This window comes from Chenopodium album, chromosome 16 (genome assembly GCF_948465745.1).
Source record: "Chenopodium album chromosome 16, dcCheAlbu1.1, whole genome shotgun sequence".
Lineage (NCBI taxonomy): Eukaryota > Viridiplantae > Streptophyta > Magnoliopsida > Caryophyllales > Amaranthaceae > Chenopodium > Chenopodium album.
In genome coordinates, this window is record NC_137849.1 from 19051868 (window position 1) to 19123956 (window position 72089).

The window sequence follows — 72089 nt, forward strand, 5'->3', positions numbered from 1 at the left end:
CATCAGATCGACCACCCCGACCACCAGAAGTAGTACGGCGACGCCTCGAGCTAGACCTAGCCAGCTCTCTCCGAGCTTCAGGTCTCATCCGAGTACGGGAAGGAATAGGCTGTCCTTGCAAAAAAAGAAATCAAGTCAGATGCAAAGAAGATAAAAATATAAACAAAGCAGGAATAAAGAGAAAAGCTGTAACCACCTCGCGCGAGAATTGTCGAAGAAATAAAGTCAATAACAGAACAAGACAAATATAAGCAAATAGCAGGTAAATAACTCACCCGAGTCTGATGACGAGGGATAGATCACTCAACGAAACGCTGATCCTCGGGAGCAGGAGGGATCATCTCCTCAATAGGCCCGTACGTCCCCTGATAGTGGATGGACATTTGAGGGGGAATGAACTCAGTAGGCTCGGTCTGACAAAAAAGCAAACTAAAGTGAATAAAATACCACTCGGGGGCTACTAAAGAGATAAAAGACAAAAATCATACCGCCGCCTCCTCAAATAAAACAGGGGCCGGAGCTAACAACGGTAGTAAATCCTCCTCGTAGCATCGCCCCAAACTAGCATAAGATCGCCAAGGGGTACCAGCAGGCGACCTCTCTGACAAATTAAGCAGCATCGCATCATGGAACATGTGGCGAGGCGGAGAAGCAGGGACGACGAAAATCTCTGAGGAGTGCTAGATAGCAAATTTCTCTCCTAGGTACACCGCCACCTCATACGTCCCCTGAAAGTAGCGACGCTCAGTAGTATACTGCGCAGCCAGCGTAGGAATAACCAGACCGTCCCATGGCCGGTATAATACCTCAGGTTCCTGCAAAGAATGTCTATAAGATGAAGTTCTACCGAAAGCAATACAAATATGTCAACTAGTCAAAAGGGACATACCAAGAGGATCAGCTCTCGGACATGAGCAGTAGTCGCCTAGTTACTGAAGCGACCTCCCCAATAGGCGCCAACAGGGAGCTCGCGTGGAGATGGTCTCGCCGGCGCAAGCGAAGGAAAGTACTCATAGAACCAGATATACGAAGACAAAGAGGAAATCAGCAGATGCTAGTGAGAGTATGGAGCTAACTTTAAAAGAGATAAAGTGTACCTCTACAACTCTCCAGAAGCTAGAGAGGGCGCTGTTTCTTGTGTAAGACCGGTGTCGACAGGAGTCTCGCAATCCCCGCAAAAAGTCAGCATAGGCCAAGCTGGCCCAATCATAAGTCCCAATCAGCTGAAGATCACGGAGAGCAGGAAGGTAGTAAAGCAACACCCGACTGCCCTTGTCAGGAGAAAAGGTCCCTGACAGCAAAATGAGTGCGAAGATGCGCACCCGCTGCTCTCGGGTGGTTGCATTCTCCTCAAAACCCATTACCAGAGTCGACCGCCGAATGCACCTGGAGCTAAATCGTGAGGGCTCCACCTCAGCACGGGCCCGAACAGCGATCGGACCCAACAACTCCTCGACCACAGGATAGAAGACACTAATAGAGCTGTCGAATGGTAGCGCAGTCGAGCGAAACTCTAGTCTCGAGATGAGACTGAAGTCGGCCGGGGTGACAGTCATCTCTCCCCAAGGAAAGTGAAAGTGTTGGTGGTATCCCAGAAGAACTCCACCAAAGCACGAACCACGTGATGGCCCCCATCGAACGAGTACATGGCCTGCGTAGCCCGGAATAGGGCAGTCAGCCCACAAGACTCCCAGAGCAGTCACAATTCTTCATTGCGGAAATATTTATCGTAGAATGCACCAATGGTCTCGTTGCCAGAGCTGTGGCTACGAGTCCTACAACCAACAATCCCATGACGTACCCTCTCAGAAATGTGATGCTCGGGGGCAAAGAACAATGTCCGCTCGTCCCACACAGGGAAGGGACCGAGAGAGGTAGACGGATCGACGTCCTCCTGAATGGGCTCGTGCTCCCGTCGTGTGTCTCGGGACCGAGAACCAGAACCGCGTTGTCTAGCCATACTATACTATGAAAAAATAAAAAAAATTAAGGCTCTATAGTATCTAAGGTTCGCCTAGTCGCATGATACTATATTAAAAAAAGACAGAGCACGTAGTACTAAAACAAAGCACAATTTCAATTCAAGCATATATGGCATTTTTCAAGCAATCAAAAAATTTCTTGCAATATTATGATAATTATTGTGACAAATTAGACAAGAATTGCTAGCAAAAACATCAAGACCGAGTCACATTGTTCTCACGACCTTAAGAGGTTCAACAATGGTGAATCGCTCGTTTCTTCACCAAATTGAGTCAAACAAGTCTCAAAATACTCCTAAAGCAATATACAAACATAATCAAGCAATTTCATAGCATAAAATTTGACAAACAAGGCAAATTGAGCAATATAAGTTTTGAATTTTCAAGAAATTCGTGAATAAAAATGTGTAAAAATTCACCAAAAATAGAGTGAGTTTTGAAAAATTTACATGGATCAGCAAACTAGATGAACGAGGCTTCGATTTGCAACAAATTTGGACGAATTTGGTTGAGAAACGAGCAAGAACGAGCAATTCGAAGTTTGTGTGGCGAAACTCGAAAAAAAAAATGCAGTAGCAGCGAAATGAGGAAGAAAGGGGATTTATTCAGAAATCCCGACAGCAGTGTCGCACGACAGCTCTGTCGCCGAGCGACAGAGTGCAGCGCCAAGCGACACAAAGAAAATGCGGCGATAGAGACTTTGCAGCGGCGACAGAACGCTAGGTCTCTTAGAATGATTATTTCAACCTCATGCAGCAGTTTGGGTTCCTTGGTGCGCCAGTTAGCCCCTATAAGCAATTTGACATGATTAGTAATCGGCTCGATTACAATCACAATAGGTGATCGACTTGATGAAAGATCTTCTCACTTAGCTCAAAGCGCCTAAGCATTGGCTCACAGCAATAACACCGACATAATGGTTCATAAACAGCAAAGGCACCGACACACTGGTTCACAAGCAAGCAAAAACGCCGACACACTGGCATAGCAAGAGCAAGTTCAAGCAAACTTTTTAAAGGATCAACAAGCGTTGGTTTTCGGTGATATTCTTCGAGTATTGTCGCAACAAATGAGGATGACTTCAAGCTAAGATATCTTCGACAGCGTTCCCTAGCATGTGGAGGGTTATCACAAACAACAGGAGGTGATTTTTGGCGAAGTTATCTTCGATCATGTTCCCTAGCTTGTGGAAGATGGTCACAAGGCGGCAGAAGATCGTTTCAAGTGAAGCAGTCTTCGATGGTGTTCTCTAGCTTGCAGAAGACTATCATAGCAGAAATTGGAGGCAGTTACAGGCGTAGCGGTCTTCAGGAGATATCCCCTAGCTTGAGGAAGATCGTCAAAATCAGCGGGATGGCGTTCCCTAGCTTGCGGAAGGTTGTCACAGCAACAATGCAGCAACAAATCGGTTACCTCCAGAGACGTGTGCTCGACGGTGCAAGATACGCGTTTCTTAACTCTTTTATCTGTTTAACTAACGATAGTTTGCAGGTATCGGCGTTACAAGAGTGATTTAGGATCGCAGAACGTTCTGAATCATTCTCCGTCCCTATTGCTACTTTGACTTTCGTTTTCAAAACTTGCGTTTCTCCAAACTCAGTCAAAGTAGGGGCTTCTGTAGACACCCAAATGTGTCTCCCCAAAAACCAAACCCGGTGATGAATACCTTTCACGTCGAATCATAATCGAATGAAGTGAAAGTGTGGAAAGTTTAGTGTTGCGGTTAGTTTTTATTTCTTTCTTTCTCTCTATTTTTGAAAACCTATTTTATGAAAATAGACAATCTAGTTTAGTTTGGTCCATGGCAAGGGTTCGATAATAGTGTAGTTGGATTGGGCTCGAAGAGAGCTTTCCGACGATATATTATAAGCCCAATTCCGATGAACAATGAGGAAGGTATGGCCAAAATACTAAACTAGGCCCAGTTTGACTTATATGTGTGGCCAAATGATCTAGTGGAGGGCCCATTATGATTTATGATTCCTAATTCAATTAGGATTGATTATAGTCTTTTAGAATTTCTAGAAGGTTCTTTTGAATCCTAATGTGATTAGCATTGATAAATGAGTTTTATGAGTCTTATTTAGAATAAAAGAAGCGTTTTAAATAAAATTACAGTTTTACCCCTCGTACGCTAAATTTTATCAGAAATAGGAAAACGTGTGGAAAAATTGTCTGCAACGCCGCACCACAGGCTATCGCGCAGCGACAAGCCTGTCGCTCGGCGACAGAGGCTATTGCGGCGACAGCGTCGTGTTTTATTCCTTTTCGAACTCTAATTCTTTTTTATCATATCCGGGCTGATTTTCGTTATAAATAGTGTCCTTAAATCTCCGTTTTTAATCATCAAATCATCATCTTTAATCATCAAATCATCATCTTAATCATCATCCATAATCATCAATTCTCATCTACAATCATCTCTCTCTAAACCTTTTTCACAAACACAATTCCTCATACATTAGATCTAGACACACCTAGCCAAGTTCGAAGTTGCCTTTGCCCTAGACGTGAAAGGTTATAATTTCTGAGGGTTTGGTCCCAAATCTCTATTTCCATTATTTAATTTAATTGTTTGATTTTATATTTTCCTTGAAGTTACTAACGTGTGTATTTTGTTATTAGAAAGAGGTACGAGGCATCCAAGTAAGTGCTTTAATTGTTTTATTGATCTTATGATATAGAAATCATGTTAAGATTGTTATTTTGGTTCCTATTATCATGTTAGGATGCTTTCCTTAGTATGATATTTAGGGTGGTTTACTTATATCAATTAAGATTTCTAGGATGCTTCCTATTTTCTTTCCTAATATGCATGTTAGTATCATGTTAGGGCTAAAGCTTTGATTTTTATTGTTTAATGACATGCTAGGGTTTGTTATTAATCTTGTTAGTATCATGCCTAGGATCTTGTTATTAATATTATGCTTTAACATGATTATTTTTGTTATAATTATTTGGATTATTATTATGATTATTATGTTGCTTGATATATTGTATTTATTGTTATTGCTTGATCACGCCTTTTATGCATGTTTAAAGGGAATTTGTACTTGTAATCACGCTTAATAAGATAATTAATAATCTTGTTTAGGCTAATATGATTATAATTCAAGTGATCGCCAATAATAGTTTTGCTTGTGCATTTAATTCAACCAACATAGATAAACAGGTTTAGGGTTAACCTATTGATTGCATGTTAGTTAGAAAGCGCACATGAATACGAGAAGAATAAAGTAGAGGCCTATTATTAGGGCAGGTTCAATCTCTTTTAGGTTGGATTTGTACCTTCATCCCTGAACACCGTCATGGTTCTAGACCTATTGGAGTTGACGATCTCATGGATCGTTAAGGGGTGTAACCTTCACCCTGTGAACTGTTTACAAGTTCCTAAAACTTGTTGGCGACTCTTTTGCTCTAGCTTCCTTCCCTTTGGACGCCACCATACTTAAGTGTATGACATAGTGGGGTTCAAGTTTGGGATAATGATTGAAATATTCCCTACACTCCCACCCACCCTAGTCGGCACGAACCTATGACCACCCAGCCCTCCACACAAAACCCGACACCCTAGTCTTTTAAAAAATTATTTATTATAATTAAAATTAAAATTAATTTTTTGTATTTAAAGTTAATATTAAGCTATATTTTGTTTTTAATTAAGACAATTCTTATTTAAATGAGAGTTCATTATAGTATAAGTCAAATGATGACTTGTTTAACCGATCACAAGTAAAATCTAGTACTTAAATCATTTATGCAATATAGACATCAATGTTAGACTTATTTTTTAATTTATTAAAGTTGAATTAATATTGGAAGATCACCTAAAGTTCGACTTATTGTGGTTATTTTTTTCATTATTTTACTGTATTATATTAGACTTTCCTTTTACTTATCATATGTATATGCATTTCTATTTTACACTAATATTTTCCATATGAAAATGAAAAAAAAAATTAAAAAGAAATAAAAAAAAAAAAGAAGAATGGAGCGTTATCAAACCAAGAACGAATTTTTTTAGTGTGTCATTAAGTATATAGTTATTGAAATATATACTTATGGATTATTGATTAGATATTATTCATTTATGATAGTAGTTATTTATTTAAGTAAATTATAAAAATATAATATTTAATTATAATTTTTTCTAACGGATAAATCACAAAACAAGGTCAAAAGAGAAGTGTGAATAGTGAAAATGTCCAAATGATGCAATTAAATAAAGAGAGAAATTATTTAACAAATTATATAAAGTTATTTACGAATTAACAAATTACATAACTATTTAATAATTATAAAAATAAATGATTTTTTTAATAATCATTTTGCCCCGGGCCTCCAAATTGTAAAAATCGACTCTGCACTAGATTAACATGTTTTGTTGATCTAATAGATCAATTGGGGCTTGCTCGGGTACAAGTCTATTACTACTATAAACAATAAAACTTGTAAGTAGAAATGTAGAATTAACAATATAAAATGACACTGAAAATACATTGAAACAATAGAACGTAAAGAAACATTATTATGTAAACAAAGTTATAATTTCAGAGTCTAAAAATACACAAATCAGTGATTCTTGACATATAAAATAAAAAAATCAATAGAAAAAAAAATCTGATTTTCATGCAAACAAAATTCTAATTTCTAACACTACATTCATACATTATACAATTCATACATAGACACATTGTTGATTTTAAGAATATACGAGTATATTGATTTCACAATTATAAATTTATAACCCTAATTACGAGTTTTTTTTCTCATAATATGAGAAACTGGGATGAGACAACCTCTAAATGAACCCGACTTCTTTTATAAACCAGCCGGCCGATCCTTGTAATTAACTCCACCTCTCTATTCCCCCGTGTTCTGTCTTCTCCATTGAAATTTGAAGCGTGCTCTGAGTTCTCCATTGAAGCACCTTCTCAACTTTCTCTCCTCTATTCACATAGCTTGTAAGGTTAGATTTTTGTTTTTAATCACCGAATATCAATTTATCATATCTAGGGTTTAGTTTCACAATATCATCAATTTATTGGTTTGTTAAGTCAATTTAGGTTTCTTTTAAGGTGAAATTTTGAACTATTTATATAATAACTCAAGTTATGAATAATTATAATGAGCGATTTCATTTTGCTATTATTATATTGTAAGAGAGGTGAATTTAAAGTGAATTTTCGATCCTGCTTTGATTATTTGAGTTTAAATATTAAGGAATGTATACTTGATTAATTCAATTTAATTGGAAAGGAATGCGCTTTTTATTTATTTTATACTGTGAAATTACTTTGTTTATGAAATTGTATAAAAGCCATTTTCAAGATGACCTGATTAATGGCAGATTACTTTGGTTTAAATTTGGTTTAGGGATTTGGAAATTTGAATTGATAACACTATGAGAAAAGGATCGAATACGCGTGGTGGTCGTAGCGCTCTTAGGATTTTACAGCAACGCTTTGAGGATTGTAACTTTGAGAGTGAGGAGGATGCTGTGAGATATCTACATAAGACATATCCGAAGTACAGGAGGTGGAAAACCACAATACTCATAAAAAATGTTAGAGAGGCCCTTTCCCAGCTTAAGCGGAATGATAGGTTACGAGGAGGATTTCAGTTAGAAGTTTGACTTGATGAAAACAATGTTAAGGGAAGCCTATTGTCAGGTTGGATTTGAACCTGATAAACAGAAGAGCGTATGGAGGAGAAAAATGAGAAAACTATAGAATTATTAGAAAAGGATGAGATTGAGAATATTGTGATGCTTTAGAAAACTGGACGAATAGGAAGTAAAAATATGGATTTAGATGATGGTAGAGATCGGGTGCACACGCATCCAATGTTTAAGGATTTTGGTGGCATGCGTGAAGTATTGGAGGAATTAAAATACAATGTGCTTATCCCGCTTCGTTACCCTGAACTCCTCAACTGGCTGTGTCAGTTACATGCAGGGCCACCAACAGGAATTCTATTGCACGGGCCTCCTGGGTGTGGTAAGACCATGTTGGCTCAAGCTATTGCTAATGAAGCTGGCATTCCTTTGTATCAGATTGCATCGACTGAGATTGTATTTGGTTTTTTAGGTATGTCAAATTAGAACTAGCTTATACTATGTATGTTTTTGATATCTTTTGTGGCCTTTAAAGAGCCTAGTATTGTTGGTAAAATTGTAGAAGGGAGAGAAAAGGATGAAAATGCACATTTCTTGCGACATTTCTTTCTTTCCGTTCAGTTTTTTTTTTCTTTTTTTTATTTTTTATTTTTTTTATTTTTAAATGGAGCATAGGATGGTAATTTTGTCACCTTCTTTATATGTCGTTAAGTTAATGAATGGAATAAAGCAATTAAAATTTGATTTTCTTGGCCTACCGTCTATTTAAATTAGGATTGCTTAAAAGAATTTTTTAAAGAAGAAAGGCTATGTGACATTGCTTATGGTGTTGGCAGTGTGTCGTTGTGCACCTTAGGTAGGGATGTCAACGGGGCGCGGCGGGGTGGATTTTGGCTTTCTCCTCCCCATCCCCGCCTAACATTCTCATCCCCATCTCCATCCCCGTGGCGGGTCCTAAACTCATCCCCATCCCCGCCCCGCCGGGTCCAATTCTAAAATCATCCCCACCCCACTCCCACTTGGATATCCACCCCCACCCAATCCCAACCCATGACCCGCTTAATCCCCGCCTCCCAAATACAACAACACTACATAATTTAAATTACAACAAAAAATTCAGTATTTACATTACACTTTTTTTTTTTATTTTTTTAGGCAAAATATAAGTATATTATAATGTATTACATTTACTACTTTATTTTACATAATTATTTATATGAAATAGTATAAAATTATATAATTAATTTTTTAAATATATAGATGGGTATGGCACGGGGATGGGGCAGGTACAACTTAAAATCCACCCTCGCCCCATCACCCATGGCGATGACGGAAAAGGGCATGAAATGACGGGGGCAGAGTTGGTGGTGGCGGAGGAGAGGGCGGAGATCGGCGGAGACGACGATGAAATGGGGGTTGTTAGGGATGTTAGAGTTAGGGTTTTGAGGGAGGAAAGAGAAGGAGTAGGTGGAAACTATAAGGGTGTTGCAGGGGTGGAAAGGGAGGTCGGGTCGGGCTAAGACGGAGGAGAGGATGGTGGAGATCAGGAGGAGAGAAAAAATGGAGGTCACCGACGATGACGCCATTGAAGGAGAAGAGATGAGAGAGAAAATGGAGATTTGGGGGAATTTGGGATTTCTGAGGTGATGAAGAAATTTGGAAATGAATTTTGTATTGGTTTGGTTTGTTATTGAGTTTTTGTTAGTTACGCGTTGAATTTTGGTTTCTCTAATCAACATTTTTTTACCCCGCCTCCCAAATACAACAACACTACATAATTCAAAAATGGATCTAATCACATTTTTTTACCCCGTTGTTCACGCAATCGTTAAACGTTGTACTTAGGGGTGTGCAAAAATGGATCTGGACCGGAACCGGATCGGATTCCGGGACGGTCTTCGGTCTTTTCAAATTGCCGATCCGGGTTTCCGGTTCGGGTAAAACCCGAAATTTTACGGTCTGGACTGGAAACCTGGGAAAGTGGTATCTTTTTTTTTTAATTCAAAAATAAAAAAGACAGACATCATTAATTCATTAATGATACTACGAGTACAACAGATGTTAGGGGCCGTTTGGTTTACATGGGGTAAACAAAATGGAATGAACAAAGGGAAAGAAGATGAATGGAATGAAAAACCCCCAAATTTAGTATGTTGTTTATTTTAAATAATAAAGGGAAACAAGCCACTGATGACGGGATATACTAGGTCGTTGAAAACCAATCCTCTTATAGCCAAACTAAATTTGTAAACACTCAACAAACCCAAATACAAGTATAGAGGTAAGTCAAGGGTCAAACCCAAAGGAATGGAAGCAAGTGTTATAGCCTTAGGTCAAGCTATTCCGAAGACTAGATGATAGGTTTGGTCTAATAAGAACTAATCAACACAATAATTTGAATATTAAAATCAATATAAAAAATACTAGAGAATTAGGATCCACATGCATTCACGATAAACATGCTAATTGGATAGGAAGTTGATCAATCAAACATTGTAAGGGAAAATAGCAATTGCAATCAAGAGAACTCAAAGAGCTATTTCCTAGAGGTCAAACTAGTGGTCTCTACGAATGACTAGGTAGGAACATCACAAATCAAGTTCAATCGAGAAATGTAACCTCCAAATCAATGGTCCGTATCATTGAAGAATCACAATGCAATCTAGCACGACAATCAAGGTTAGCTACTCCTCAACAAATTACACACATGCACAATTTCTATCAACCAATTTAATCACAATATCAAATCAATCAAATCCACCAATTAGCAATAGTCTATATCATTCATACATGCTTCACCACATCCCTAGCAAAGGATCTACTCACTACACATTGTAGAATTGCATAACAAAACTAAACTAATCATTAATTTCATCATCAACATTGTAATCAAAATATCAACAATCAAATCAAACAATCAACTAGAAATTCAACAATATATCAAATATCAAACACTTAAAATTGCATTAAAGAGGAAGAAATCCTTACAAAACTTTGATCAATATCAAAGAGAATGAAGATCAAATGTAGCAATCATCAATTACCAAGTTTCTCTCTCTAAAATCTAAGAACAAAAGTTTCCCAAAATCTTGAGCTTCTCTCTCTAAAAATCAATTCCAATACAATTCTCTTTCAATTCTATGTAATTCTCTTGTAATTGTAATGTTATTCTATTGGTAATTCTTTCTCTAAAAAGGAAGAAAAAATATATATAGTAAAACTAACAAAGGAGAAGTTAGTTAGATGTCCAAAAAGAACCCGTACAGGCGCGCCCTTTCCTCATAATGCACGGCTGCGGAGAAAGGGGTACGGAATAGGAAAAGCAGGGCTGCGCGCCCGCGCCTCGCACCTGTGCACCTGTGCCAAAGTCGTGCGCGCCCGCGCCTGGGAGTAGGGCAGCCTCTCTCGTGCGTCCATCGATGCCTCCGTGCGCTCCACTTGATGAACATTTGGGGTGTTAGATTCCAAGAGCTCCCATGGTGGGTTCAACACCACTTTTGGTGTCCACGCAGCTTGAGAGCACAGCCTAAAAGACTTGGAACTTGCACACCTCTACACTTGGGCTTCAAAGGGGAGAGACCGACTTGCATCTTGAGCCTTGCAAATCCCGAGAAAGAGCCATGGAGATCCTTGGACATCGTGTTTCTCCTGAAATCAAAGAAAAGCAAACAAATAAAAGAGAAAAGGCGAAATAAACTAAGAAATGCAAGAAAACGGGAAAACAACTAAGGAAAACACAAACTAGAGAAATAGAAGATAAAACTAAAGAAAAAGAGATAGAAGAGCTAGAAAAGCAATTAAAAATCATCTTAAAAGAGGCTAAATGAGTGCCATAAATGACACTCATCAAATTCCCCCAAGCTAGACTTTTGCTCATCCTCGAGCAAAACAAAAGCAAGTAGGAAAAGGATGAAAAACTTATTCAAACAAGAAAAAGAAAAGGATAAGAATGTACACTAAACTCACTTTCGTAGGAATCACGGTTGTTTTTAGTTACAACAAGCCCTTTAAACCCCAAAGTCGCCAATGAGGACGAGTGAGGTCTCGTAAGGGTATCCAAATAGTTTGACCCATAACTCTTTAAGGTAAAATTGAGGCAAATCATAAAAGGAAAATGAAATCAAAAAGGAAAAAGTAAAACCAAAAGCTTTTGAAATGGACTTTTACAAGTGACTAAATACAAATGAAGAAACAACTTTCTAGACAAATAAGGGTATGCACGTTCCAAGGTATCCAAGGTTGATTGAAACATAAAATATGCTAAGCATAGAGAACTAGTAAGACACAATTCACCTTCATCCCATTCAATCTTACCGCGTTCTCCCTACTAGTTTCAAATCCACCTCTAGTGAGCATCTCAATGATTCCTCGAAGGAACTGGAAAAGAAAATATTATAAGGCTACTCGACATCTTGACTATGCAAACCACTCCATAGGCTTGACTCATATCTCCCTCCACTGACTTGTGACTCAACCACAAAGGTCAAAAGGGCTTTTTAAGGTTGTAACGTATGGGCGAAAAGGGTGAAGGTAAGCTAAATTTAAAATTTGGTGGTATACCTAGTATGTGAAGCAAAGGGCGATCAATCCTCAACACCATAAACAAGCAATCACCAAACAAAAACACTAACACCCCTAAGCTTATTCAAAGCCAAAAATCACAAACATAAATACAAAAAGCGTAAGAACGCTTCCCCCCAAGCTAAAATGAAGCATTGTCCTCAATGCTCAAAATAGGAGAAATACACTTACATCAAAATGTTTTTGTATATTTTCATTTTTTTTTTCTTTTTTTTTTCACTTTTGCCAAAGCATTTGAATGTGCTTTGCATTTTCTCATTTATTTTCATTTTTTCTATGTTTTACTTTATTGTATTGTCCTCGCCTCTTTTAACTATGGATGGCTTTTTCAAATTGGCATTTTCCTTTTATTCTCACAATATACACAATACAACTTGCTTATCAAAAGAATCAAAAAGTCAAACTCATACACCATAATCTCCAACAGTAATGATCAAATGCTTCATAAAAACCAAGAATGGAAACAAGAATGAAACAAAAGGCTCAAAAGTTAAAGATATGGCTTGAAAAGAAGGTTTATGGCTCAAATGGTTAGCAAATAGGAAAATATAAACCCAAAAACCAAAAAGATTAAATCTATCCTAGAAAAAGAAAAATCACCACCCCGAAAAGCTGCCTTTGTCCTTCCCAAATGGTTCGGTCTCGATCTTGGGAGCTAAAAGTCAAGTTCTAGATAAAGTAAGCAAAAGTCAAGGATCCCTACCGCTCATGCAAAATATGTAGAAGGCTAGAAAAGTTAAACCTCACATGGATGTAGCAAAAACTCACTTTTAGTTTCAAATAAACTATAGGAAGCAACTTCCGTCTTACCACAAGCAAGTAGACTCGGGCTTCAAGGTCCCACAAGTTCTTGACACGCTACCTTAGCATACGCTATCCTAGAATCAACCAAGCATGCTCTCGAACCATGCACACCATTACCATATAGGAAATCGTATATTCAAAAATAAAAGATCGGATGGTATTATGTCCAAGTCATAAGCAAAACAACAAAGTAAAACAAAAACAAAGCCTCAAAATCATTTTACAATTCGAAAAATAAGAAAAGAAAAAGAAAAGAAAAGAGAAGGAAAAGGGAAAGAAAAGTACAAAGATGCATGCATATCATATAAATCCCAATCGACATACAAGTGTTCATTCGACAACATCGTCAATGACCCCAAACACCCATATGGTGTTAAAAGCAAAGATTCTCGAACCATTCAACTTATCCTAGACTAATCCTAATCTAAGCAATCAATAAAAGTAAAGAAAGAAAAGAGGGAAATAAGAAAGACCTCACTGAGTTATCCAAGCTAAGCCATAAAAAGCGGGGTAAAAGAAAATACCACCTCCATGAAGCTCCAACAAGCATTAGCATGAATCATCAAGACCAAGTGAGAATAAAAGAGAAAATGAAACTATATACAAAGAAAAAGATTAGTAACTTCAAAACAAAAGAACAAAATAACAAAAGGAAACTATACATTATACTACAAGCATTTGGATTAGAGGGTTTGGATTCAAGGGTTTTAGATTAAAGGGATTTGGATTAAGGGAGCAATATCATCATCAACTCATCATCATAAAGCAACCATCGCAACATCATCATTAAAGAGAAACTCAACAAGATAAACATGAAACACGCATAGAACCAACAACACTCGACATCATCAATCATCAATCAAGACAAGCAATCCCAAGGCATCAAGACACTAAAGATCAAGGATATTCACAACAACAAATTTGGCCACCGAGACCTTTCCCACAAGAATAAAGTTCCCCCAAGCTAGACAAAAATACATCTCAACATCCCACCAATACAAAATAAAAGATCACATAATAAAAACGATGGAGGAAAAAGCACAAAGAGGGGGAGCTAGTTACCACTAGGCCCAACATCATCATTGTTGTCATCCCTATCATAGGAGAACCTGGATGGGGGACCATAAGGATCTCATCCCCCGCTATAGCCGGGTGGTCAACCATAGTGGCCCCTAAAATTGTCTTGTTGCCAAGGGGCCAAGGGAGTGAATTGCTCGAGCAATGCTAGTGGTAAAGGATGGGTGGGGTCGACATAGGGGTAGTTAGGATCACCCCTATAGTCATAGTTACCGTGCTTATTCGGGAAAGAGCGGGACTCGGCGTTGAACCCTTGAGGTCCTTGCCAATACGGGTATGTAGGCTTGCGATCACCCCCTCTAGATGGTACGGGACCAAGTTGGGGTGGAAAGTAAGGATAGTTAATCACAGCGGTGATCTCCCCACGGTTAACACTAGCATCATACAATTGTTGTTGTTGAATAAACATACCTTGTTGCATATCGGAGATGCTTCTCATCTGGTTGTAGATCGCCTCAAAGTCTTGATCATACATTCCCTCCATGCTAACTTGCATGCCTCGCGTTTGAGCACTCAAGGCCTCCATGTCGGGGTTTGAAAATTGATGATGATGTTGTTGTTGTTGTTGTTGTTGCTCTTCATTAAGCACATCCTCCATCTCATCATTACCGGGGAGGTGGTCACTCTTGGGGACAAACCATACATTAGGAGTATGCCGATGAAGGGAAGTCAAAGTGGAGTTAGGAAGGTAGCACCAATGCGTACTCCTTCTCAACCAATCAAACACCTCATCATCATCACTCTAAGCCAAAAATTGCACTTGCTTAAGTTGAGTAATGTCGAGGTAGAGTGAGTCTGCATCCCCCACTGGAGTACAAGAAACAAGGTACCGACCAAATCCAAGATTGGTAGCTAATCTAGTAACCATGCTACCACAAGGGATTTCCCCGGACTTCTTCCCATGCACCTCCAAACAAATTCTCAAAAAGATATATCCCAAGTTCAACCTCCCACGATACTCCTCCTTAGTAGCCAACCATAGAACAATTAGTTCAAGTTTGGACATCTTCTCCAAGTCTTGCTTTGGGAAAACCGCATATCCCAAAAGCCTATGAAGAACTCGAAGACATGGTTGGAAAACGTCATTAGCAAGGGAGTATCAAGCGGTGAACTCATTCAAACCCGAAATGTTGTTCCACCAAGCATTTTGAGAAAACTCATTTATGAACTCATACTCAGGGTAAAGAACATCCGCACCCGGGTTGAAATCAAGCGCCACATTAAACTCAGCTAGAGATATAGTCTTTTGGACGTTGAAGAGTTGAAATGAGATTTGGTAATCTTTGTCACCAACCGGAGTGGAAGAGAGTGAAGCAAGAAACTCCCTTGTCGGATCAAGGTACGTTCGTAACATGTGTTGACAAAGGTACCAATCTGGAGGGTGTCAAACAAAACCCAAAGGTCCTCATCGATACCCAATTGGACCATGCTTCTTTGATGATAATGCCGTGAGGGATTTAGGGTTTGTTTCTTGAGATCGGAAAAGAGTGATTTATGGAGTGGATTTGGAAATCATAGTTTGGGTAATGGTAAAGGTTCATTGTTAGTTTGTGTTTGAGGTGAATTTGAGGGTGAATTTAAGGGTGAAGGTTCCTCGATTGTTACTTGAGTTTTCCTCTTCTGTGGTAAGGGATTTCAAGATTTTTGACATGATTTCTCCACAAAGTTATCAACCAAAGACCAATCAAATGCTCCTCCCACAATCACAAAACCAATAACAACAATTCCACACCACTTTCAATTAAACCACCACACAATCACCAAGCTTACTACCAAGAATCCCAAATTTCAACTTCTTCAAAGAGCCACCAAAATTTATCAATTATGCTAGACAATCAACAACACAATGTGAGGCAAATTCAATCGACAAACAACAAACATGAGCATCCAATTTATCAAAACAATCACCATATTCAACAAAATCAATACTACTACTATTCACAAGTATGAACAATCAAATTCTCTCTACAAATTGAAGTAATATGGCAAAATAAAAGTAGAGAAGATGATTATACCGTACAAGAAGCAAGTTTGATCAACTTTCGAGCCCCAAATTCCTCCAAATCGAAAAACCCCAAATTGCTCTTCAATGGAGGAAAGAGATTGGAGAAAAAGAAATGGAGGAAAGTAGTATGTGCTTTTGTGAAATTGATGAAATTTGAGTTGAAATTTGATGAATTTGTGAGGAAATGTGGAGAATTCAGTGAAGATTTGGAGTGTAGGAAGTTAGGGTTTTGTTGATAGAGAGTAAGGGGTGCGTTCGTGGGTGAGGGAGTTTGAAAGAAATGAGAGAAAGAAGAAGAAAGAAAGGAAATATACTCGGGCTAGGCACCTGCGCGGCCGCGCAGCAAGGGTGCGCGCCCGCTCCTCTGCTGCTTGGCCTTTCTTCTTTCTCTTGGTGTGTTCGACTATGGGCTCTGTAGACACCCAAATGTGTCTCCACAAAACCAAACCCAGTGATGAGTACCTTTCACGTCATTTGATTATCGAACGAGGTGAAAGTGTGGAAAGTCTAGTGATGAGGATGTTTTTTGTTAAAATATTTCTCTTTTTGTTTTCTAAAATGTTTTTTTTTCTTACTCTATATTTATAAAAATAGCCAGTCCAATTTAGTTTGGTCATCGATAAGGGTCCAATAATAGTGTAGTTGGATTAGGCTTGAAAAGAGCTTTCCAATGATATATTATAAGCCCAATTCCGATGAATTATGAGGAAGCTATGGATTAAATTAAATTAGGCCCAATGATCTAGAGGAGCGCCTATTAATTATTATTCCTAAAGTAATTAGGATTGATTTTGATCCTTTAGGAATATTTAGAAGGCTCTCTTTAATTCTAATAAGATTAGGATTGATAATAATATTTTAAAAGATATTTTATTTTGAATAAAATGTATTAAATCTGTTTTAAATCTGTTTGGACGCAGAATTACCTGTAACCGGTTTAAAAGGTAATTCCGCGTGTAAAAGCACGTTGTACTTTTGAACCAGCGCAAGACGGCAAAGTCGTCGCTTGATGCTGACTTTCATCACCTAGCGCCGACCTTCGTTGTCTGGCGACGAGTTTGTCGTCTGGCGCTGACTCCGGTCGTCGGCGACAGGAGGTATTTTATTCCAAATATGATTTGCTTTGATCCCGTGCTATTTTTCCTATAAATAGGGGTCGTATTTCCCTGTTTTCAATCATCTACAATTGATCTAAAATCAATTCACAACAATCATCTCTCTTTTTTCTCTCTCTGAAAGCTAGAAGTTCTCTCTCTATTCTTTTTTCTAAACCTTCCCTTTTACAAAATTCCACATTCACAAGCTCTAGACACACCTAGCCAAGTTCGAAGTTGCCTTCGCCCTAAACGTGAAAGGTTGGTAATTTCTGAGGGTTTCGTCCCAATCCCTATTTCAATTATTTGATTTAATTGTTTTAATTTATTATTTTCCTTGAAGTTTCTAACGCGTGTATTTTGTTATTAGAAAGAGGTACGAGGCATCCAAGTAAGTACTTTAATTGCTTTATTATTATAGAAATCATGCTTAGATTATTTTGTTGATTCCTAGTATCATGTTAGGATGTTATATTGCTTCCTAGTATCATGTTTAGGATTAACTAATATTTTTGATATTATTATGATGCTTCCTATTTCTTTTCTAATATCATGTTAGTATCTTGCTAGGAATAAAGCTTTGATTTTTAATGTTTAGTGACATGCTAGGGTTTGTTATTAATCTCGTTAGTATCATGCCTAGGATCTTGCTATTATTATTATGCTTTATTGAGATTATTATGATTGATGATTGTTGTTGTTATGTTGCTTGATATATATTGTTATTGCTTGATCACGCCTTTTATGCATGTTTAAGGGGAATTTGTACTTGTAATCACGCTTAATAAGATAATTAATAATCTTGTGATCGCCAATAATAGATTTGTTTGTGCATTAAATTCAACCAACATAGATAAACAGGTTTAGGGTTAACCTATTGATTGCATGTTAGTTAGAAAGCAAACATGAATACGAGAAGAATAAAGTAGAGGCCTATTATTAGGGCAGGTTCAATCTCTTTTAGGTTGGATTTGTACCTTCATCCCTGAGCACCAGTCATGGTTCCAGACCTATTGGAGTTGAGGATCTCATGGATCGTTAAGGGGTGTAACCTTCACCTTGTGAACGGTTTACAAGTTCCTAAAACTTGTTAGAGACTCTTTTGCTCTAGCTTCCTTCTCTTTGGACGCCACCATGCTTAAGTGTATGATCACAGTGGGGCTCAAGTGTGGGATGCTTGAAATATTCCCTAAAGTTTTTTGGCGACTCAACTGGGGACAGATTTCTATTTTAATTCCTAAAATTTATTTTGGCAATGATTTAGAATGAGTGGATGAGACTCGAAAAATTCTAAGTATTTTCATGTGCGTAATTTTGATTGAAATTATTGGCATATGCATAAAAAGGTCCGCATTGGAAAGACCATCCGAAATGCATCAAAAACATAGGATTTTTACACGTAAGAATCTAGGGAAATATCTTTCACAACTAAAATCGAAATAATGCTACGAAAAAGTTGGAAAATTCAAGAACATAAAGCTGCCGAGGCATGTAGGTATTAGCGCTGAGAAAACAGCATTAGCGCCAAACGATGGCGCTGTCGCCTGGCGACAGTCTTGTCGTCTGGTGACAGTGCCAGACGCTATTTTCTCACGCCGAATTCTTCCAATACCGAGCCAGAAATCTACCTTCTTGTTTCGACTAGTTTTCTAGTACTGTTTGCTCGGTTTTACTTCCTGATTGAGTTTTTTCCCTTTTTTTTGAAACCCATATGTGTTCTACATATGGCCATAACCCTTTGGGAATTCACGCTCCATCTACCCAATTGAACGCTCTTGGCAACGAAGGGTACATCCGAGTTTGTTGAATTCACCAAACCATGGAAGCGAGTTTAACTCACGGGATCCCATCCACTCGCGCCAACCCTTCCAAAGGTAAGGCTTCCGCGCGGCGCATCCGGACTCATAACCATGGACCCTCTTTGCCTAACCCATATCCTGAACTTTAGAGAACTAGAGCCATGGTTAGGTTGCAAACTCATTGCATATATGACTACTTGTGCATTATTTGTTGTGCATATCTTATATGTGTTTTCCCCTAACCGTTTGTTTAACTTGTGAATGAGTTAAATAAATTAATTAATGACTAAAGGACTTTGCTAATTTAATTAATTAATTATAAATAATTAAAGTCTAATAAATTGATCAAACTTGACTTAGTACGACTTTTAGGCTTGTCCCTTTAGAGAAAAATACTCGAAACAGTCCCACATCGATGTTCCAGAATGGCGCAGAGATTTGGACTGTGGCGCCACGCGCTAGAGATTAGCGCCAGGAGACGATCCCGTTGTCTGGAGCTTACCCTTGGCGTCTGGTGACAGTTATGTCGTCTGACGACAGCTTGTATTTTTGCTCGAGTCTTCATGACGAGTCTGATTAATTAATTTGCTAAAATAGTTTAATCATTTTATTAATGGCAGTAATCATGTTCAATCCTTAATTTAGTCTAGTTACATAGTCTAGTCCTATGGTCATGACACGAGTCAAACATGTCACCTACACTCACTAGTCTTAGCACACACTTTGTGAATATGTCACCTTGACCATGTCTTAGGTTCATGCATGAGTCGGTCTTTTCCGTCATTTGAGTTGGGGGACTATTTTATTCCTAATTCTCCCATATATCTCCATCTATATCATTTTTTCACTCTATACATGCTCTCTCTACACATATCATCCCCCATTCCATTCCTATTCCCTTCCATGTTCTCCTTCCATCTACTGCATGTTGAATAGAGTTTGAGTCAAAAATTAAAAAAAATTTACCCCTAACTTCCCTTTCCGCAGCACTTGATTGAGGAGAGAAGAGTGTTTAACCAAGACATCATTTTTTTTATATCACTCTTTGATAGAAGAAAAAGGATCGTAATAATGGCTAGTGAAGAAGAAGTTTTCTTAAGTAATACCGGGGAAAACTCGTCAAGTCCGAGAGAAGACGTTCATGAACTACGCAATACTGTTGTCATGCTTATGGGTGCAATAGAAGGACTAGCAAATCGGATAATGGTTATCAAACAAGGTTCTCATTGTCAAGACCGAAAGGACAAAAAGGAGGATCACTATTTTTCCTCTTCCTCCCGTCAAAGATTTAATGAAAAACTCAATGCTCCTAAGCCGCCGACAAAACGGACCATTGATGAGTACACACCAATAGGAATGACTTATAGCGAAGCTTTCAATTACCTCCAGGGCCAAGGTCTCATTCACCCTATTGGTCCAATTCCAGATCCAGTACCTGAAAGACGGTCTTCTAATTGGGACCCAAAGTCCTATTGCCAATATCATAGAGGCCATGGCCACACCACTGAAGAATGTTTCGCCCTCAAGGATCGTGTTCAGGACCTCATTGATTCAAATCTCCTTCATGTTCCTCCGAGCAACAAGAAGGCCAAGATTAGTAGCAATAACAACAGTGGCTGGAAAGGAAAGAGGAACGACCATCCTTCTTCTTTCGAAAACACCCACTCTAGTAACAATGTTAGTACCTATGGTGTCTTAGCCATGGATAATCAAGGATCTAAAAGGAAACTCAAACGAGGGTTCATGCCCATTGGAATGACTTATGATGCTGCTTTTGATCGTCTCTATGATCGAGGATTAATCAAACCTATTAGATCCAACGCCAGAAAGGCGATCTTTAAAATGGAATCCCAACTCTTATTACAAGTACCATCAAGGAAAGGTTCATACCACGGATGAATGTTACAGATTTCAAAATCTCGTTCAAGACCTCATAGAAGCAAATAAGATCCCATTGCCTCTAGCTAGCAAGAAGACCGGGTGATGATCAAGCAAAAGATACAAGGCGAGCTTCAACGACAAGATTTCATGACCTCTTTTTTCTATTTTCTTTTATTTTTTCTTTCCCCAAACAAGTCTAGCATAGGCACCTTTTGTTTTCCTTAGATTTTATTTTGTGGTTTCTTCTCCTCCCTTTAATAAAATGAGCATTTATTTTCTCGCATATGATCATCGCATTGCATTACAAACAAAATAAAAAAAAAAAAGCTATGTCGAACTAAGCACAAGTTATACCAATGATTCGAGGCACCCCTTGTAGCCTATCATATTACCTTTCACCCTTCAAATATTTTGATAAACCATTTTAAGCCTCGTCTAACGATAGACCTTTCTTTCTTCGACCCACATCTACCTAACCTTGGGATGGGATGGTGTGCAATCTATGCAATTTTTAAAGAACAAAAGCTTGAGTGATTAAAAATAGCGAAAAAATAGAAATAATAAAAAGTGTGCAAAAGGGCAAGTGTTCCAATGTATTTGATATGAATATATCTTTGATAAGAACAAGTCTCAAATTGCGTCTCTTATCGAGTGCTCGGTACCGTGCCTGAGAAACATGAATGCTAAGTGAGTGATAGATCGCATAATCGGGATTTCTTACACTTATCAAAAAAAATGCAAAAGCAAAAAAAGAGAGCAAAATATAAACAAAAGAAAGAAAGTGAAAAACCTCAAGCATAATAATACGAAGATTCAAAAGCATGGTTGCACACCTTGGGGGCTTATCTAGGGTCTTAAGCCTTTATCCCCTTCTTCTTCAACCGTTAGCCTAACCACGTTACAACCCTTCAAAGACCTTTTTGAGGTGTACACACACTTGTGCGAGGTTCGGCTAGAGCTACGTTCGGCCTGATTCCTAATGGATACATAGGCAACCTCACATTGGGGTGCGGCCGTAATAAAAATGCATTCATATTCATATTCACACATTTACACTATGATCGTATCAAGGGATCTCCGATGCTCATCCCTTTCATTTAGAGCTAAATTTGGGGGCTTGATCCCTACATCATTAGCTTACCTAGCCTAAGAGTCACCATCATTTGACTCTTCTTGAAATAAAATTTTCCATATCGTTAGCCTTTGCAGCCTAACTTTGGTATCACTTTCACATAGGGCTGGCAATCGGATCAGGTCGGGTCGGGTTCGTGTTCGGGTCAGCTGATTTCGGGTCAGCTACACCCTGACCTGAACCTGATCCATTTAACATTTCGGGTTGAAAACCTCAACCTGAACCTGATTTTTTCAGGTTCGGGTCAACCTGAAAATGACCTTATTTGACCTGAATTTTTGTTTGGGTTTTAATAAGGTTATGTTAACCTGAAAATGATTTTAAAATGACCTGAAGATGACCTGAACAAATGAACAACCTAATTTTTCAAAGTTTCAAACCACCTAAATTTTTCAAACCGTCATTTTTTTCAAACAAACAAGAGCAAAGGTTCAAACATTTAGTGCTTCAATCCTAACAAATAGTCCAAAATAAAACGCATAGTCTAAGTAAGGTGCCTAATTATCAATTACAAACCAAGAGTGTACTTAACAAATTACAATTCAAAACACAAGTTCATATATTCTAGTTCTCAAATAAGATTAGAGGATGCAATAGGGCTTTCAATTGGATCAAGATCGGGTGACGTATGGGGCGACAGGGCGTATCATTCTTGTTCTCCACTCAAGCTTCATAATTGACAAAGCATTTCCAATTGAACATGGTTGGACATTACTTCCTGCCAACAGTACAAAGAGCAATTAAATTTCATATCATGCGTTTTCATAAATTAGAATAATGAACAATTAAACCTCATGTTATAACATGCATTTCAGTCACAAGAAATAAAGGAAATTCTTGAGCAATTTTGTACATAACACGATGAAAATTAACACTTAAGAACACATAAATTCATAAATTATTAAAAATACATAAACTAGCAATACGAATTCGCATAAATACATAAATTATAAATAATTAAACAACAAAAATACATAAACTAGCAAGATCAACTCGTATAAATTCATAAATTAACAAGTATAATTTGTATACTTGTAAAATAACAAGATCTATTCGCATAAATTCATATATTATCAAGAAGAAGCATGAAAAAATAGTTAAATACCGTATGAGAGTGAGAAGATAGTAGAAAACCTCGAATTCAACAATGGTGGAGTACTCGGATTCAAAAATGGTGAATGGATTTTAGAGTTTTTGAGGAGAGAGAAAATTGAAGAGAGAGAAGTTCTAAAACGGCTGAAGGAATGAAATGAGGGGAATGAATAAGATTTTTAGGGTTTTGATAATATATATGAAAGCCTCATTAGTGAATTGGGCTGGGCTTTTAGAAATTTAGATGGTTTTTACGATTTATTTGTTTTTGTAACTTAAATTATTTCGGGTTATCAGGTTGACTCGACCTGACATTGACCTGATTTTTTTTTTCGGGTTAAGTGGGTCGTTTTCGGGTTGAGATTTTCAACCTTAACCTAATCCATTTAATTTCGGGTTCGGGTTCGTGTCGACCCATTTAAGTTTTCGGGTTGAAAATCTCAACCCTAACCCGCTTTTTTCAGGTCGAGTTCGGGTCGGGTTTTCGGGTCGGGTCAATTTTTGCCAGCCATACTTTCACACACATCACAGATACATGCCCAAAAGATACTTCCCTTAGGAACCTTTTGTCACGAAATCTTAACATAACGTGGAAGCATACCTTGTCATCATTGCATCACGAAGTATGAAGTGCTTAGTCTCCGTGCCTAAGTTACCTAAATACTTTCATCCAAAATTAACAATGGAGATAGCCTAGGATGTTACAATCTTCGCGCCCTAAGATACGACATTGATCCATACTTTTGTTTAAGCTCATTCGACATGCATCGTAACACTTTACTCCTCTCTTTTCGCGTCTTTCTTTTTCGGGAGAAAGTCGACCCTCCACAAAAATGACGAAAATTTTTGTTTTTCTGCACATTGACCTATTGTTAAGAATAGGGAATTACTACTCTCATTAACAGCATTTAACCAGCCAGGCAACCATATACTTCGCCCCGCATTGAATGTCGGGCCACTTGTTGAGGATAAAAGTACATCGAACCCATATGAAGTTTTCCCATGAGCAGATTGTATCCATTGAGCAAATATGGGTTCGATCAAAATTTGTTTTTCTGGAGTACCGAAAGCAAGAATGACATCATTATGAACATAAAGACCCAAGGTATGGAACCCTAAAAAGAGGCTGGCCCAACTTAAATGGGATATGATAGCTTCTTTATGGACTAACATTCTTGCTAATACATTATCTTCATTCTGTTCCGAATTGTAATCTTTAATGAAAAATATAGCTCCATGAGCAAAAGCTCCTGTCATAATGAATTCTGCAATGTATTGGTGATGCGTATATAAGGCAGCTTGAGTAGTAAAGTCTTGTGCTATGAACGCATAAGCAGAGTCAACACTTTGCACACACGATTCACATCGAGTTGAGTCAACCTCGAGTCGGTCAATCACATTAAGTCAAGTTTACACCTTGAGTCATGTCAAGCCATGTATGTCAAAACGCTTTGAGTTGAGTCATGACAAGTCATATGCAATGAGTCAAGCAACGCTAAGCCTTAGGTCAACCCTAAAAATAGAAAAGATGAGCAAAGTCCTATAGTCCAAAATATAAATGCAGGTACGAGCAACCTTTACAAAAGGTTTGAAGCAAAAGGACGCAAATTGCTTAGCAAATCAACTAGAGTCGGCCTGATCGCAGTTAGATCGACGATCAGCCTGATTAGATGAGCACTTCCGAATTTTGATCAAGCACCTCGTTTGGAATAATAATTGGCTATAATCGCGAACTTCCCAAGATGCAAGATCTCTACGGAAATTAACTTGGACTCAGTAAAATCCTGAAGAATAGAGTTTTCGACAGAGTTTCAAGGCATGGGAAGTTATCACTTCCAAAAGACAAGCGAGCAAGAACATTACCGGATTTTTCGAAAAACCGCGAATATAAATGCATGAAATTCTTCCAACCAAGTTGAAGATTCGGAGTGAAACCGAGCAGCGAACAGCAGCGGAAATGGAGAAGAAAGGTTTTTTTTATTTCAAAAACCTGACTCTATCGCCAAACGACAAGATTGTCGTTTGGCGCTGACCTTTGTCGCCTAGCGACAGAGCTAAATCCTGCTAACAGTGCGTTCCCGCGTGCGCTGGTGCGGCGACAGGATATGTGGCCCTCATAAATGACTATGCGGACCTTATGCAGAAATTTCGGGTTCCTTGGTATGCTAGTTAGCCCCTATAAGCAACTTGACATGATTAAGTAATCGGCTCGATTACAATCACAGTAGGTGATCAACCTGATAAAAGATCGTCTCACTTAACTTAAAGCGCCTAAACATTGGCTCATCGCAAAGGCACCGACGTAATGGTTCATAAGCAGCAAAATGCGTTGACGTACTGGCACCGCGGTAATTTCAGCAAATATCACAGCAACAAAGTTCAAGCGAGCTTTAAGGATCGACAAGCGTTGGTCTTCGGTAATTTTCTTCGGAATATTATCGCAATAACTAAGGATGACTTCAAGCGAAGTTATCTTCGACGGCGTTCCCTAGGATGTGGAAGGTTGTCAGAAAACAGAAGATGGTTGCAAGCGGAGTTATCTTCGACGGCGTTCCCTAGGATGTGGAAGGTTGTCAGAAATAGGAGGTGATTTCAAGTGAAGTTATCTTCGATCATGTTCCCTAAGATGTGGAAGATGGTCATAAAACAACGGAAATTGAAGGCAGTTGCAAGCGTAGCAGTCTTTAGACGATATCCCCTAGCTTGAGGAAGATCGTCAAACAAAAATTGGTTAGTTTGTAGGTATCGGCGTTACAAGAATGATTTAGAATCGCAGAACGTTCTGAGTCATTCTCCGTCCCTATCGCTACTTTGACTTTCGTTTTCAAAACTTGCGTTTCTCCAAACTCAGTAAAAGTGAGGGCTTTTATAGACACCCAAATGTGTCTCCCCAAAACCAAACCTAGTGATGAGTACCTTTCACGTCATTTGATTATCGAACGAGGTGAAAGTGTGGAAAGTCTAATGATGAGGATTTTTTTGTTAAAATATTTCTCTTTCTGTTTTCAAAAATGTTTTTTTTCTTACTCTATTTATATAAAAATAGCCAGTCCAATTTGGTTTAGTCCTCGATAAGGGTCCAATAATAGTGTAGTTGGATTGGGCTTGAAAAGAGCTTTCCAATGATATATTATAAGCCCAATTCCGATGAATTATGAGGAAGTTATGGATTAAATTAAATTAGGCCCAATGATCTAGAGGAGCGCCTATTAATTATTATTCCTAAAGTAATTAGGATTGATTTTGATCTTCTAGGAATATTTAGAAGGTTCTCTTTAATTCTAATAAGATTAGGATTGATAATTATAATTTAAAAGATGTTTTATTTTGAATAAAATATATTAAATCTGATTTTAAATCTGCTTGGACGCAGAATTACCTGTAACTGGTTTAAAAGGTAATTCCGCGTGTAAAAGCACGTTGTACTTTTGAACCAGCGCGAGACGATAGAGTTGTCGCCTGGCGCTGACTTTCGTCGCCTAGCGCTGACCTTCGTCGTCTGGCGCTGACTCCGGTCGTCGGCGACAGGAGGTATTTTATTCCGAATATGATTTTCTTTGATCCCGTGCTATTTTTCCTATAAATAGGGGTCGTATTTCCCTGTTTTCAATCATCTACAATTGATCTAAAATCAATTCACAACAATCATCTCTCTTTTTTCTCTCTCTGAAAGCTAGAAGTTCTCTCTCTATTCTTTTTTCTAAACCTTCCCTTTTACAAAATTCCACATTCACAAGCTCTAGACACACCTAGCCAAGTTCGAAGTTGCCTTCGCCCTAAACGTGAAAGGTTGATAATTTCTGAGGGTTTCGTCCCAATCCCTATTTCAATTATTTGATTTAATTGTTTTGATTTATTATTTTCCTTGAAGTTACTAACGCGTGTATTTTGTTATTAGAAAGAGGTACGAGGCATCCAAGTAAGTACTTTAATTGCTTTATTATTATAGAAATCATGCTTAGATTATTTTGTTGATTCCTAGTATCATGTTAGGATGTTATATTGCTTCCTAGTATCATGTTTAGGATTAACTAATATTTTTGATATTATTATGATGCTTCCTATTTCTTTTCTAATATCATGTTAGTATCTTGCTAGGAATAAAGCTTTGATTTTTAATGTTTAGTGACATGCTAGGGTTTGTTATTAATCTCGTTAGTATCATGCCTAGGATCTTGCTATTATTATTATGCTTTACTGAGATTATTATGATTGATGATTGTTGTTGTTATGTTGCTTGATATATATTGTTATTGCTTGATCACGCCTTTTATGCATGTTTAAGGGGAATTTGTACTTGTAATCACGCTTAATAAGATAATTAATAATCTTGTTTAGGCTAATATGATTATAATTCAAGTGATCGCCAATAATAGATTTGTTTGTGCATTAAATTCAACCAACATAGATAAACAGGTTTAGGGTTAACCTATTGATTGCATGTTAGTTAGAAAGCGCACATGAATACGAGAAGAATAAAGTAGAGGCCTTTTTAGGGCAGGTTCAATCTCTTTTAGGTTGGATTTGTACCTTCATCCCCGAACTTCCAGTTATGGTTCTAGACCTGTGGGAGTTAACGATCTCCTGGATCGTTAAGAGGTGTAACCTTCACCTTGTGAACGGTTTACAAGTTCCTAAAACTTGTTGGCGACTCTTTTACTCTAGCTTCCTTCCCTTTGGACGCCACCATGCTTAAGTGTATGATTACAGTGGGGCTCAAGTGTGGGATGCTTGAAATATTATCTACAGGCTCTATGCATCTTTATCATCCCGGGATCGTTGAACCCACTAAACATATCAGTTTCAAAACGCCTTGACAGTGGGTTCAACATCCCAAATCAATGAAAGCACTATAATGAACTCACCAAGCACAAATTTCCTTCATATTGAAGCATTATTTTTCTTAACTTACCTCCTCAATTACCTTACCCATATGACTCAAAATTCAAGAAAATCGAGCATACTCTCATCATCAAACACGAAATTCCTTCTCACTATGCTCATTCTCGCTTAAAGGATCCGATTCCCATGAAAACAACCTACAAATCCAAACACAAAACAAGTGAAAGAAAGAAAAGAAAATAAAAGAGAAATAATAAAGATAAAACCAAAAGAAAAGGTTAGAAAACCGGTTGCCTCCCAGGAAGCGCTTGCTTAAGGTCTTAAGCTCGACCTTTCCTCCAAATCACGGAGGGTCAAAGAAAACCACTTTGTCCAAAGTGGTAGAGAGAGTAAAGTCATTGTCAAGTTTGGGAAAAATCATATCATGAGATGTATCATCTTGAATCAAAGAAACCGAACTAAGCTTGTTGTCCTTCAAGTTCTCTCTCTTTTTCTTCGAAACTTTCTTTTTCTTCTTTGACTTCTTCTTCCTTTGAGTAGGCAACTTCACACTATCAACAATTGTTGAATCATGCTCATCATCCGTCAATGAAGACTCAAACCATGAAGGTACTCCCTCCGTGTTTTTTTAAGTGACACACTTTGACTGGCACGTAGTTTATGGCACTTTATTTGACTTCAATTAAATATTAGGTTAGTGGGGCAGCTGAGTAATTAAATAATGAAAAGAAAAGATAGTGGATGAATTATTTTATTCATGACTATTGCAAGTGGGGACCATCTTTTTGGTGGTGTGGGGGGGGGGGTTGTCAGTCATAATAAAAGCACTTTGGAGGGAAAGGAAAAGTGGCGCTTCTTATTTGCCACCAACATATTACACATACAGTACACTTAAAATTCAAAATCTAAAAATTTCATTTCCCTCATACGTTTTCAGCAATTGTTGAACTTGAAATTTACGACTTCAAAAAATTTTCATTTCCCTCCTAATACTTCAACTACTCAGCTCCATGCTATAAATACCATAGCATTCAATGCAGACTTGATTTTTTCCACCACAAACCTGAAAAAATAGAGGGAAAAGCTAAGAAGAAATCACTTGAAAAAAAGCTGGGGATGGGGGGGTGGGGGGGAGGGTAGATTAGTGTTCAATTTTTCATTTAACAATCATCCATAATGTGTCTGTATTAAAAAAAAAATCTGACATCTGAGAATCGAACAAAGAATGCAGAATGGATACTCGGTCGAGCAGAATCCGGGAACGTTCATCGTGGGCTTATGAAGGAGGTTGCAGCCATATATTGTTGCTCAAGATCCACAGTACAACGAATTTGGGCAATTGCAAAGAAAAACATGCAGGCAGGTGAGTCCATGAATGTCCAATCGAAGAAGTTCAAATGTGGGAGGAAAAAAATTAGACTGACTATCGAAATGATACAAGCAGTTCCGTATTTGAAAAGGGGCAATATCAGAGCTTGTGCTGCAGCCTTAAATGTGTCCACAACCACTATCAGAAGACTGATAAAGGAAGGCAAGCTTAAACCACACAACAACGCCATAAAGCCATCACTTATTGAGCAAAACAAAACACAAAGGCTGAACTGGTGCATGCAGGCAATTGCAGAAAGTAGTTTTGATGAAAATCCGGTGTTTGAAGACATGTTCAACACCATTCACATCGATGAGAAGTGGTTTTACATGACAAAGGGCAAGCACAAGTTTTACTTGACACCGTGCGAGAAAAGGCCTTACAGGACTTGTAAAAGTAACAGATTCATTAGCAAAGTCATGTTCCTTGTTGTAGTTGCACGACCATGGTTCAATTCTGAAGGGGTTTGTGTTTTTGATGGCAAACTGGGAATATTACCATTTGTCAAGTGGGCGCCGACAAAGAAAAAAAGCAAAAATAGACCAGCGGGAACCCCTGAGTTAAAACCCATACTTTCAGTCACCAAAGAAGCATACAGAATGATGCTGATCAGGAGGGTTTTACCAGCAATTTTAGAGAAATGGCCAGCAAGTCACCAAGGACCAATATTCATTCAGCAAGATAATGCAACACCACATATAAAAACTGATGATGCAAAATGGTTGGAAGCAGTTCAGGCAAGTAACAAAGACATAAGGTTGGTGTTTCAACCACCTAACAGTCCATACCTAAATGTTTTAGATTTAGGCTTTTTTAATGCTATTCAATGTCTCAAGGATCAAACAACCCCTAAAAATTATCAAGAGTTGATACGGAATGTGAAAAATGCATACAATGAATTCTCTCCGGTTAGGGGGAACAGGGTATTTTTGAGCTTGCAACTAGTCATGATTGAAATTATGAAAGCTAAGGGGGGCAATGACTACATTTTACAACACATAGCTAAGGAAAGCTTAGCCAGGCAACGCATATTACCTACTGTTTTATCCCCACCCACAAAACTTGTTCAGGAAATACTAGATGGGTTCCAAGCTGCCAAAGTAGGAACTTGGTGAGCAGCAGTAAATGTTTTGAAGCACTGCCCAAATACAACACTCAGCCAACATTGCAGATGCTTTTTGTAATGTAGTAATATGTATTTAGTAGGTCTTTAGTGTTAAGTATCTTAGAGGTGCATTATGGATGAATTTAGCACGCACGTATCAGAGTTGAATGTGGATAAGCTTTTGTATAATTGACTAATGTATGTACAACTTTTTGGGTACTACTTTAGAAAGACAATATGGTAGGAAATTGTAATGTCAAGTGATTGTAATATGGTAGGAAATTAATGATAAATTTTTTGTTATATAAATGTGATTATGCCTCTCAGGATATTCCATTTCAATTCACATGCAAGTGACAACAACAATAACACATCAATGCAACTTTACATTCCTAATAAGGATCAATGTATTTTGAAGTCATGCATATCCAAATTGAAATACTATACAGGTAATCATCATTGAGGAAGGCCATATTTCATTAGTCATTCACATAAAACCAATATTTTCATACAACAGAGCAATAATAACAATAGAGCATCAGCCGATAATGACAATAATTACTTAACTGATTTTCCATAGAAATACGTTGGTACAAGCAGTCGTAACATTTCATGCCCAGGTATTTCATTAAACTTAGGTGACGGTATTTCATAAGAGGAAGGCGGTGACGGTATTTCACAAGGCCTTTCAACTTTTTGTGGAGAGAGCCACTTCATATTTCCCTCTAACCTGTCTGATAAATTCATCATCACTTCTCTTTTCTTAATCAATTCTCTCTGGGGAGTGGTCCAGACATGTTCTGGTGTATCTGGGACTACAACACCCTTAGAAGGAGGTTGAGAGTAAGGAGGAGAAAACGACGGGGTGTTTAGGGTAAATTCACCACCATCACTTTCCGACAATGAACCACCTTGCATCGATTCCATTATACCATTAACCTACAAGCAATAATTACCATGTAAAAAGTCAATTATTTTTTAATTGGCTCGCAATTCTAATTTCAATTCTCTACCATTTTATAGATATTGACTTAGAACCAAATCTAATTTAATTACAATCAGTTGTCCTTAAATAAAGCCAATTACACAACTTACCAAACAATGCAGAAGCTTTGAGCTACACCAATTGCTTGAAAAAGCCCCAAATCGATTTAGGGTTTCGTCTTAAGCATCAGATTGGGGTTTACAGAGAAACCTCAACAATTCATCGTTGCTACGTACCAACTACTTCGTCAATTCAAAGCGACTCACTAAAATACAGCGTAGATAACCACCGGTCTCTGCATTGCCCCTCTTAGATCTGGATTTGTTGCTTGTTAAAACCCCCAAATTCGAGCAAACAAAATAAACCTAAATTTTCTGTAATTATTTTTATTGGGTTCTGAAATGGTGTGGAAAGTAATTGACGGCCTAACTACAACAACAATTGAAGGAAATTAGCAGTGAGTTGAGGATTAAGGGTTTTACAGATTTGAGTCCAAGCTTCAAGATATGAAGAGAGAGAAAATAAGGGTGATAAGGGTGAGTTCGAAAATAATAGAGAAAATAACGAGAGGGGGTGGGGTGGGGGGAGGGTAGCATTAAAATATTATTTACATGGGGACCACTGCAGAAGAGTGAAATAATTTTTTATGTGGGAATGGGGACCAGTTTACATTATTATATTATAAAGTATTTCCTAAAATGGAAGTGTGTCACTTAAAAAAACACGGCCCGAAATGAAAAGTGTGTCACTTAAAAAAACACGGAGGGAGTATTTCAATCACATCCTCATCCTCTACCTTTGAAGGCCCTGACATCTTCACTAACCAACATGCTTTCAACACTTATAGGAACATCATCACAAGCTACAAGCATATCATTAGTAGAAGACACAATTATGCAAGCATTAGTAGAAAACACATTTTGACATTGAGTTATTAGCACCGGTTCTTAAAAATCGGTGGCAAAAAAATTAGACGGGATTAGTATAAAAGAATTGTCACCGGTTCAAACCAAACCGTTGCCAAATTGGTGAAATGGCACCGGTTTGAACCGGTGGCAATGAAAAAAAAAACCCTACCTTTTCTTTCACTTTCCTCGATATTTCGCTCTCTCCCTCTCCTCTCTCCTCTCTCCTCAACTAGATCTCTCTCCTCTCTCTCCACCTTACCGCCCTTCATTCCACCCTGCCGCCGTTCTTATGCATCTGTGAATTTCTTCGGGTGACAGCGAAGATCTCGACTTTTCCTTTTCCACTTTTTTCTTTCGTCGATTTCGAGGTATAATTGCTTGCAAATGTTAGATAAGATTTGAGATTCATATGTTTTTGAGCTTTTTTATCTTTGATTTTATGCAATTCTCCCGATTTAAGCTGGATTGAGCACGAATTTCGAATGTGGTGAAGTTGAATTCTAGGGTTTTCGTTAGATCCCATTTTCCAATTGTAGATTTTTTGAGTTCAATGTTTTTGTGTGTTTTTTTTTTTTTTGATTTCATGAATTGAAAAATGGAAAAATGAATGGTTGAATCTCGATCTTGTTTCCGCCTTTTGGGCTTTAGAATTTTCTGCCGCACTTTTTTTTTGATTGGTATTTTGAGAAATTTTGGGGAAAATTGTTGGACTTATGATCATCAAATCTTTGAGAAATTACATTTCTTGTGATTTATGAAGTTCAATTGTGATATATTGTGAGTTCTGATGTGATTTGTTCTTTTGGTGGCGGAGGTGGTGGTGTTGGTGGGAAGGGGAGAAGTAGAGCTAAAGCTTCGAAGGATGACTCCGATTCGTAGTGGGCTGGTGCTGAGCCTGATAGCTGGAAGCGTGTGGATTAAGGCAAAGAGAGAAGATTAGCTGTGAAGATTGGTGTAGGTCGAAGAGTCAAACGCGAACTACTTGCTAAACCCGCTGCTTTGTTTCTTTTCTCTATGTTAGGGTTATTAATTCTATTTTTAATGAAAGAGGAATTAAGGTTACAAATACCCCTGTTGTTTTGATTGATGATGTTGCGGATTTGTCGATTGGGCTTATGCTTGCTGTATTGCGAAGGATTCCTCAGTGTGATCTTTATGTTCGTAAAGGGTTGTGGAAGAAAGGGGACTTTTGATTAACTACTAGGGTATGTTCATTTAATTTAATTTAATTCCCCTTTTAATTTATATAATTGGGTTTGATTCAAATTTGTGATTGAATTATGGTGTTTATGATTATGATGAAGTTTTGATTAGGGTTTGGTTTAATTTGACTTAAAAGGTGGCCAATTTTAAATGTGTCGATGATGAATTACTGAATTCCATTGATGTCGATGTTGGTTTTTTTTGGTGTAGTTTGATGGTAAATGTGATTGTGTTGAAGTGGGATTGATTTGCTTTGGTGTAATTTGAGTTGAAAGGAACTAATTTCAAAGTGGATTTTGAAATAGGTTTTGATTATATTGTTTGGGGGTGGTAATTTGAGTAGAAAGGGAGCCAGTATCACATTAAATTGTTATGCTTGGTGTAATTTGGCTCTCTTGAAATTGAATTGGTTATGCTTTGGTATAATTTGAGTTGAGTAAATGCCAATATCACATTCAATTTGGGTTACCATCTTATTGTTATTAACATGTGTTAATGATGCATTTTGAAATTCTGTTAGCACTGTTGTTTTTTTCTATTAAGTGTTGTAGAAATTAGTGTAATTTGAGATAAGATACTAATTCTTGCTACTTCAGTTTTTGGTGTAAAAAAAAAAAAAAAAAAAAAATATATATATATATATATATATATATTTTGCTGAATTTGCTATACGTAATTCATTAGGTGAATTTGCTGAATTTGCTACTGCTGCCCTGCCGAGGCTACTGCTGCAGCTGGCCTGGCAAGGTTGCAGCTGCTACTACCCTGCCGAGCCTGCTGCTGCAGCTGGCCTGGCCTGGCAAGGTTGCAGCTACCGCAGCCCTGCTGAGGCTGCTGCTGCAGCTGGCCTCGAAAGGTTGCAGCTGCTGCTGCCCTGCCAAGGCTGCTGTTGCAGCTTCCCTAGCAAGGCTGCAGCTGCTACTACTCTGCCAAGGCTGCTTCTGCTTCTGTGTTGATGTTCTGCTACTATGCTGCTGCTGTTTTGCTATTTTGGTCATTGTAACTGAGCTTGCTCACATGTTTTAACAGGTGCAATATGGTTTCGTCTTCTGTATTATGGAATAAATGTTCTATATTGTGCCAAGGCTCATCATTGGGTAAATACTTCATTATTTTCAGCTTAATTCTTGCCATAAGTCTATGGGCTTCAGTGTTTTAAATCAATTATTTGGGTGGTTCAATTTGAAATATTAAATTGGGGATTTTTTTGATGCCATTATTTACATCTGAATCAGTTTTATTTTGATTCATTTTGGCAGTTGGACAAGTTCATTCCCAACAGATCAGCTCTAAATTTCAATTGCGCCCACTGTACGCTGCATTTCTCTTCTTTCCTGCTGCTTCTGTGCTGTGCTACTGCTTATGTGCTGCTACTGATGCTTCCATGTTGCTGCTACTGTGTGCTTCTATCTTTAATGCTGTTGCTACTACCTCCTCCTATCTGTATTATTTTGCCCTCAGCTTTACTATTTTTTTTTTCTTTCTATTTTGTTACTAATTGGAGCATGTTATTCAATGCATATACAGATTGGTCTGTTGAGATGTTGGCCTTTGTTTATCTTGATCCCTTGGAGATAGGGATTTATAGTTCCAGTTCCTTATGTGAAACAAGTGAGGGTATGTTGACTATTTACCAATATTCTTTTTTTGCTTGATTATCATTGGTGTCAATGCGTTTTGTAAAAGCTTGCAGATCCTAATGTTTTTAATTACACTTTTACGAAATGCATTTCCTTGACTTCTTTGAATTTTGATTAATAATTTACTTGTCTTATGTTGAGTTCCTGAGATTTGGTCACATTTCCTTTTCTTGTATATATCTTACTATCTTAGACATGGCTAAATTAGACCTTTCTTGACTACCTTTGAGATGATTTCGATCATATATTAGAGCAAAGTTAATGATAGGTAAATTTAGAGAAGTTAAGTCCACTGAAGTCTTCCTTCAAAATAAAAAGAAAAAGTCCACTGAAATCTTGTTAGATGCCTTTTTATATGAAGTGTGAGTAGAAACGAAGACATTAAGTCAAGTCAAAGTTTCAGATAATGGCCTTTTTTAGGTTTTGATGGGCAGTTGGCATTGGCACTCATCTTGCTTAGTATGATATTATAGGCTTTCAAAGAGTCACTAAGGCAGTGATGCAGCCTTTTAGATCTTTTGTGATACTACTACAGTATGATATTTGAAACAAAGAAGTGAAAGCTGAAGGAAACAAAGGAAAAGAAAGAGACCCTTTTGGATAAAGTTAGGTAATTTTGTGTCAAATAAGTGCTTGTTTGGCAATCTCTATTTTTTTAAAAAAAATTTGTGTGAATGGTGGGTTAGCAATCCTGGTAATGTATTACATCAAAGAGATAGTACCCTCTTACTATCTGAAGAAAAATAGTTTCTCTTATTGATTTGGTAGTTGGTTAATGGAAAGGAAGCCCCACTATACTATGTATCCTTTGATTATACTGCCTGGACATAACAATTAACATACCCGTTGACTGCTTGTTGATGTTGTGAATATATTCTTCGGATTATAGGAACTTGGCATCATTGCTCTCCACATTCAGCTCCGTGCTACCGGAGGAAACAAGGCTAAGACTCTTGGACCAACCAGGTGCTCTGTCTGCAGACTAGATGCTGCTATGCCCCTGCTGCTGTTCTGCTCTACAGCTACTGCTGCGTTGCTACTGGGCTGCTGCTGTTCTGCTATTCTGGTCTTTCTATATTTGTAATTTTTCAAATTTTTTTTGGATGAAAAGTGTAAAACTACAAGTTATTAATAAAAAGATATGTGTTTTAGGTATAATATGATTTTATACAATTGTGTGCTGGCATATAGGTGAAAAAAATGCAAAAAAAAAAAAAAAAAAAAAAAAAAAAAATATTTTTTTTGGGCATTATTAGCATCGGTTCTGTTAATAACCGGTGCAAATAACTTTTTTTTTTTTTTAGAAAAATTGTAGGCAATATTGGCACCGGTTAACCGGTGCTAATAATTATTTTTCGCACCGGTTTTGAACCGGTGCCAAAAACTGATGTTTTTGGAGTCCCTCAAATAAGCACCGGTTCAAAATCGGTGCGCAAAGCCGGTTTTGAACTGGTGTGCATTTCTCTTTTTCTTCTAGTGAAGCATTATCATTCGAAGGAAATGCACATAATTCCTTGAACATAGGATAGAGACTCATGCATCGACTTGAGCTTAAAACTAGCCTTATCATTACCAACACACAAAGTAATCATGCCACCTTTCACATCTATCAAGACACCCGAAGTAGCTAAGAATGGTCTCCCCTATAATGATAGGAATGTTGTCATCTTCCGCAATCTCTAGCACAATGAATTCAACGGGAATTGTAAACTCACCTATCTTGAGGGGGACATCCTCAATTCTTCCCTTGGGAAACTTAATAGAAGGGTCGGCCAATTATAAGGTCATGTTGGTTGGAAGAAGCTCACCTAACTTAAGCTTCTTAAAAACGGAATAAGGCATTATGCTAACACTAGCACCAAGATCACAAAAATCATTTTGAAATATTTTTCCAATAATCTTGCAAGGGATGGAGAAGTTCCCCGGATCTTCCATCTTTGGGGGTAAGTCATTATGGATAAGAGCACTACAACACTCCCTAACTTTCACTAAATCAACCTCATTACACTCTCTTTTGCCACTCAAAATTTCCTTAAGGAACTTAGAATACCTTGGCATTTGTGTCAAAGCCTCGGTGAAAGGGATAGAAAGATGAACTTCCTTAAGCATATCAAGAAATCTCCCAAATTGCCCATCAATCTTATTTCTCAAGAACTTTTGGGGGTATGGAAGTTTGGGTTTGATCACATCCTCATGCAATTTTTCTTCAATCCTCACTTCTTCTTTGGCATCTTGACTCTCCTTCTTTGACACATCAAGCTCTTTCTCTCCACATAAATCACTCACCTTCTCACCCTCCTCGCTTCTCCTAGAAACACCCTCTTCAAGCACTTCACTACTCCTAGTGGTGATAGAATAGACCGGTTTTTTAGGATCAACTCCATAAGAAAGCAAAGAAGAAGGGCTAGCACTATCTTTCAAGGTGTTAGCTAATTGAGTGATTTGTATTTCAAGCATTTTGTTATGTGTCATCATCTCATTGAACTTTTTATCACTCACCGCCATGTAAGTGTTCAAAATCTTGGTTTGGTTCTCAATGATCTCTTCCAAATTAGTCCTAGAAGATGAAGGTTGGGCATAGGAATTGTCACCATTGCCTTGAGTTCTTGGAGCAAATCCGGGTGGGGGTCCCCTTTGATTGTTGTTTTGAAAATTACCCCAAATTTGGTTGCTCCAATTATCCTGGCCTTGATTTTGGCCATTGTTTTGATGATGGTTACCATAGCCTTGGTTTTGGCTTTGGTTTCCATACCCTTGACCTTGACTTTGATTATTATAGCCTTGATTGTTATAGTTGCCTCGGAAATTTTGATTTCCTTGGTTTTTTTAACCTCCATTTTGGTTATAATTATCAAAGTTCCCTTGTTGGCTAGAATTTATATACCCAAAATTCCTTTGTCCATCAAATCTTTGCCCATTGTTGTTTGAAACAAAGTTCACTTGTTCACATTCATCAATTATCAAAAGCATTTAGACAATTAGAAGCATCATGGTCATACGACACACACATCACAAAACAAACAACCATTTGGCATATTGTTTGAAGTAGAAGGAAGAGTTGAGTTAGAAGATGTACCTCTCCCCTTATTGTGAGAGGGAAGAATTAGTGTTTGTGACGAAGCACTCTCAAGCTTTGCTTTGATCGAGGTCATCTCCTTTCCCAAGTTTGAAATTTGAGAGGACAAATTGTTAATGGCATTGAGATGGTCGATTGAATACACCGTAGAACCACTTTTGCTTGTCGACTCTTTATCACCATCTTGTATCCATGTAGTGTCTTACTACATCCTCGATTATATCCACCACCTCCTCTTCTGTCTTGTTCATAGTAGGTCCTCCGGCTTCGGCATCTAGACAAGATTTTCCTTCAGGGCTTAGACCTCCATAGAAGATTTGGATGATTTGATAGGTGGGAATCCCATGATGTGGGAATTCTCTTTGGTACTTCTTATACCTTTTCCATGCCTCATATAAGCTCTCATTCCCCTTTTGCTTGAAGCTTTGAATGAGCGTCCTTGCTTCAGGCGTCTTCTTTTGTGGATAGAAACGAGATAGAAACTCCTTTGTCACTTCATCCCATGTCCTCAAAGAGTTTGGTTTCTCCTCTTTGTCCAACCACTCTAGAGCATGTCCAATTAGAGAGAAAGGGAAAAGTTTAAGTCGAATGAACTCTTGAGTAACCCCATTCACCTTGATGGTATTGCAATACTTCTCAAATTCTTTTAGATGGTTGAGGGGACTCTCATGCTTTGCTCCACTAAATTGACGCTTCTCTGTCATTGTGATCATTACCGGTCTAATCTCAAAATCATTTGCCGAAGTTGTAGGAGGAGTAATTCCACTTTCAAACCTATAAGCTCCCGGAGTTCCTAACTCCTTCAATGCTATTGACGGATTAGCACCCATGCTTTCTCGTTCTTCTTCTTGATGTTCTTCCTCACTTGGAGGGCTAGAGCTTAAGGATCAATTGGCAACCCTTATCTTCGTGATAGTCCTTTCAATTTTCGGATCAAATGACACTAAAATCCGACCTCGTGCCCTATGCATACAATCTCAAAGGAAAATATTAGTAGCACGGCTACAAATGTAGCCTAAAAGAGAAAATTTTTTGTGTTTTTCAAATAAGATGGAATAGACTCAACAACTATAATAAATAAAGGTGGGCATGGGCCGTGCCGGCACGCAGGCGGCACAAGCCCGGCACGGCTACCTACTTGTGGGTCGTTCCGTGAACAAAAAACTTGAAATCTGGCACGGGCACGGCGGGCGGCACTACTTTTGGCCCGTGGGTCGACACGTCGGTACGACCCACAAGCACGACACGTGGCACGGCCCAGCATGGCACGCGGCCCGCCAGGAATGGCACGGCCTGTGCTTATAGCCGTTGGATATAGCCGTTAGAACCCAACAGCCATAAACGACTATAACCAAAATTCCCCCCTAAAAATCCTTGTAAATACCCCATTTGTTCCTCCCAAATTTTTCACAATTCATCAACTCATCTCTCCTCTCTTATTCTCTAATTCCTACTCTCTTTTGTGTTTTGTTCCAAGAAGAAAAAAAAAAAAAATCCTACTCTTATAAATTCTACTAGTCTACTACCAAAAAAAAAAAAAAAAAAAAAATTCTTATATTTAAATTCGGGAAATTATAAGTTTGGGAAAGCAATTAAAGCGTCATTGAAAGATCTAACTCAACTTTATTTTAATTTGTTATTGTTATTGTTATTGTTATTGTTATTGTTATTATTATTGTTATTATTGTTGTTGTTGTTGTTGTTGTTGTTATTGTTATTATTGTTTTATTGGAACTTAATTATATAAAAACTAATTTCTATTTTTATTGTGGATAATTTGGATTGTTAGTGAGCTCTGTCTAAGGCGGGACTTGGGCTCATGACAATGTCGTTCCTAAGCTCTCCTACCTGGGATCTCACTGGCCCAAGTAATCTATTATTATTATTATTATTATTATTAAAAACTTAATTTATATAAAAACTACTTACTATTCTTATTGTTATTGTTATTATTATTGTTGTTAATTGTTATTATTATTGTTATTGTTAATTTGTTATTATTATTGTTATTGTTAATTTGTTATTATTATTTGTATTATTATTATTGTTGTTGTTATTATTATTGTTATTGACTTATTGTTATTATTATTAGATATTAATCATGGCATCAAACCCGAACGCTTCCTCCTCCTCTAGGAAAGCCAAGTCAAAATGTAGGGAATTACCAAACCCAAACACTTCAATGCCCCCCCTAACATACCCTTTCCCTCCCCTGTACCTCCCCTAACATGCCATTTCCAAACACTTCCACCCTTTTCTTTCATCCCCAAACCACGGGAGGGTTCGAACAAATGAATGATATGGCTCCTTGGACTATGTCTAGTTCGGGATTTCAACAAAACCAATTCTCACCTCATTTATATGGATCACAACATTAATTTTCTATTCCTACTAACCAAGGTAGCCAAACACAACCCTCCGGGTCGAGTGAACAATCCACCCAAATGCCAAACACCCAAATTCCAAACCCATTAGAGTGGTGTACCGAAAAGGAATTTTCCCAAACCAACCGAAAGAGTAATGTTTGGGCACATTATCAATTAAGTAAAGATGGAACCAAATCCAAGTGTCAGACTTGTAGGAAAATTTTCTCGGCCGAAACCAAGGGAGGGATGGGACACCTTGGTAGACATGCAAAAAGATGTGATGTACCATCTAGTGATCCAACCCAACCCAAAATTTCTCAATTCCATCCACAAGGCTTCACTTACAGTTATAAGAGAGATAGGGATGAACTTGGGAGAATGATAGTACATGCTGAACAACCTTTTCTTTTTGCCGAAAAAGATGCTTTTAACAATTACATTAACCGAGCACTACCACCCCAACACAAAAAAATCTCCCGAAAAACCGTTCGATCTGCTGCCATGAAGAATTTTCAAGAGTACAAATTGAACTTAGAAAATGAATTGAGTAATTTTCCTAGTAGAGTTTTTCTTTAATTGCCGATGCATGGGATAGTGGTTACGGACTTCACTATTTATGTGTTACTTGTCATTGGTTGGATAATGATTAGTTGTTACAAAACACATCATGCATTTTAAAATGCTTGAATACCCTCATACCAGTCTTAACATTTCTCATCATTTATTGCAAGCTATTAATGCATATATATAGTCTTAGGGATAAAATCATGTCTATGACTTTTGAAAATGCAACTTCAATGACATTTAGTGCGAATTTGGTTAAACCCCAGTTGAACGATGTAGTATTAGATAGAGATGCACTTTATATTAGATGCATTTGTCATGTTCTTAACTTGTGTGTGAAGGATGGAACACAAGCAATTGGTCCATTTTATCACAAAATTAGGAATGTTATTATGTCTATTAATAGTTGTAACTTGAGATTTCAAGAATGGAAAGGTTTTTGCAGGCAACAAAGGATAAAGACTATAAAAATAGCACCGGATTGTCCAACTAGGTGGAACTCCACCTATGAAATGTTGAGTAGAGCAATCAAGTACAAGGTTCATTTAACTCTTTTTTATAATAAAAAATTTCCACAATTTGCTTTACTAGAAGATGATTGGGCTAATTGTGAAAAATATATGCAGTTTTTACAATTACTATATAGTATGACACATTGTTTTTCTTCTGTATATAATCCTTGTTCCCATTCTTTTCTTAGCAATGCATGTAACACCCTAGAAATTCATTTCTTTTAAAATACCTGTTTTGCTTTGTATAAAACTTTAAATAGGAATATCTAAGACATTACCGCCACCGTGAAAACGACTAAGGCAACTATCAAAGACACACAGCGGAAGACAAATTTCAAAACCTTTCAAAACAAGTCAACTTGAAAAAGTCAAGCAACGAAAGTATAGTCAAACCAAAGTCAAACGAAGTAAAATAAAATCAACCTACCGCTTGGAACCATTATAGGCCCTTATTAAAACCAAACCGAACTCAAAACCTTTTCGTTAGTCATGCACAATAATAGTATCATAAATAAACAAAGCATTAAACACATCTTATACTTATGGAAACTAGCATGATTCGCTCTTCACTCATGTCCATTCATGAATATGCTTCATCACCTGAAAAGGTTATCTCTACCTATTTCCACTACTCTCCATTAAAAATGGGTCATCATAGGGCCATGATAAAGACAAGGCCAATAAACACACAAACAACAAAGCTGAGTGCATAAGCGTAATTAACACACTAACATGCACTTACCTATCAACACATAACTTACCTTGTTGCATCTGTTTTTCATTCATACAACATCCAACAAAACTTCTCAACTAGACAACTACATAATTTATTTAGCATTGATTACGCATCGAACGTGTTTCCCCCTAACCTCCCCCAAATAAATTGAGGTTACTGACACGGGAGCTAACCGTGCCAGCATCAATAACCACACATAGGTGGCGGAATTCCTGCGCATAATAATAATAAAAGGAATGTACAGCGTCCTGTACTCCAGTAAAAGTTATGGTTAAATATAAAGCCCCATAACTCCCCCCATATGTTCATACTCAAGGTATATACGTTCCAATAGTTTTGGTGCATAATCTCTTTCACTTTACGTTATTTACCGATTATTAAACTTGGTGATGACTCTCAAACCATAATCATTCAATCAACAATAATTATTCAAACAATCAAATATATCAATTTAATTCTTGAATAATTAGTGACCACATAATATTTAATGTTGAACCCTTTTTATTTCTACCTCGGTGCCAATGACACCTTAAACGCATAAAGCGCCACAAATCCTATCCCTCGGTGTTAAAAACACCTTAAGTGCACTAAGGCACTAACATACCATTTATTCCTCGTGTACATGGACACTTATATAGCTCTTTGCTCATGCTTATAGCATCAATAAAAATTATATGAACCATAATAAAATTCATTTTCAATATTCCAAACCAAATTAAACATTTAGTTTAATTAAACATGCTCCCTATCATGCCATAAATAAATATGTGGTTCATAAATAATATTCCAAGCTATTATTTTCCATTCAATAATCCATCACAAATAAATCATGCTTCATAATCCAATCACCAATAACATTCAAATCATAATTTCCATTCCAAACCTAGCATGATATTACTTGTAATCAATCAAACACATTTATCATGCTACTACATCAACATAATTATGCTAAGTACGCGAACGTACCTCAAATAAGCCCTTAAAGTAGCCGATTACACTACTACAATTCCCGAATCAAGTCTCCTATATAAAGGGACAATAATACTATATTAATTCTCCTTGTATACACAATTTTCAGCAACTTAAATTTACTTTAGACTACTTAAAAAAAATCTGAAAATTATTTAAAAACCCCTAATTAAACTCCTTTTTAATGGGTAATCACACCCTTTCATTAAAATCACAATTATACTACTTTAAATAAAATTCCAGCATTTTAAACTAATCAAAAACCCTTTAAAACTTTATCAAAATACATTTTTATACTTAAATTATCTATAGAAACATTAAATTATCTCTTACCCTTTAAACTCAAGGATAAAATTTAAAGCATAAAAAAAACTTTGTTAAAAATCAAAAACTGCCCGAAAATCATATTTAGAGGCTGAATTTGGCCACGAGAGATAAGTAGTGAGTCATTCTTAAAACGTTGTTTCCACATGGAAAACACTACTTTTTTTTTTTATCAAAATCGGATGAGTTCAGAACTTGATCGGGATTAAAACGGGATTAAAATTAACGAACGAAAATCTAAAAATTAAAACACGAATTTACGTGTTCAAAATAATCTAGAATTAAGTTAAACTAATCAGTAGTTATAATTTTCAAACATCATTACTATAAAAGCTCTAAATCAATTGTTCGTAAAAACTCTAAAATCGTGATTTTCAATAATTAAAAACCCTAGGTTATAAAATTTACAAATTCTGAAAATTATGACATTTATAAAATTTGAAATTATAAAGTTTAATCATCAAAATACAATTTGATACTAATTAAATTAATTTCAAACAATAAAATCAAAACCCATAAATCAATAATTATAATTACACAAATTAATAAAACAAAGGAGAAAGAAAATAAGACTAACCTTTTTGTGTGGGAAATTTTTGGGGATTCATGGTGTATTTATAAAGTAGAGAGTAGGGTTAAATTTGGGCTTATAAAAATGTGGGCTTAAGTTACGGGATATGACTTAAGTTATGGGTTTTGGAATGTGTTATTCCAATAAGAGTATGTAGGAATAATTTACATTACCCAATAATTAATAAACATTTGGCCCAAAATATATTTTACTTTTATAAAACCTTATATTTAAAATACTTTAACCCTTTAAAATATTTAATTAAAGTACTTGAGCCCTTAACAATACATTTTATTAATACTTAAATACTTTATAAAAATACATAAAAATACGGGGTATTACAATGCATGTTTACTTGCACAAATTTTTGCCGAACACCGATCACAACACAATTATGCTGGATATCTTCCATCTATGGAGGAAAAATGGCGTAAATATTACACTAATATTCCTGTGATTTATATTTTTGCTTCTATTTTAGATCCAAGGCAAAAGTATGATGGCACTTTTTTATTAATTGATATTTATTTTTCTAACATGGATATTGAAGATAATGTTGAAACTTTTAAAACTAAGGTGACTAATGATTTTTTCTCTTTATATTGAGTTTATGAATCTAAATATGGAACCTTGTCTCGATTTGCCCCTTCTCAAACATCCAAAAACGTAAGTAAAAGGGCCAAAGGTTTATTTGCACAAGTTGCTAACATGATGTCTAAGTTTTCAGGTACAGAATCATCATCTAGGAGAACACAAAGCGATGTTTTGGAGTTGCAAATGTACTTAAGTTACGACTTCATGAAAGACATGGACATCCTTGTTTGGTGGAAATCACAAACCACCAAACATCCAATTTTGGCGGCAATGGCTCGTGATATTTTTGCTATCCAAGTCTCCTCCGTTGCCTCCGAAAGAGCTTTTTGTGCGTCAAGACGGGTTTTAGACGATAGAAGAACAAGACTAAAACCCGAAACACTTGAAATGTGTGTTTGCTTCAAGGATTGGTTTGATGCTGAAACTCGTTCACAAGATCGTACTTATACACAAAATGACGACGATGAAGGAACGTTGGGTTCTACTAGTTCTCAATCAATTCAATTGGCCGATGAACTTGAACAAGAAGAAGACGAAGACGAAGAATAATAATAACATAGTTACATTACACACTATTGTACAATTTTTGTATTATTGAACCTCGTATTCCGTATAATAAAATGAAGTTATTCACCAATTATTGTACGATTTTTAATTATCATTAATTTTTTGTATTATTTATTTATCGTACTGGCATATAATAAAATAAGTTATTCATCAATTTTTTGTGTTATTTGCTTTTTGCACTCGTAAGTTTTTTTAATTATATGCGTTGTTGTTTTTTGCTAAATTAATAAAGTTATTTATATAAACTTAAACATAAATTATTTTTATAAACTTAATTAAAATAAAGTTGTTCAAAAAAAAAAATCACATTAACATAAACATAAATTAATAACATTATTTATATAAACTTAAGTTGTACAAAAAAAATATATATCGATTTTTTTATATACATTTAATACATATATATTATAAAAAAAAACCAAACGGGTTGGCCCGCTGCCCGGCACAGCAAGGCCTGCTAGACACGTGGGCTGTGTCGTGGGCTGGGGTGTGCCAAAATTTGACACGGCACGACACAGCACGAGCCCCACCCAGGCATGGCCAGCGACGGCCCGGCACGGCACGATGCCTATGTTTAATAACAAATAACTATGCCATTCCTCGGCAACGACGCCATTTTGACGACGGGATAGACTAGGTCGTTGAAAACTTATCCTCCTATAACTAAACTAAATTTGTAAACACTCAACAAACCCAAATACGAGTATAGAGTAGGGATGACAATCGTAAACGGATATCCGCCAACCCGATCCACCCGATTTAATTTAATGGACAAAAATCCGCATTAAATGGATGAAGGGCGGGTGACGGATGAAGCGGGTGACGGATCGCGTCGGATTCGGGTGGGGCTCCGCGTCATCCATCACCCAATCCGTCATCCACCCTATATAAAATTTTTTTTTTTAAAAAAAAAAATTTATGTAATATATTTATATATACTATAATTCTGTTTTTTTTTTAAAAAAAAAATATATACTGTAATATATATATATATATATATATATATATATATATATATATATATATATATATATATATATATATATATATATATATATATATATATATATATTTCTACAAAATATATAAACCCCCCTAAATTCAGAAACCCTAATCCCTAATTTTGAATGCCACCCTTATTCTCTCTCACTCGGTTTCACACTCATTCTCTCTCTTAGAGTCTCAGTTTCGCCACGCTCAGTCCCTCACCACCACTCTACGACAATCCGGCGGGTTCTTTCGCCGGCACAGCCCGACCATCCTCACACACCTCACTCTTTTTTATTTCGTTCAAGGTAATTTTCTTGTTAGTTTTGTCTAATTTATTCTACTAGTGTAAACCCTAATCAAGTAATCATCTAATAATTTCTAGTTGTTGAAATAATTGGCTTAATTTGTATATCTGAATTTGTGATTTGTTATGAAGATCTGAACCCGACCATCTGATTTGTTGAAAATTCTGATTTGTGTTTTATACTGTAAATCTGAATTTTGAGTATATATTTATTGATTGAAATATAATCTGCTTTCTTGTGAAGATATTATAGAAAAAATTAATTTATGCTTAATTTTAATGTCACAAAATGTGGTCTGCTAGAGATGGTGTGCTTAAATTACCTGTTATCCAGTGTTGTAATAATCAGCCTGTGGTTGATTGTAAACTGATGTGAATTCTACTTTTTGGCCGGATTGATATGACTCGCTTGGATGGCCTTTTTTAGCTTCCAACAACTCTCGGTAGTATGACCCCTACCTTGATGGTACTTGCAGTGTGCATTTGGGCTCCAACTAGGCAACCTCTTTTCAGGTGTGGGATCTTGAATAGGTCCAATGGGAGTGATGAGTCCCTTGGCATGGAGTCGATCGAAAGAAGTATCATAACTCATCCCGATAGGGGTGAACTCTTTCCTTAGTTGCTTTTTAGGTCCTTGATTATCCATGGCTAAGACATCGTTTAGGTCAAAGGTACTAACATTGTTACTAGAGTAGGTGTTTTCGGAAGAAGAAGGATTGTCGTTCTTCTTTCCTTTCCAGCCACTGTTGTTACCATGGTTAGTAGCTTTCTGTTTTTCAAGATCGCCTTCAATATCAATACCTATGTTATAGACGGCTTTAAAAGTATTCAAGTTGTTTTGGTATTTCAGATGTTTTGAATACTTTTCTTGGAGGTTCTTGATGAACATTCTTACGGACTCCTTTTCAGTAAGAACCTCTACCATCTTAGCAGAAGTTTCCCTCCAATTGTTGAATAAAGAAGTAAATCCTTCGTTTTCCTTTTGTTTCAACATCTCGAGTTCCCTATGGTCGGTTTCAACCTAAATGTTACACTTGTACCTATCAATGAAAGCGTTTTTAATAGTTTCCCAAGAAGAAATCATCTCCTTGTCTAGGGAGAAAAACCATTGTTGACAAACGGTTTCAAGAGATAGTGAGAACAATGAGGGGAAGACCTTTTTGTTGACTGCCTTAATATTCATTATAGTTTCGAAAGCTCTTAATGAAAGTAAGGATTACCGGTTGGTTTGAACTTAGGGATGTCATTGGCATTGAACTTCTGCGGAAGAATTTCTTTGTCCACTAAGACCCCTTGCGAGCTAATTCCCTGAAACTTATAGTCGTTGGGAATTTTTCTAAGGCTTTCTTCTATGCTCTCATGTTGTAGTTGCTTGCTAGGATCGTTGACTTGAAGAGCAAGAGTCTTCATCATCTCAATCAGGCTATTGATGTTTTTCCTCATCTCATCAATTTCCTGTTGGGTAGCCATTTTCTTAGCTTTCCTTCTTTGATAGATCGGTTTATTAAAGAGTAGTACTTGAACAAAGGTGTTGTCCTTGATTAAACGCCCTTCTCTCCCTGACCAAGTGCTGTGGAGAGGGAAGTCATGGATACTTATTGTTAATTATTTGACTCAAACTTGATTCAACATGCATAGATGGGAAGAGATCATAGAAGAATTTAGGAATAGAGTGGACCCCCAACTCAAGTGACGGAAAGGACGACTCATGCATGGACCTAAGACATGGTCATGGTGTCAAAAGAGTATGTACGAAGTGTGTGAAGACTTGTGAGTGAAAGTGGCATGCTTGAAACTTGTGTAAGACCATGGGACTATGTGCTTAGACTCGATTAAAGACCAAATAATGACCTTGGTTATTAATTAACTAATCAATTAGACTCGACGCGAAGATCTGAGCAAGAAACTGGACCATCGCATAACCAATGGCACTGTCGTGTCGCGCTAGAACCATCGCAACGCGATATCACTATTGCGTCGCAATGGACACTTGTGTGTCGCAACACAAGCTAAACTTCCGCGTCAATATTGAAACGTGAGTTTGAACATGTTTCCAGTATTTTAGTCGAAAAGGATAAGCCTATAGTCGTACTAAGTCATGTTTAGTCAATATATTAGACTTTAATTACTCATATTAATTAATTAATTAATTAATTAAGCAAAGTCCAGTAGTCATTAATTAGTTTATTTAGACTTATTATTAATCACAAGTCAAACAAACGGCTAGGTTAATCACACATAGGTTATGCACTAGCAAATAATGCACAAGTAGTCAAATATTCACAATATGATGCAATGAGTTTGCAACCTAACCATGGCTCTAGTTCTTTAAAGTTCAAGGGTTAGGGTAGTCAAAAGAGGGTCCATGATTATGAGTCCGAAAGCTTCGCGCGAAAGCCTTACCTTTGGAAGGGTTGGCGTGTATGGATGGGACCCCGCAAGTTAAACTTGCTTCCATGGTTTAGTGAATACACAAACTCGGATGTACCCATCGTTGCACGGAGCGTTCGATTGGGTAGATGGAGCTTGAATCCCCAGAGGGTTATGGCCATATGTAGAACACATATGGGTTTTAGAAAAAAGGGAAAAACTTGATCAAGAAGTAGAATCGGCCAAACAATACTAGAATCGGTCAAATCAAGAAGGCAGATTTCTGGCTTGGTATTGGAAGAATTCGGAGCGAGAAAATAGGGTCCATCGCACAGCGATGACTCTATCACGTCGCAATGAAAACATCACACCGCGATAAAGCCATCGTACAACGATGGACACTGCTGTCTCAGCGACAGTCCCTACATGCCTTAGCAGCTTTCTGTGTTCTCAGAATTTTTCGATTTTTCGTAGTTTTTTTTCGATTCTAGTTGTGAAAGATATTTTCCAATTTTCCTACGTGTAAAAAGCCTATGTTTTTGACGCATTACGGATGGTCTTTCCAATGCGGACCTTTTTATGCTTATGCCACAATGTTAATGAAAATTACACACATGAATATTTAGAACGTTTTAAGTCTCATCCACTCATTCTAAACAATTGCCAAAATAAATTTTAGGAATTAGAATAGGAATCCTCCCTAGTGGAGTCACCAAAAAATTGTAGGGAATATTTCAAGTCACCTAACTTTGAGCTCCACTGTGATCATGCACTTAAGCATGGTGGCGTCCAAAGGGAAAGAAGCTAGAGTAAAAGAATTGCCAACAAGTTTTAGGAACTTGTAAACCGTTCACAGGGTGAAGGTTACACCCATTCACGATCACAAAGATTGCTAACTCCATAGTGGCCTGGAACCATGACTGGATATTCGGGGATAAAGGTACGAATCCAACCTAAAAGAGATTGAACCCGCCCTAAAATAGGCCTCTACTTTATTCTTCTCATATTCATGTGCGCTTTCTGATCAACATACAATCATTAGGTTAGCCCTAAACCTGTTTAATCTATGTTGGTTTATTATTAATGCACAAATAAATCAATTATTGGAGATCACTTAAATTAAAATCATATTAAGCCTAAATCAAATTATTAATTATCTTATTAGACGTGATTTCAAGTACAAATTCCCTTTAAACCTGCAAGAGAGGCGTGATCAAGTAATAATAATAATAATATCAAGCAACATAATATTGACACAACAAATCATCATCATCATAATAATATTCTCAAAGCATAATAATATTAGCAAGATCCTAGGCATGCTACTAACATGATTAATAACAAATCCTTGCATGACACTAAACAATAAATCCAAAGCTTTATACCTAACATGATACTAAAAAGCATTAAAGACATCCTAACATGATACTAGAAATATAAAATTTAAGCATGACTTCTATATCAAAAGAATAATTAAGTAATCAAATTACTTTCTTTGATGCCTCGTACCTCTTTCTATCAAAACAATATACACGTTATTAAACTTCAATAAAATATTAAATCAAATAATCAATTTAAATAATTGAAATAAGGATTTGGGACCAAACCCTCAGGACTTATCAATCTTTCACGTTTAGGGCGAAGGCAACTTCGAGCTTGGCTAGGTGTGTTAGTGTCTCGTGATGGACGTCTGATGTATTTTGAAAAGGCTAGGCTTAGAAATCAAGAAAGAAAGAATAGGCTTTAGCTTAGAGAGAGAAGAGAGAGATGGTAATTGTTGGTTATTTGAAAACGGGGAATAACGATCCTATTTATAGAGAAAAATCGACCGAAAACAAAGAGTTTGAATTCGTCTCGGAGTAAAACTAGTTCCATCGCGACGCGATGGCTCTATTGCGACGCAATGGACCTCATCGCGGCGCAATGGTAGCTGTACGATAAAAATCGTACGGAGTCCATCTTCCAATTGAATTTGGATAAGTAGAGTTCGTACTTATCTTTTATTAAATCAGATTTAATCTTTGTAAAACACTTGTTTTATTCCAAATAAAATTCTTTATATTTTCAAAATCAAATAATAATTATAATTATCAATCGTAATCCCTTTAGAACTTGAAACAACCTTCTAGATTTTTCTAGAAGATTAAGACAAATCCTAATGACTTTAGGAATAATAATTATTTAACGGACTCTCCACATGATCATTGGGCCGTATATAAAATCCGGTTTAGGCCCAATTTAGTATTTTGACCATAACTTCCTCGTTATAACTCGGAATTGAGCTTATAATATATTGTTGGAAAGCTCTTTTCAAATCCTATCCAACTACACAATTATTGGACCCATATTATGAATCAAACTAAACTGAACTGGACGTTTTTCATAAAAAGGGTACGAAAAGAAAGATTTTCGAAATGCAAAAATAACTATTTTTATTAAAAACATTTTAGAAAACAGAGGGATTCACGAGACTCTTTCACATTTCACTTTGTTCGATAATCAATGACGTGAAAGGTATTCATCACTGGGTTTGGTTTTGGGTAAACACTATCAGGTGTCTACAATAACACTTCATCTATCCTCTAATTGATGTATTTGCGACTTCCACACAATGTAATAATACAATGAAATATAATAATGACCCTCGGAAAAGATGGTCAAGAGAAAGAAGATTTACGCAATTTCCTGTGAGCTATAAAGAATTACTAGAAAAACTAAGTGAAAAAGGATTGCTCACACCAACAGGGTGACAGGCTAAAGTCGTATCACCTAATCAAAAAATAATTACCTAAGTCCACTAGCTTATGCAGATAGGGAAGTAGGGTCGAATCCACAGGGAAACAAGTCTTTCTACTCCTAATTAATTATTATAATCTAAATTATTAAAGTAACCAATATTTGTTGTGATTATAAACTATACTACGAAGATTATGAGTAAGGAGAATAATTAAGGAAGAAATCAATAATAATAAAGCCTAGGGCATAGGTTCACTAATAAACAATATTCCAGGGTAAAACACAATAATCAATCATCAATGCATTAATTAATCAGATCATAAAGGGCTTTCGCTACGTATTACAATCACAGAATTAATTTACCGGTATTAAATCTCATCTCTCGAATCTCGACCTAACCATTTATAAATTAATCTGCCTATTGAAACTAAACCTAAACATCAATTCTCATCTCTCGAATCTCGAATCAATATTGCTAAACTCATACAATTAAACCTGGCCAAATCTAATTGCATAGCATTAAAACAATCAATAGGAAATTAATTAAGCATTAATAATCAACAATCATAAAATTACCCTTTCATATTATTTATCAGATCCCCAAAAACCCTAGAAGGAAAACTACTCAGACATAATTAAAACTAAGCAAAACATAATATTTAAACAAGACATGAAAGAAAAATAGAATGAATAAAATACTGAGATTAATTAAGAGAGAAATCGTACCAAGACGGCGGAATTACAATAGAGTTGAGGAACAAGAAAGAAAATAAAGTCTAGAGAGAGAAAGTTGAGTAGAGAGAAGGAAGAGAATAAAAACTAGAGTAAGAATAATGAAGAAGACTCCTAATCTTGCCTAATAATAACACATTAATACTAAGCAAGACAATCACCGCTAAACAAAACAAATCGGAAATCAAAACTCCCTAATTCTACACGCGCCCGGTCGGGCAAGGGCTCGCCCGACCGGGCCCGCCTTTTTTCCTCTTCAAATGCTTTCTCGCGCCCGGCCGGGCAGTGGCTCGCCCGACCGGGCCCGCCTCCTTCCCTCAGATGTCTTCTCGCGCCCGGTCGGGCGCGAGCTACGGGCGCGGGACCCTTCATGGTGCTGCTCCGCCCCGCCCGGCCGGGCGCGCCTTCGGGCGGTGCTCTGGTGGTCCGGGCGAGGCTCCTTGGGCCTCGAGGCTCTTCCTTGGGCTCTCCAACTTGGCCCAAACGCCTCATATCTCCAAAACTGAGCCCTTAGTCACCGATTTGCTACCTCCAATCGGTCTTGGGCTATCGAACGTGGTCGCGGTCTTTCAATACTTGTAGATGCTCCTCGAAAAACCCGGGAAAATGCTCCAAGTACGCAAATTCCTACAAAACTCAAGCAAAACTACCAAAGCACTGGAAAACACAAATTAGTAATAAAAGTGGCTCGTAGGAGCCAAAAACACTACTAATTACGACCAAGGGACGGGGATAAATATATATATAAAATGAACACATCAAACTCCCCCAAGCCAAACCTTTGCTTGTCCCTAAGCAAAGGGCTCCTCAATGAACAATAAAACATGCCTCACCCCAATATAAAAAAATCAAGCACAAACGATTCAAGGCAAATCAAGTGAGCATGCTTCAAAACCAACCAATCCTATCCATCTAATCACCCTTCCTCCCCAACAATTGTCAAGTAGAGCGAACCACAAGAGCATATAGAATTCAAGACTAGTGCTCACACACTCAACTCTCATTTATGTGGCGAGTAAAAGATGTACTCGATCGCTCTCCATCCCAACCCCTTTATGTGAACAATGCCCTCCCAAACTCACAACCTCGTGTGTTTAAAAAGACATACACTCAACCTATTAGTCGACTCGGAATATGTCAAGTCATAACTTGCATTGATAAACAACACTTTCATATTTACACAACTCTATGCACAAGGTCAAAAGGTCTTTAAAGCTTGTAATGTAAGGCTAGGGTGAAAGGGTAGGATAAATTTGGGGAAATGTGAGAGAAAAGCTATGCATTAAGGGAGCCATATCCTAATAAAACCATGACCAAATATAATGATCATACACATCTCCAACAAAACTAACTCCAACACAAATCCACCAAATATACTCCAATCATAAAAACCAACCCAATACTTACAAAATTCACTCATAAAAATATGATAATATAAACTAGAGTGAATAAACAAAATCAAACTCAAATATTTACAATGATACTCAATTTTTTTCTTTCTTTTCTTTTGATAAACCTTCACTTAGATAATTTGAACATGAAACACTTTTTCTTCTCTTTTTGCTCTTTTTTTTCATTTTTTTTCCTTTTTTTTTCATTAGAAGTTCACTCTCTTTTTTTTTATTTTCTCACTTTTTTTTTTCTTTCTTGAACTTCTTTTTTACTTTTTCCTTTTCATCACACTTTTATTTTTCAAATATATACACAATAAAACTCATCAACATAAAAATATGATCAAGAACAAATAACTTCTCAAACCCACCCAAATTGTGCAAATAATGTGCACACTACAAACTCCCTCACCTCACTCACTAATAGCTCCCCCAAGCCAAGCTTGGGACTAGTAACCAATGGGGCAAACATGGCTTGTAATGTGGCTAAAAACAATAAAAGGGTCAAGGCAACAACATGGGTAGCAAGAAGGGAACAAATGTATCTAAATAAATCTGAAGGCCACCTAAAGAACAAATGCCTTTGTCCTCCTTATGTGCATAATAGTGAGTCATGAAACACTACTCATCGTTGCAAATCAATACTCAAATTTATTGACATACCAGGAACTAACACACATTCCTAACCAAATCAACTAGTCAAGCACTATATTCACAAGTAGTTGGACAAAATTGACGCATGTTTAGGAATCCAAGTAACTAAACTTCAAATCATGATCAACTAATCCACAATGCTCAAAATCAAATACCAAGAATCAAAACAATTTTTCTCAAGTATGGGGCACAGGGAAGCATGATTTACAGTTCATTGGTTCGTATTTTTTTATTTTTTTGATTGTTTTTCAATTTTTTTGTATTTTTCATATAAGGAAAGCAATAAACTAATCTAAAAAGCAATAAATCTAAACTAACAAAACACACCAAAAATAATCAAAAAGGAAGAAGAAGAAAAAATATATACCAAATCCAAAAATCTCCCCCAAGCCAAGATCGGACAATGTCCTCATTGGCTCGAAAGTAGCCCAGCTGGCTACTCATCCTCATCCTGGTCCATCCGAGAGGACCCACCTGCTCCACCACTGGAACCTGCACCATCTGCACCAAAAGAGCTACCACCAAAATAGTTAGCTTGAAAAGTCCCCCCCGGCGGTCCCCCAAAAGGAATGTCCTGGCCGTACCCATGGAACGAGGAATAATCTGTGTAAATACCATGGGCAGTGGGATCCCTATCGTATCCCTGAGGTGGGGGCTGGAAGCAGTCTGGGTAAACAGCATCGTCGGGAATGTTGCCCCGACGAGCATAATCATCATAAATGGGGTAGAGTCCCCTACCCTGGTTCCTTTCTAGGTAGCCTAGCCTCTGGTCGACAGAACCAATCATCTGTCTGAACTCGGTCTGGGTCTGCTCTATGCGACCTATGGCCTGGCCAATACTCTACAAGTCCCAAACTGGGTCAGAGTCACCGTGAGGGACGGAATGGGACTGTCGGGGTGGTGATGGTGGCTGTGGAATGGGTTGAACTACAAGCTGTGGTTGGGCCTGGGCCTGCTGTGGATCCTCACCCCTAGCATGGGCAACTAACAGGGCGTAAGTGTAGGACTCTTGCCCTGGGGGGAAGGCGGTTAGGTCTGGGTTGGGCAAAGGAAAAATGGGCAAGGGTTGTTCAGTCCCTGTCCTAATGCACCAATGGGTGACCTGGTTCTCGTCTACCCGCAACCACCCAAGCTCCTCAAGGTACCTAGAGGTCATGTAGGTGTCGGGTCCCATGTTAGTCATCCGGTGGGGTCCACTCTCTACAAAACCGGCCTTCTTGATGGCTATCCTAGTGATAAGGCCACCAAGACGGATGGGGGTAGTGTGGTGGTTGCTGGCCGTAGCGTGCCTACCTAGGTGGTGGATGATATACCGGGCTATGTTCAATTTCTCATACCCAAACATGTAATGGCCAATTACAGCTAGTTCATTGGTCTGACAGTTATGGGGTTCATTCCTACCTAGGAAACATACACCGGCAAATCTTTGCCACATTTTAGGGACGGGGTGGTGGATAGGCCTAGCACTAGCATGTTGCGCAGAAACATGAGGAATACCAGTCAAAGCTAAATACACATCCTCCATTTTAAACTCAGCATGCCATTGTCTGTTTAATTCCGGTTCCAGTTCAAACAATTTACAAAATTCCATAAAAGAAAGAGTGATGTTTTTATTGTTAAGCCTAAAAATTAATTTTGGACCACTTTTATGGTTTTGAATAACAAGAGATGACAAGAATTCACAGGTTAATTCACGGTATGTCGAATAATGCATATCTACAAATTTGCGCATACTAATATCATTCAGAAATCTCTTAACAAAGCCATAAATACCTAAAGCCTCTAAAGTGGGACGGTGTAACCACCGTGAGGGAATTACCTCTCGTCCGTAGAGCACCTCCAATTTCTCCCGTTGCTCCGCCGTCGCGATCTTGATCGTCGGCCACTGAACGAGTTGAAGAGCCGGGTCATATTGTTGGGATGACCCGCTTGAGCTTCCCCCGAGAAAATTCCTCGCCCTTTTAGCCGCCATTATGAGTGGTCAAAAATTAAATTTTGTGGAGTTTGAAAATTTTTGATGTAGGAGTGTAGAGGATGAAGAGAGGAGTAAAAATATGTGAAAAGTTTTGGATTTGGGTAAGAGATGAAGGAGAAATCTTAGAGAGAAGTCAGAGAAAAATAAGAGTTTTAGAGAGAGAAAGTGAAGGAAAAGAAAGAAAATGAAGGAAAGAAGAAGAAGAAAGGAGAAGAAGAAAGAAAAGAAAGACGGTGAGGGTGTCGCGCCCGGTCGGGCGGACGTTCGCCCGGTCGGGCGATCTGTTTGATTCGTGTTTTATCACACGCGCCCGGTCGGGCGCCCATACCGCCCGGTCGGGCGATAAATTCTTCTCCTAAATTTCTTCTCGCGCCCGGTCGGGCGGTCCTTCGCCCGGTCGGGCGATTATTAAACAAATTCTAGGCCAACTCTCGCGCCCGGTCGGGTGAAGCTCCGCCCGGCCGGGCCAAAAATGTCCGTATACGTCAACTCTCGCGCCCGGTCGGGCGAAGCTTCGCCCGGCCGGGCCCGAGAGCAAGGTTTGACGATTCTACTTTCTTCTAATTTGGCTAACTCTTTTCCTGTAAACTGTACCAAAAACTCGTAAAACTCATTAAATTCCCTCCTCTCTCCTCTCATAAGAAAAAGAAGAAAAATAAAAAATAAAAAAAAATAAAAAAAACAAATAAAATACGGGTTGCCTCCCGCAAAGCGCTGGTTTATTTAAGTCCCGCACGACCTACTTACCGTAGTTTTCTCGGGGTGAACTGGAGCTAGTCAGGTGTAGTAGTTCAACTGCACCGATCGTAGCCCCGTCATGATAAATCTTAAGCCTCTGACCATTTACCTTGAACTCATTACCATGCTCGTCAAACAACTCTACAGAACTGAACTTGTTGGCCTTTCTCACTGTGAAAGGACCCGACCACCTTGACTTCAACTTTCCTGGGAAAAGTTTAAGCCTAGAATTGAACAACAACACCTTGTCACCCTCTTTGAATTCTCTCGGAAGGATCATCTTGTCGTGCCATCTCCTGGTCTTCTCCTTGTAGACTCGCGCACTATCATAGGCCATCAACCTAAACTCATCAAGCTGGTTAAGTTGTAGAAGCCTCTTTTCTCCCGCTAGCTTAGCGTCCAAATTGAGCTCTTTAATAGCCCAATATGCCTTGTACTCTAACTCCACCGGAAGATGACATGCTTTACCATACACAAGTCTATAGGGAGTGGTACCTATAGGGGTCTTAAATGCGGTTCTATATGCCCAAAGGGTGTCATCCAACTTATCGCTCCAATCTTTCCTAGATTTTGCTACCACCTTCTCTAAGATGACCTTAATCTCGCGATTAGACACTTCGACTTGGCCACTAGTTTGGGGATGGTAGGCTAGCCCTGTCCTATGGTAAACACCATACTTCTTTAGGAGGGTATCTAACTTCCGCTCATGAAAGTGGGATCCTCCGTCACTGATTATGGCTCTAGGCACTCCAAATCTAGGAAAAATAGTTTTCTTGAAAAGCCTATGGACCACCTTGGCATCATTGGTAGGAGTGGCAATGGCTTCTACCCACTTGGATACATAATCTACGGCGACTAGTATATAACGGTTCCCTCTAGAGGAAGGGAACAGTCCCATGTAATCAACACCCCAAACATCAAAAATTTCTACTTCCAAAATCCCAGTTTGAGGCATCTCGTGCCGCCGCGAAATGTTGCCGGTCCTCTGGCAAGAGTCACAAGCCTGCACAAAAATGTTAGCATCCTCGAACATGGTGGGCCAATAGAATCCTGACTCGTTTATCTTGGCCACTGTTTTAGAGGGACCATGATGTTCTCCATAAGGTGAAGTGTGGCAGCTAGTGAGAATACCATGTACCTCCCAATCGGGAGCACATATGATGGGCGCCGATATCAAAGCCTGCTTAATCCTGTTGAAAGACTCAAGACACTCATCAGTAAAAATAAAAGGGGCATCCTTAAGTAAAAGCTGAGTCAGTGGTTTGGCAATTTTAGAAAAATCTTTGATAAAACGGCGATAAAACCCCGCATGACCTAAGAAACTCCTAACTCCCTTAACATTAACTGGGGGAGGTAATTGCTCAATCACTGAAATTTTAGCTTTATCTACCTGTATGCCCTTATCAGATACAATATGACCTAGGACTACTCCCTCCGTCACCATAAAGTGACACTTCTCCCAATTTAAGACCAAGTTGCATTCTTCACATCTTTTAAGGATTTTAGCTAAATTTATTAGACATGAATCGAATGAAGAACCATAGACACTAAAATCATCCATAAAGACTTCCATGATAGACTCTATGAAATCAGAAAAAATGCTCATCATGCAACGTTGAAAAGTAGCAGGTGCATTACACAAACCAAAAGGCATTCTACGATATGCAAAAGTGCCATAAGGGCATGTAAATGTTGTCTTTTCCAGATCTTCAGGGTGGATCGGAATTTGGAAAAATCCTGAATACCCATCCAGATAGCAAAAGAACTTATGGTTAGCTAACCTCTCAAGCATTTGATCAATAAAGGGGAGAGGGAAATGGTCCTTTTTAGTGGCGACATTTAATCTACGATAATCAATGCACATACGCCACCCTGTAACAGTTCTGGTGGGAATTAATTCATTTTTTTCGTTTCTAACCACGGTCATCCCACCCTTCTTAGGAACCACCTGAACAGGACTTACCCATTTAGAGTCAGAAATAGGATAGATAATACCTGCATCAAGTAATTTCATAACCTCTTTCTTGACTACCTCTTGCATATTGGGATTCAACCTCCTCTGGGGTTGAATGCAGGGCTTGTAGTTGTCCTCTAGGTGTATCCTGTGCATACAAAAATCTGGGCTTATACCCTTGAGATCATCAATACTGTACCCTATTGCCCTTTTGTGGGTTCGGAGAACCTCTAGAAGTTGGGAAGTTTGTGGGTCATCAAGTGCAGTACTAATGATCACAGGGTGCATTTCCTGCTTATCAAGAAAAACATATTTTAAATGAGAAGGGAGAGGTTTTAGTTCAGGTTTCTTTACCTCTGCAGGTTTCGATTCCTGAACTAATTTTACTACCTTCTTATTTTCTTTGTCATCAAGTTCTTCCATGACAAGTGCTTTCTCAATAATATCCACCTCCTTGCTCCAGATACTCGCATCATCTGCAGACAAATGACCACAAAGTATTTCTTCCAAGGGATCCCTTGCAAGAATCTGTGTCAAGCTATCATCACAAATATCATCCATTATATCTATAACATCAATCAAACAACAGTTTTCCTCAAGCATAGGACCTTTTAAAACCTTCCCTAAATTAAAAGTAATATTATCATCACCAACAGATAGGGTTAGTTTACCATTTTTAACATCTATAATGGCTCCTGCAGTATGGAGAAAAGGCCTACCTAATATAATGGGTATTTGTGTGTCCTCAGCCATGTCCAATACAACAAAATCAACAGGGATGAAAAATTTACCAACTCTAACAGGGACGTCCTCTAAAATACCTAGGGGATATTTAACAGAACGGTCTGCCATTTGCAAAGTGATATTAGTAATTTTTAAATCACCCATATTTAATTTAGCACAAACAGACGATGGCATTACACTAACAGAAGCACCCAAATCACATAATGCTTTATCTATGAAGACATTACTAATATGACAAGGGATAGAAAAACTACCAGGATCCTTTAATTTAGGAGGAGATTTATTTTGTAACAATGCACTACACTCCTCAGTAAAAGCTACAGATTCTACTTCATTAAAGGCCCTCTTCCTAGTCAAAATATCTTTCATAAATTTAGCATATGCAGGAACCTGTGTAATAAGTTCAGTAAAAGGAACCGTTACCTGCAAATTTTTAACAACCTCCAGAAACTTACCAAACTGCTTGTCCAACTTAGTCTTTAGTTGGCGATTAGGGAATGGTAATTTGATAACTGGTGGTGCTTCCCTACTCTTCCCCTGGGGTACATCCTTCCCTGGGGTTGTACCCTGCAATGAATCATCAAAAATATTAGCATCAGGAATTTTACCCTGCAGCCCTGCAAGGGAAATTGGTACAACGGAATCAGGATTAGCAATATTAGATAATTCAGGTTCATCCTCTTTGGGCATCTGGGGCCCATCGTAGTGTGAACCACTCCTTAGGGTGATTGCATTTGCATGATCCGTAGGTTGAATTCCCTGCGTTGGTAGAGCTCCCTGCTGACGAGATTGAAGGGTAGAGGACAATTGTGCTATTTGGGTGTCCATGACTTTATTATGGGCTATAACAGAGTCAATCTGTTGGTCTCTACTCTCCATATGTTTTTGCATGTTGGTCAGCATTGCCCTAATTTCTGATAAAGCAGGGTCAGAAGATGTAGTAGGGGGCTGTGATGGGGGTTTCTGATTAGCATGAGGATGGTAATATTTCTGCTGTGGAGGGGGTGCTTGTTGTGGTTGTTGTGGAGGTGGAAGATTTTGAACATTGGTGCTACGGTAAGATAGGTAGGGATGGTTCCGGTAGCCAGGATTGTAGGAATTGGAGTATGGGTTATTTTGCTTGTAAGTTTGAAAAGCATTAACTTGCTCCATTGAACTCCTGCAATCTTGTTCAAAATGACTTACACTTCCACAATTTTCACAGAAAGCATCATTAGCATTATTAGAAACAGCAGAAACATTAGCAACAGAATTAGGGTTGTTAGTAGTAAGATTATCTAGTTTCTGACAGATAGAAGCTGGGCTTGCAATAAAGTGACTGAATCAACATGATGCTTGCCCTTGTTAGCAAAGCCTCTGGCATTCCCATATTGGGAATTATGGATTACCATATCTTCGATAACCTGACCTGCATCATCAACATTTAAATTCATAAATCTACCGCTAGCTGCGGAATCTAAAATTATCCTAGATGCATTTCCTAAACCATTGTAAAAAGCTTGAATCAACTGCCACTTCGCCAAATTGTGGTGGGGACACTCCCTCTGCAGATCCTTGAATCTTTCCCAAGCTTCATATAATGCTTCATCTGCCTCTTGGGCAAAATTCTGGATGGCGCTTCTCAATAAAGCTGTTTTCTCTGCAGGGTAATATTTATTATAAAAATTCAACGCAAGAGTCTCCCAGTTAGTAATACCAAGTGCAGCTCTATTCAAACCATTAAACCATAATTTAGCTTTTCCACATAAAGAAAAGGGAAAAAGAATCTCCCTGATTTGATCCTGCGTTACCCCATTCTGCCTAATAGTACTGCAGTATTGACAGAAATCTGCAATGTGAAGATTAGGATCTTCACCCTTTGCTCCACTGAATTGCTTTCTTTCTATCATCGTTATGAACTGGGGCTTGATCTCGAACTGGACTCCCTCGAGGTCGGGCGTAGGAGAAAGATGTGGAAAATCCGTCAGCGATGGTTGCGAATAATCACTAAGCTTGCGAGGTGGAGGTGGTGGTGGTGTACCCATCTCTAGTTCTGAATCAGAAGAATGCTCTGAATCACTAGAAGTAGGTAATGGATCTCTAGGAATATTATTACTCCCAGAGTCTGCTGAGATCTGCCTGTAGAAATTCTTCTGTCTATGAAACGAGCGTTCGATCTCAGGATCGAATGGAATGTAACCTGATCTGGAACACCTGGGCATAAACAAAGAACTAAAAAGACAGATATTAGAACTACCTCAAAGAACTAATGTCCTTTGAGGCAAAAGAAAAATAATCTAGACTACAAAAACAATTAGAAATAAAAATAAAACCGTTTCCCCGGCAACGGCGCCAAATTTTGACAGGCTAAAGTCGTATCACCTAATCAAAAAATAATTACCTAAGTCCACTAGCTTATGCAGATAGGGAAGTAGGGTCGAATTCACAGGGAAACAAGTCTTTCTACTCCTAATTAATTATTATAATCTAAATTATTAAAGTAACCAATATTTGTTGTGATTATAAACTATACTACGAAGATTATGAGTAAGGAGAATAATTAAGGAAGAAATCAATAATAATAAAGCCTAGGGCATAGGTTCACTAATAAACAATATTCCAGGGTAAAACACAATAATCAATCATCAATGCATTAATTAATCAGATCATAAAGGGCTTTCGCTACGTATTACAATCACAGAATTAATTTACCGGTATTAAATCTCATCTCTCGAATCTCGACCTAACCATTTATAAATTAATCTGCCTATTGAAACTAAACCTAAACATCAATTCTCATCTCTCGAATCTCGAATCAATATTGCTAAACTCATACAATTAAACCTGGCCAAATCTAATTGCATAGCATTAAAACAATCAATAGGAAATTAATTAAGCATTAATAATCAACAATCATAAAATTACCCTTTCATATTATTTATCAGATCCCCAAAAACCCTAGAAGGAAAACTACTCAGACATAATTAAAACTAAGCAAAACATAATATTTAAACAAGACATGAAAGAAAAATAGAATGAATAAAATACTGAGATTAATTAAGAGAGAAATCGTACCAAGACGGCGGAATTACAATAGAGTTGAGGAACAAGAAAGAAAATAAAGTCTAGAGAGAGAAAGTTGAGTAGAGAGAAGGAAGAGAATAAAAACTAGAGTAAGAATAATGAAGAAGACTCCTAATCTTGCCTAATAATAACACATTAATACTAAGCAAGACAATCACCGCTAAACAAAACAAATCGGAAATCAAAACTCCCTAATTCTACACGCGCCCGGTCGGGCAAGGGCTCGCCCGACCGGGCCCGCCTTTTTTCCTCTTCAAATGCTTTCTCGCGCCCGGCCGGGCAGTGGCTCGCCCGACCGGGCCCGCCTCCTTCCCTCAGATGTCTTCTCGCGCCCGGTCGGGCGCGAGCTACGGGCGCGGGACCCTTCATGGTGCTGCTCCGCCCCGCCCGGCCGGGCGCGCCTTCGGGTGGTGCTCTGGTGGTCCGGGCGAGGCTCCTTGGGCCTCGAGGCTCTTCCTTGGGCTCTCCAACTTGGCCCAAACGCCTCATATCTCCAAAACTGAGCCCTTAGTCACCGATTTGCTACCTCCAATCGGTCTTGGGCTATCGAACGTGGTCGCGGTCTTTCAATACTTGTAGATGCTCCTCGAAAAACCCGGGAAAATGCTCCAAGTACGCAAATTCCTACAAAACTCAAGCAAAACTACCAAAGCACTGGAAAACACAAATTAGTAATAAAAGTGGCTCGTAGGAGCCAAAAACACTACTAATTACGACCAAGGGACGGGGATAAATATATATATAAAATGAACACATCACAGGGCCAATGCCAATCCCTTCCCCGGAAAAAAGAGATTCTCAATGGGATGGAAATGCCTATTGTGCTTATCATAGAGGTGTTGGACATGATACTAAACGTTGCTTATCCTAAAACACATAATTCAAGATTTAGTAGACGATGGGAAAATTCCCATGCCTAAACCCAATAATAACGTTTCCCCATTGGAAATATTTCACATTGATGAGGACCATATGAGAAGTGATACAATCAATCCTTTGGATTATATCACTCCTATAGGGAAACCTCTAACCACAACACTCATAGGAGCAACTAATGAAGTGTGTGGGTTATGGGACGACGACTTCAAAGACTTATATGTCTCTAAGTATGCCGCCGTCCCACCTCCACCTTGTCTCTAAGACGAAATAAGTGGAACGCTTGATTGAGATCATTTCTTGTGTAAATCACAAGATTTATCAAATCTCTCCTTAGATGAACAATGTCATCAAGCACAACTCATGGAACATCTCGAAATGGAGGCACATTCAAAGCCTCTAGAAGAAAGTTGGTTCATGAACCCTAAAACTAATCCAAAGGAGGTAGATCATTTTACTCGTTCAGGGCGAGTTTACCAAACACAACCAAATGGGTCTTCAACTAATCAAAATCAAATTCAAAATCCAATACCACCTCCACCTGAAGTAGAAGATCAATTGGTCAAACAACTTCGTCAATCTAAGGGGAATGTTAGCATTTGGGAACTCCTAAGTACTTCTAAAGAACATAGGAATTCTCTAATGAATGCTCTAACTTCTTTGTCTGTAAGTACAGACACAACGCCACAGGATCTCGTTAGCTTGCTTACTAGCGAAAAATTCGACAAGTCAATCACCTTTACTAGTGATGATTTGCCTTCAAAAGACACTACCCACAATAATGCATTATACCTAACTGTGGGGTGCAAGGGATACAACATCCCTCTTACTTTAGTTGACAATGGGTCAGCCATGAATGTATGCCCATTACGAACTGGGAAACATTTAGGCCTTAATCTAGAAAAAGATTTTCATTCAACAACACAAAGCACTATGGCCTAGGACAATTTAAGGAGATCAATGTGTGGAACTGTTAAGCTACCAATTACCACAGGCCCAATACAAAAGATGGTTGAATTTCATGTCATGGACATTAAACCTACATTTAACCTTCTTCTTGGACGTCCTTGGATATATCAGCTTGGAGCAATACCATCTTCACTCCACCAAATGATCAAGTTGAACTATCAAGATATCCTATGACTATACATGCTTCTCCTCTCAAAGTCGCAATAAACAATCAATCCCTTTTAGAAATAAACCATAATAATGATGAAGAAGACATGTGGGGATTTGCCGCAGAAGCAATTTGCACACTAGAAATGAAGGAAAGCCTTGAAGAACCATTAAAGCTTGATCCATATTCCACCCCAATAGTAAACAACCTCTTGTTTAAGAGTAGTTACTTTCCTGGAATGCCTTTGGGAATAGGAATGAAGAAACCTCTTTTACTTCTTATCCCAAAGAAAAGCTTTTCCTTTGGATTGGGATATAAACCAACCAAAGAGGAACTCAAGTCTCATGATGCTAAGGTTAAAGCACGTAAAGACAATAACAAGAAAAGGATATCTCTTTACTCCTATCCTGTAATCAAACCTTTAACGGACAATTTGTTGGGGAGGGAGAATATTACCTATGCTATGACTTTCCAGAACCACTAGTTCTAGAAGGTATCAAGAAGCTTGGATTCGAGATATTCCACGATTGCTACTTCTTGAATGATGATTTCAAAATCGTTCAATCAAAACACCCAACTCTAAGTTGCTATGATAGGCAAGCATTTAACTTGCTATTTGGACTAGAGAAAAACCATGTTGCTACAATAGCTAATCAAAATGCCATCAAGGATGAAGCTTTCGACCCAACCTCATTGATAACCCCTTCTGTTATTTCAGATGATATACTACAAGAGGGGGGTGAATTGTAGTAAGTTCCTAGTGCCTAATTTTCGCGGAATATTAAACAGTTATAGTTAGGAACTTAAAGAGTGCAAAGCAAATTTTACGAGGAAACCTTCCAGGGCCCAACTGGAAGTAAAACCTCGACCCACCAAGGGATTTTCAACACAACCGTTTTACTATAATAGGGCAACACCTAGTTACAACCTATTACACAGATCTTTCTCACAAGTTCCTCCATGGACACTTACTACATGATAGGAACCTATCCTACCGACCCAAGACACTTCTCAGATTCCTTTCACTTGACCCAAGACACACTCAGGTTCCTTTTAATTGACCCAAGACACACTCAGGTTCCTTTCACTTGACCCAAGACACACTCAGGTTCCTTTCACTCATTGTGCACTCACAGCTACTTGAATTTTAGAAAATTCAAACTCATCACACCCCAATACCCAAAATACTCAAACCCTTTTTCCCATTACAAGATCTCATTGAATAACTCTAAATACATATATATGAATAAAGAGATAAAACTAATATGTTGGACACTCGAGATCTGTCTGGAACTCACTGGACGTACTGTAACCAAAACCTGATAGGAACTTTGACTAGGAGGACTGACTTAGCTTAGTGGTGAAGAATAAAACCATTAAGCACGACCACTACACTTCGTCAGCCTCGACTTTGAATGAATACATATGAGCATATTTATAGTACACTCGGATTATTCATTTCATCTTGAAAAAGATAGATTTGATGAAAAGATAACTTTAAAAGATATTTTCTTAATATAAGTCTTCCGAAAATATATCTTTTTGTTAAGAATAAAATCTGTCATTAATAATAAAGATATAATTAACATAAAATCAGATTTTATTCCAATCTTATCTTTTTGTTTAAAAAATACTTTCTAAACTCTTCTTCTTCTTTACTTGTCATCCTTAGTCTTCTAAGGTTCCTCTGTTTCAGTCCTCACTTCAACTCCCAGAGTTTACTTATCCTGCAAACATCAAAACACTAAAAGACTCTTATTAGATAGAAGTTTTCTCAATCATTAACATCATCATCAAGACCTAATCAAGGTCGACAATTTCATCCTTTTTGATGATGACAAACTGAGCAAAATTCTGAGAGAATAAAATAGAAGGTTATTTTTATTTATAAAAAAACAATAAAGAAAACTAAAACAAAATTAAAAGACTCCTACACATACATAACCTATATATGCATAGGATACTTACCTCGTGAAGCTAACATATGCAAACACCTATTTACATAGTTACCTTCATGGTCCTTAGCCATCATCATACTTATCAACCATAACATTCATCATTGTTCTTGTTCATCCTATATTGCTTAAGTTCCTGATATACACCTCTCATTACTCAGGTTCCTTGTACCCTGTTCCAAGCATAACTTGTTCTTTCCATGTAAAACTAAACAAACATGTTAGATAGATAATCATCATTAGTTTATAATCGTCAAAACCTAATTACTCAACACCTTCCAAGGAATTTTTCGAACATAGATGGAGGAAGACTTTCAAGTGGATTAACCATAAAGGTGACAAGCTTGAGATCACCACAGGCGAAGGGGAGATGTTCGAAGAATCTGACGATGAGTCTAGTTTAGGTTTTAAGGAGGCTGAAAATTTAGGACTTGTGGCCATTACTGAGTCTTTATTTTCTAGTTCTAAGGACAAGGATCCCAAAAAGGATTCTTCTCTCGATGTACTTTCTTTTGATTTCAATAATATGAGCTCTATTTCCGAGTATATGCCTTCTCTTGAATGCTATAATAATCAATCCAATGAAGATGTTAACATTAACAAACTGGTTGAATTAATGAATGAACGAGAACAAAAGAATCCAGTAATTGAAGAAGCCGAAACAGTCAATATAGGAACTAATGAAAACAAGAAAGAAGTCAAAATTTTCTTAACCTTAAATCCGGAAGAGCGATCGATCCTCATATCGACACTTAAAGAATTCAAAGACGTGTTTGCTTGGTCATACAAGGACATGCCTGGAATAGATAGGGAAATTGCGGAACATACCATTCCCTTGAACCCTATCTCTAAACTATAAAACAAAAACTTTAACGAATGAAACCTGACATCACTTTGAAAATAAAAGAAGAAATACAAAAACAATTGGACGCAGGACGTATGTAATTACCCAGAATGGGTAGCAAACATCGTCCTAGTCCCTAAAAAGGATAGACGAGTTCGCATGTGTGTCGACTTTAGGGACCTCAACAAGGCTAGTTCTAAAGACGATTTCCCTCTACCTCATATTGACATATTGGTAGATAACACAGCTGAACATGCGATGTTATCCTTTATGGATGGATACGCAGGTTACAACCAAATTTTAATGGCAAAAGAAGATGAAGAAAAGACATGCTTTATTACCCCTTGGGGTACGTATTGCTATACAGTCACGCCATTTGGTCTCAAAAATGCAGGAGCTACGTACCAAAGAACGGCTACGACTCTCTTGCACGATATGATGCATCAAGAAATAGAAGTATATTTGGATGATATGACCGTGAAGTCTAAAGATAGAATGGGACACATAAAAGGCTTACACAAATTCTTCACTTGTATAAAAGAATATAAAATGAGATTGAACCCACAAAAATGCGCCTTCAGAGTAACTTCCGGCAAGTTACTCGGATACGTAGTAAGCACACGTTGCATTAAGATCGATCCTTCTAAAATGAAGGCAATTGTTGATATGCCTCCCCCTCAAATAGAAAAACAAATTAGGGGGTTTCTTGGCAAGTTACAGTACATTAGTCGATTCATCAATAAGTTGACAATGACTTGCGAGCTCATATTTAAAAAACTGAAAAAAGATGAAAAGCATGAATGGGACGATCAATGCCAAGAGGCCTTTGATAAAGTCAAAGACTATCTCAAAATTTCACTAGTTTTAGCACCACTAGTACCCAAACTACCTCTTAGACTATACATTACCGTTACAGATACGGCCACAGGAGCCATGCTAGCACAAAAGGTAGAAAAAGTAGAGTGTGCAATATACTATATAAGCAAAAAATTCATTCAATATGAAACAAAATATAACACCTTGGAAAAGACAAGCTTAGAATTAGTGTGGGCAACTAAAAAATTGCGACATTACACGCTACCCCACACCACTCATGTGATTTCACAACACAATCCGATAAAGTATTTGTTTGAACAACCACCCATACAAGGAAGGATATCCAAGTGGTTGGTTATGTTGGCCGAATTTGAATTGAAATATATTCCTGAAAAATCAATAAAAGGAAAAGTAATATCCGATTTTTTGGTTCAACACCCTATTCAAACAAGTCACGCAAAAACTACTCATCTTCCGGATGAAGAGATTCTCATGACACAAGATGAGAAATGGGTAATGTACTTCGATGGTGCATCCAATCAAAAAGGATGTGGTGTAGGAGTGTTACTCATAAGTCCAGTGGCAGCACATACTTTAATCTTTGCCAAACTAGACTTTGAGGCTACTAATAATGCCGCGGAATATGTAGCGTGCATTATTGGATTAGAAGCAGCAACTAGCATTGGTGTGCAAAAATTAGAGGTATATGGAGATTCCAGCTTAATAATAAATCATATACTCAAAAAATGGAAAATCAAAAACTCCATAATGATATTATACCAAGCACACCTAGAGCAACTCATCGAGCACTTTGATTATATTGACTTCAAATACCTCCTAAGGGATGAGAATCAATTTGCCGATGCGCTAGAAAAATTAGCCTCAATGATTAACATTCTTGATCACTTAAATATGATACCATTATGCGTTGACAAAAGAGACGAACCAACTTATTGCAACGCAATAGAGGAAATAAATGACATTAAAGGAGAAAATCCTTGGTATGATCATATCCTCTAATATATTACTCACGGCACATATCCTGCAAATATTTCATCAAAAGACTCACGAGCTTTGAGAACACTCACAGCCCAATATGGGTTAGTAAATGGTCAATTATGCAAGAAGGGACCTAATGGTCAAAGCCTATTGTGTATAGACCAACCCAAATCCACACGCTTTATGGAGGATACTCACAAAGACGTTTGTGGACCTCACATGAATGGAAAAATTCTTGCTAAGATAATCTCACGATAAGGGTACTTTTGGTTCATAATGGAACATGATTGCATTCAATATGTCAAGAAATGTCCGGAGTGCCAAATGTTCGCTAATTTACAACACCTTCCACCGTCCGAACTGTATAATCTCACTTCCTCTTGGCCCTTTTCGACTTGGGGTATTGACATAATTGGTAAAATCTCTCCAACAGGAGCAGGAGGACACGAGTACGTATTAGTAGCCATCGACTACTTTACCAAGTGGATTGAGGCTGCTTCTTACGGTAACATCACTTCTAAACATGTCATAAAGTTTCTCGAACGAAACATATTTTGTAGATATGGAGTTCCACACGAACTAATTAGTGACCAGGGATCTCAGTTCAAAGCGGAAGTTGAGACCCTCTTAGCTCGTTATAAAGTGAAACATCATCATTCGTCCCCGTATCGACCCCAAATGAATGGAGCGGTAGAATCGGCAAATAAAAATATGACAGTCATTATTAAGAAAATGGCCGAAAATTACAAAGACTGACTGAACAAACTACACTTTGCTCTATGGGGATATAGAATATCCATACAAACATCAGTAGGAGTAACTCCATACTCCTTAGTTTTCGGCATGGAAGCAGTTCAACTAGTTGAACTGGAAATACCATCCCTACACATCGTACTCGAAAGTAAGCTACCGGAAGCCGAATGGGTACAAGCCAGGTATGTAGAGCTTTTATTTCTCGCTGAACGACGATTTAAAGCATTGCATCATGTACAAGTCTACCAACAACGCATCGCGCGACACTTTAACAAATGGGTACGACCCCGTAACATTAAGGAAGGTGACTTTGTAGTAAAAGAGGTTAGGGGTCCACCAACCGATCCAAGAGGGAAATTCAAACCTAATTGGATAGGACCATACTGTGTAATTGAAATTCTTTCGGGAGGAGCCGTTCGATTAATGGATATTGGTGGTGATGAAATCCGTCAACTAATAAACATTGATCGACTTAAAAAATATTACATATAAAAAATCCGGATAAACTCGTTCATTCATAATTCACAAGCATGTCTCTTAGCATTCAAATAAAAGATTCTAAGTGTTATGAACTTTACTGAATTACACGGTAAAACTCACAACACTGGGGGGGGGGGGGTGGTAATCATAAAACATGCCATTCAAAGTGTTCAGATTATTTCGAATATCACGAAAAATTCCTCACACTTGGGGGGTAATAATGATTAAATTTTTTTTAACCCTCGTAGCACAAATGTTGCGCGCAAGCGCACGGACCCAAATGAGTTGCGCGCGACAGGCACACGCAACCTTGGACGTTGTGCGCGCCACCTGATGACGAACTACGAACTCGGAATTTTTACGCTCGAATAAAATTTCGATTTTTACTAGCGATAAAATAAGGGTGTTTCCAACATTACATATACTCGGAAAACAAAAAAAAAAAATTTGATTTAAATTATAAATTAAAGTTTGATCATTTTTTTTCATTTAATTTCTACAAGTAGGATTAAAGAAAAAAATATATAATAAAATACTTTTTCTCAAAGTAACTACGCAAATTCCTGATTTTGTAATACGAATACGTAGGCAATCTTTTTTATTCGGTCATATAAATAAAAGAGCTCTTTTTATTCCAAACATAATATTATTCAGAAGAACATTGTAAAACTATATAATAGATAAAATTAAAAAAAAAAAAAAACTAGTAGTGATTATACTTTATTAAAAAAAAGGGCTATTAATATTCTGTAACACCCTAAGGTTTTACTATGTCCTCGATCGTCACAGTTGATTGAGGAGTAGTTTCCATCGCAGTGTTTTCGGTAACCTTTGAGCTTTCACCTTCTCCCTTATTTTTGACCCAAACATTGTTCTTCAATTTAGGTATAGGGGCCCTTTCAACTCTTTTTCCCTTGTCTTTGGTGTTTGACAGAGCCTTCTTGCGGGGTTTTGATGAAGGTTCCTTAATCTTTATGCCTTGTTGCGCGGGTTTAGGAGCAACCTTCCTTTTAGGTTCTCTTGGACGAGCCTTAGGTGATGTGGAGAAATCCAGTTTTCTTCTCACTCCTTTGTTTTGGCCACTAAGAGGAGTAGTAGTGGCCGATTGTATCGAAGGCGTAGGTGGATTGCGAGCCAAGGCGGCTTGATTTTGTTGACGAGCCTTGTTTAATTATCCCTTATCGCTCGCATTTATCCAAGACT

General features: G+C 37.8%; 3 long non-coding RNA genes and 1 pseudogene across 5 annotated transcripts in view; 2 read left to right on the forward strand and 2 right to left on the reverse strand.

Moving 5' to 3' along the window:
• LOC145584989 (uncharacterized) overlaps positions 1 to 833 on the reverse strand; it is a 1348-nt gene extending 515 nt beyond the window's left edge. Inside the window, exons 1-3 of the long non-coding RNA XR_014100487.1 lie at positions 489 to 833; positions 276 to 413; positions 1 to 109 (exon numbers count right to left, since the gene is read on the reverse strand). The exon at positions 1 to 109 is cut by the window's left edge and continues 515 nt beyond it. This is a non-coding gene — a long non-coding RNA (uncharacterized LOC145584989). The remainder of the gene's footprint in view (positions 110 to 275; positions 414 to 488) is intronic.
• Positions 834 to 28732: 27899 nt separating this feature from the next.
• On the reverse strand, positions 28733 to 31908 carry LOC145584990 (uncharacterized). Its single transcript, XR_014100488.1, has 3 exons — positions 31476 to 31908; positions 30948 to 31319; positions 28733 to 28969 (listed from the first exon to the last, which is right to left on the reverse strand). It is a non-coding gene; the product is annotated as an uncharacterized LOC145584990 (long non-coding RNA).
• Positions 31909 to 32384: 476 nt separating this feature from the next.
• Positions 32385 to 36260, forward strand: LOC145584991 (uncharacterized). Of its 3 annotated transcripts, none has more exons than XR_014100489.1 (6): positions 32385 to 32641; positions 33088 to 33478; positions 34506 to 34573; positions 34736 to 34919; positions 35004 to 35093; positions 36006 to 36260. It is a non-coding gene; the product is annotated as an uncharacterized LOC145584991 (long non-coding RNA). The 3 variants fall into 3 exon arrangements; XR_014100490.1 differs by having other exon boundaries at positions 32391 to 32641; positions 34736 to 34896; XR_014100491.1 differs by having other exon boundaries at positions 32391 to 32641; positions 34736 to 34874.
• Positions 36261 to 38531: 2271 nt separating this feature from the next.
• LOC145587093 (small nucleolar RNA R71) lies at positions 38532 to 38629 on the forward strand (annotated as a pseudogene).
• Positions 38630 to 72089: the final 33460 nt, after the last annotated feature.